Genomic DNA, 72,089 nt, shown 5'->3' with positions numbered 1-72,089 from the left:
GAACGGTTTCTATTAGGCTGGTTGTATATATAAATTGTTGGGGGAAAAATACCTTCTCTAAGTGAGAGAAATGATCATTCTAGTTAGGGGTAGGCAAAGTTAAGAGAATAGGGAGTGTGTAATACTGAGCCTGTTTTTAGATAGCTGCCTTCTGCTTCCTTTCACATTTTTCCTTCTCTGCTTTCTTCTTTGTCATAGCTACTTTCTCCAGGCTCCTGCAGGGCTTGGCCTTTTCCATTTTAATGCTAAAAGAAACAAGAGCAGTGGAGTGTGCTACATGACATATTTGGAAAGGTGGTAAATATTTAATAGATGATATGGTAAATAATGTATATAATTTAGCAAGAAACAATGTAAATATTTCATGGACTGCAGTGCAGCTGTTAGGCTGAAATTAAACCTGTGAGCCTAGAGAAAAGCTGCAGTTCAAAACGTCCTCTTCTGATGAGAGCGCTTGCTTCTCTGGTATCTCTAGTCCACAACCTTGGAGAAGTGGTTGGCACTTAAGGATATCTTGGATATCCCCTGATAGGAAGTGGTGATAAGAGTAACTCAAGATAGTGAATAATTCAAATGCCAATTAGACTTTGGGGTAAAATTTTGGGTATTTGAGAAGTGGATTTCTTTATTAATTACATTATTATTAGGATGATATTGAAGACATTTTATTATCCTATATATTCATGGACTATGGGATGCTCTCCCATGATGAATTTGCCATGTATGATCCACTGTTAGTAAACGCAAGAGTGTCTGTGCTGTCCTTTCTTCTCTCTGAACTTTGTTGGTAATCAATTTCTATAAGGAAATTAATGCGTCTCTCTGGTCTACCTGGAAAATAGAAGAACTAAGCAAAATCCAGAATCTGGGACATCACATAAAGGGCAAGTTGAAAATATAGTTGTTTATATGCTATCAATCTTCTGCTGGGTATGTGTTATATCCCTAGCACTGTAATAAGTGCAACAGAAAATATAAACATTATGTAAGAAATGTCCTCTTGCCTAAGAAAGTTATAATTGGAGAGACAAAGTTAATTCATAAGAAACAATTGAAAACCAATCAAATACTAAACAAAAACTGTCTTTTTAATAATAACTCTAATATTATGAAATGGACTGAATTCACTGCAAATTCATGTTACTTAACTTGAAGTAGGCACTCTCTGCTGCTCTGTAGACCTTTTTAGCCATGTCTTGGCCCGGTATCACATTTCTCTAGAAGAGGTGGTCCTAACATTGTCCAGTATTCCCTTCTCCATCCACATTCCTTGCTCTCATTAGATGGTTTTAGTCATATTTTTCTGAGGCAATTAAAGGTATTTTCTTTTCAATCTTAATATGTCTACATATGTCTTCAATTATTTTCTTCTCCTTCCTCCTCTCTTAGAGGCAGAAGTCACTATTTTTCCAAGGTGAAAATTTCTTATATAGGGAAGGCTATTCCTTCCTACTCCATCAGAAATGTGGTCCTTCAATTATCCTTTCTTTGTTTGTGTCTTCATTCTCTTGCCCTCATTTGTTTAAAGTTTTCCTGTACATGCAGTCAACTTTCCTTATGATGCCAAAATGAGATGATGATGATGATGATGATATTTATCATTTATTGAACATCCAGGTCTAAGCACTATGCTAGGCTCTAGGCTGAGATTCAGCCTCCTTAGGCATTTGGTGTGCTCATTGGTACTAGAGTGTCTTTGCTTCTAGGCCCTCTTAATGGACAGAGCTAGGGAACATAAGTATGTATACACATACCCATGTACATCTTTATTTCTATAGCTATCTGTTTATATGTTTAAAATGCTGAATTCATACTGATTCTAATCCAATACCACAAGGTTCATTCCAGTCTTTCTTGTTTTCTAATTTGTAATTCATTCAAAGACAGTGAGAAAATTCGTTCTCATTCTTCACAATATATTAACTGATTTGCTTAATCTTGGAACATGTATAAATTAATTTAAGAATTGCTAACCCTTTGCTCCTATGAAAAGTCAACCTACTTATTTGGAGTACAATATTTGTTTACCAGTCTGTATGTCTTTAACCTGAGGCTGTAGAGTGAAAATAGTATCTTCAAGAATTACTTCAGTAAATTACCATACCCCTACCTACCTTCAATGTGATAATGCTTATGTTGTTTATGTGACAATCTTATTTATTTCTGCTTGTACTTCATTTCCAAGTCTGTCTCCCATCCTTGTTAAATGTATGTATGTATAGTTTTTGTTTATGTTTTCATATATTTACTTATTTATTAGTATGTAAAACATGAGCCTGGTTGCAAAAATTAAAACTATTCAGAAAAATATACTTAGAAAAGTCTAACTTAGACTCAATCCCTTCTAACTCATTCCTATCTACCATTCTTTCTTTTATCTTTATTCACCCCTCGTAAGTAACTAATCCTTTTAGTTTCTAACTTATCTTTCCTATTTTTTCCTAAAAATGAGCAGATATCTGTGCACAATAATCTGTTACTTTCATGTAACCATTACACAAAAGTAGCATAACATAGATACTCTTGGCACTTAAGTTTTTCATTTAATAATATATCGTGAATGTTATTCCATATCAGTTTATATATTCTTCTTCATTCTTTTTTGCAGTTGCATAACAACCCATTATGTGCATGCACTATAGTGTATTCAACCATTGTCTTAAGTGAGGACATTTAGGATATTTTCACTACTATGTATTTCAAAAAAATTGCTGCAGCAAATAACCTTGTGTATTTTTGTACTGTTGAAAGTATATTTTCTGAGTAAATTCCTAGAAGATGAACTGATGGCTTGAATGATAAACCCATTATATTTTTGTTATATATTGTCCAATTCCCCTTCATAAGAGTTATACCAATTTGTATTCCCACCAGAATATGAATCTGTACGTATGAGTGCATGTTTCCTCACAGCCTCGCTAATAGAATGAGTTGTCATACATTTTTAAATAATGTTTTTACATATTTTAGAAGAGTTATAAAATGTACAGAATGATTGTGAAGATAGTGCAGAAAATTCTCATATGCTTCACACCCAGTTTTCCCTAGTGACAGTTAATATTGAATGTCAACTTGATTAGATTGAAGGAAGCAAAACATTGTTCCTAGGTATATCTGTGAGGGTGTTGCCGAAGGAGATTAACAATTGAGTCAGTGGACTGGGAGAGGCAGATCCACCCGCAATCTGGGTTGTCACCATCTCATAATAATCAGCTGCCAGCATGGTTAAAATAAAGCATGCTTCCCGCCCTCCAACATTAAACTCTAAGTTCTTCAGCTTTTGGACTCTTGGACTTACACCAGTGATTTGCCAGGGGTTCTTGGGCCATCGGACACAGACTGAAGGCTGCACTGTCGGCTTCCCTACTTTTGGGGTTTTGGAACATGGACTGACTTTGTTCCTCACCTTGCAGATGGCCTATTGTGGGGCTTTACCTTGTGATCCTATGAGGCAATACTCCTTAATAAACTCCCTTTCATCTATTACTTCTGTCCCTTTAGAGAACCCTGATTAATACAGATTTTGGTACTGGGAGTCATTCTAGAGGAAGAGAATTTTAAGGATGGATTTCTTTAGTTGGTTTTGGGGTTTCAGGAGTTGGCCACTTAACATGATTAGACCCCAAAATGCTAAGAACTCTACTTCTAATAGTATGGAGAACACTGACAGTCTTTGGCATGAACTGTTTAGAGTGTTATATAAAATAAATGCCTTTGATACTCCTGATTCACCGCTGGTGAGAGGCAAGAAGTTTAGGGGCTCTATACACAATACTTTGGCCCTATGTGGGGAACCAAGGAATGTAATGAAGTTAGTTGGTTGCACCTAGGTTTGCCAGACAAAGTGAAGAAAGAAAAGGATGAGCTCAGGGATTCTAACTCCTGGCTCCAGAAGCACATACTGAGTCTCAATTCTTCTAAGGTTACCCTGAGTGAGAGTCTTATCTCCTGTAGACAAAGGGAAAAAATTGCAGAAAATCAAACACAAGCTCTTATCATGAGAGTGGCTGACCTGCAACAAAAGGTGCATGATCAGCCTCACGAGGTGTCTACTGTTAAAGTGAGGGCATTGATCGGAAAAGAATGGGACTTTGCAACTTGGAATGGAGACACGTGGGAGGACCCTGATAAGGCTGTGGCCACTAATCTCCTAAATTCTGATAAGCCTCATTTGCCAGAGGAAACAGTTTCCTCACATCCAGTGGTGGCAACATCCCTTCCCCCACCCAGGCTGCCATCAGCCTTTCCACCTCTGTCTGAGGAGATTAACTATGCACTGCCTGAAGCAACATGATGACCTCCCCTAAAGCCCTTGCCAGGCAAGGCAATGCTGATTCCCCTTTACGACCTGCTCCCAACACCCTTGTTTGCTTCTAGAGCTATAACTGAAGTCCCAGCAGATCCCTAGAGGTAAAACACAGAGTGTGACCCACAAGGAGGTATGCTATGCTCCAAAAGAATTGCTTGAATTTTCTAATTTATATGAGCAGAAATCTGGAGAACAGGCATGGGAATGGATATTAAGGGTGTGGGATAATGGTGGAAGGAACAAAAGTTGGATCAGGCTGAATGTATTGATATGGGCCCACTAAGCAGGGATCCTGCATTTAATGTTGCAGCTCAGGGAGTTAAAAAAAGGTTCTAATAGTTTATTTGCTTGGTTAGCTGAAATATGGATCAAAAGATGACCCACTGTGAGCAAGCTAGAAATTCCTGATCTCCCTTGGTTTAATGTAGGGGAAGGGATCCAAAGGCTTAGGGAGATTGGGATGCTGGAGTGGATTAGTCACTTTAGACCTATTCATTCCAGTTGGGAGGGTCCAGAAGACATACCCTTCACCAATACTTTGTGAAATATATTTGTGAGGTGAGCATCTGAATCCTTGAAGAGCTCTATGATTGCTCTTCTCCGTGTGCCAGATCTAATAATGGGAACCTCAGTAACTCAATTAGAAAATTTAAAGGCAATGAGAGTAATTGGATTCTGAGGCAGCAGGGACCAAGTGGCAGCACTCAACCGTCAAAGGCAAGGTGGGCACAGTTAACATAATGGACAGCAGAGGCAAAGAAGCAATCAGAATAGTCTGACTCATGTAGAGCTCTGGCGTTGGCTAATTATTCATGATGTTCCTAGAAGTGAAATTGACAGGAAGCCTACTGCATTCTTACTTAATTTGAATAAGCAGAAAACTTCCAGTCTGACTGTACAAAAAGACTAATTTGAATTATAAAAACAGAAAATTATGGCTCCTCAATCAATTTTTAGACTTGAATCAGTTTACAGACCCAGAACTCCTTGAATCAAGGGGAGACCGGGTCCCCTTAAGGAAGGACCCCACTTCACTACCAACAATTTATGCTGTTAATCCTTCTCCTATCCTTCCCCAAGGAGACCTCCAGCATTTTACCAGAGTAACTGTGCATTGGGGAAAGGGGAATGATCAGACTTTTCAGGGACTATTGGATACTGGCTCTGAGCTGACATTGATTCCAGCAGACCCAAAATGTCATTGTGGTCCTCCAGTTAAAGTAGGGGCTTATGGAGATCAGGTAATTAATGGACTTTTTTTTTTTTTTTTTTGGACGTTTAACTCAGATCCAACTTACAGTGGGTCCAGTAAGTCCCCGGGCTCATCCTGTAGTCATTTCCTTAATGCCAGAATGCATAATTGGCATACACATACTTAGCAGCTGGCAGAATCCCCACATTGGCTCCCTGACTGGTAGCATGAGGGCTATTATGGTGAGAAAGGCCAAATGGAAGCCATTAGAGCTGCCTCTACCTAGAAATATAATAAATACAAAACAATATCACATCCCTAGAGGGATTGCAGAGATTAGTTTCACCATCAGGGGCTTGAAAAATGCAGTGGTGGTGATTCCCACCACATCTGTGTTCACCTCTCCTATTTGGCCTTTGCAGAAGACAGATGGATCTTGGAGAATGACAGTAGATCATTGTAAGCTTAACCAAGTGGTGACTCTAATTACAGCTGCTGTACCAGATGTGGCTTCATTGCTTGAGCAAATTAACACATCTTCTAGTACCTGGTATACAGCCATTGATTTGGTAAATGCCTTTTTCTCCATTCCTGTCCATAAGGCCCAGCAGAAGCAATTTGCCTTCAACTGACAAGGCCAGCAATATACCTTTACTTTCCTACTTCAGGGGCATATCAAATCTCTGGCTTTGTGTTATAATCTTCTTCGCAAAGACCTGAATCACTTTTCCCTTCCACAAGATATCACACTGGTCCATTACATTGGTGACATTATGCTGATTGAATCCAGTGAGCGAGAAGTACCAAACACACTGGACTTATTGGTGAGATATTTGTGTGCCAGGGGATGGGAAATAAATCTGACTAAAATTCAGGGACCTTCAAACTCAGTGAAATTTTCAGGGGTCTAATGGTGTGGGGCCTGTCAAAATATTCCTTCTAAGGTGAAAAATAAGTTGTTGCATTTGGCCCCTCCTACAACCAAGAAAGAGGCACAATGCCTAGTGTGCCTATTTGGATTTTGGAGGCAACACATTTCCCATCTGGGTATGTTACTCTGGCCCATTTATCGAGTGACCAAAAAGGCTGCCAGTTTTGAGTGGGGTCCAGAACAGGAGGGGCTCTGGAAGGGGTCCAGGCTGCTGTGCAAGCTGCTCTGCCACTTGGGCCATATGATCAGTGGATCCGATGGTGCTTGAGGTGTCAGTGGCAGATAGAGATGCTGTTTGGAGCCGTTGCCAGGCCCCCATAGGTGAATAACAGTGGAGGCCTCTCAGGTTTTGGAGCAAAGCCCTGCCATCCTTTGCAGATAACTACTCTCCCTTTGAGAGACAGCTCTTGGCTTGTTCCTGGGCTATGGTAGAAACAGAACATTTGACTATTGGTCATCAAGTTACCATATGACCTGAACTGACTGTCATAAATTGGGTGCTTTATAAGCCATCTATTCATAAAATTGGGCATGCATAGCAGCATTCCGTCATCAAATACAAGCGGTATATATGTGATTGGGCTCGAGCAGGTCTGGAAGACACAAGTAAGTTACGTGATGAAGTGGCTCAAATGCCTATGTTCTCCACTCCTACCAAGCTGCCTGCCCTCCCCCAGCCTGCACTGATGGTCACATGGATAGTTCCCTATGATCAGTTGACAGAAGAAGAGAAGACTAGGACCTGATTCACAGATGGTTCTGCATGATATGCAGGCACCACCCAAAAGTGGACAGCTGCTGCACTACAGCCCCTTTCTAGGTCATCCCTTAAGGACAGTGGTAAAGGAAAACCTTCCCAGTGGGCAGAACTTTGAGCAGTGCACCTGGTTGTGCACTTTACTTGGAAGGAGAAATGGCCAGATGTGTGACCATATACTGATTCATGGGCAATAGCCAATGGTTGGCTGGATAGTCAGGGACTTAGAAGAAGCATAATCAGAAAACTGGTGACAAAGAAATTTGGGAAAGAGGTATGTGGATGGACATCTCTGAGTGGTCAAAAACTGTGAAGATATTTGTATCTCATGTGAATGCTTACCAATGGGTGACCTCAGCAGAGGAGGATTTTAATAATCAAATGGATGGGATGACTTGTTCTATGGACACCACTCTGTCTCTCTCTCCAGGCACCCCTGTCATTGCCCAATAGGCCCATGAACGAAGTGGCCATGGTGGCAGGGATGAAGTTTACCCATGGGCTCAGCAACATGGACTTCCACTCACCAAGACTGATCTGGTTACAGCCACCACCGAGTGCCCTCTTTACTGGCAGCAGAGACCAACACTGAGCCTTTGATATAGCACCAATGCTCTCAGTGATCATTGCCTGTGACAAAGGCACTCAGTCTACAGCTAAAGAAGTGTGACAGTGTACTCATGCTCATGGAATTCACTGGTCTTTCTATGTGCTCCATCATCCTGAAGGAGCTGGAATGATAGAACAATGGAATAGCCTCTTGAAGTCACAATTACAATGCTAACTAGGTGACAATACTTTGCAGGGCTGTGGCAAAGTTCTCCAGAAGGCTGTGTATGTCCTCAATTTGTGTCCAATACATGGTACTGTTTCTCCCATAGTCAGGATTCATGGGTACATTAATCAAGGGGTGGAAGTGGAAGTGGCACCACTCACCGTCACCCCTAATGAACCATTAACAAAACTTTTGCTTCCTGTTCCCATCACATTACGTTCTGCTGGCCTAGACGTCTTAGTTCCAGAGGGGGGATTGCTGCCATCAGGAGACACAATGATTCCATTGAACTTGAAGTTAAGCTTGTCACCTAGCCACTTTGGGCTCCTCAGACCTCTAAGTCAATGGGCTAAGAAAGGAGTTACAATGTTGGTTGGAGTGACTGACCCAGACTATCAAAATGAAATCAGTCTACTACTCCACAATGGAAGAAGGAAGAGTATATGTAGAATACAGGAGATCCTTTAGGGCGTCTGTTACTATTACCACGCCCTGTGATTAAGGTCAGTGGGAAACTACAACAGCCAAATCCAGGCAGGACTACAAATGGCCCAGACCCTTCAGGAATGAATATTTGGGTCACTCCACCAAGAAAAAAACACAACCCACTGAGGTGCTTGCTGAAGGCAAAGGGTATACAGAATGGGTATATACTAACACACACACATGCACACACACACACACCTATCAATCTAACTTTCTTTCTAACCTATCTATCCATCAGTTCTTATTTATTTTTCTTTCCTTTATTTATATAAATGTATTTAATACATAATACTTTATATATATATAATACTTTATATATATATATAATACTTTATATATATATAACATAGTGAGATGTGTATATATATATGTGTGTGTATATATATATTTTTTTTCTTTTTTTTTGGTGATCAAAGTCAGAGCATTTAGGGTATCCATCACCTGAGTATAATACATTTTTGTAGACTGACTTTTGTATGTTAACTTTGTATTCCTGTGACCTTGTTATACTCTTTTATTTGTCCTGGGAGATTTTCATGTTGTTGATTTTAAAAAGTTTCTACATGTACAATAATGTCATCTGTAAGCAAAGACATTTTATTTCTTTGTTTTAATGTATATAACTTTAATTTCATTTTATTGTCTTATTGCAATATGTAGCACTGCCAAGACGATACTGAATAAGAGTGATAAAAGATAATATCCTTTTCTTTTTCTGGACCTTAAGTGGAAAACATTCACTTTCTCACCATCAAGTACTTTGTTAACCATAAACTTTTTGAAGATGTTCTTTATCACACTGAAAAATATACACTATATTAATACTTCATTAAATTTTTAAAAATTATGAATAGTTTAAGAATTTTGTCATGTATTTTTCCAGTATTACTTAATATGATTGTATGATTTTTCTTTTTTAGTCTGTTGATTTAGGAAATTATACAGATTGATTTTTAAAATTTTTACTTTTTTAAATTTAGTCCAATTTTTTTATTTAGTTAGTGAGTGAGTTTAGTTTATTTTTAGTGCAGATGAGGTTTTGCCGTGTTGCCCAAGCTGATCTTGAACTTTGGGTTTCTAGCAATCTGCCCACCTCAGCCTCCCAAATTGCTGGGATTACAGGGATGAGCCACCATGCCAGGGCCTGGGTCTCGCTTTGTTCAAAGTCTAGACTAGTCCCGAAATCCTGGGCTCAAGCGATCCACCTGCCTCAGCCTCTCACAGCACTGAAATTACAGGTGTGAGTCACTACACCCAGCCTGATTTTAAAATCTTGAGCCAATGTTACACAACTGAAATCCTACTTGATGATGGCATATAATTTTATATATTCATTGCTGGATTCAATTGGCTATTTTGTTGAGGATTTTTCCATCTCTGATCAAGGGAGATGTTGGCTTATAGTTTTCCTTTCTTGTAATGTCTTTAGTCTGGTTTTGGAATTAAGGGGATGGTGGCCTCATAGAATGAATTAGGAAGTATTCCTACTGCTTTTATCTCTTAGAAAAGATTGTGGAGAATTGATATTGTTTCCTCAGTAAGTATTCAATGGAATTCACCAGTGAAACTATCTGGGTTTGTTGTTTTCTCTTTTAGTAAGTTATTAATTATTGATGTAATTTTTAATAGATGCAGGTCTTGCAGATTATTTATTTCTTCTTATATTACTTTTGGTAGTTTGTGTCTTTTAAGGAATTTGACAGCTTCAACTAAATGATCAAATTTGTGGTAAAAAATTGTTCATAGCATTTCTTTATTATCGTTTTAATATACATGCAATCAGTAACAATGACTCATTATGATAGTGACGCTAGCAAAAAAAAGTGAAGTCAAAAATTCTTGTTTAACTTAGCTAGATTTGTATCAACTTTATTAATATTTCTATAACAGCAGATTTTGTTTCTATAACAACAGATTTTGTTTTCATTCTTTTTTCTATTGTTTCTCTGTGTTCAATTTCATTGGTTTTTGCTTTAATTTTTATAATGTCACTATTTTCTCCTTTTTTACTTAAATTTTTTGGTTATTTTTCTCTGGTGAAATCTTAGGTCATTAAGCTTAGATTTTTTCCCCTAATATATTTATTTAAGGCTATAAATTATTCTCTAGGCCTTGTTAGCATGGTGTTAGGTATGAAAGAGGAACAGCTTTCCAGAATATTTTGAATAATTTTCAACATTTTAAAGACCAAATGTCTCCTCACAAGTGTTTATTCAGTGCTATACCTCCCCCCACCACACATTGTCCTTGGTGAGACAGGAAGGCTGGAGTGAAAGGAATATCCTTCTGCCAACTGGAATAAGGCTCTGGTAGTCTTTTTCCTTGTAGAGCAGCTCTTTGTTGTGGAGAACATCATGAGAATATTTCACAATGATTATTCTTCTTCTCCTACTAAAACCAGGAGGGGAACTCCTCAGAATTCTTACCGTGATAACCTACCAGGGTTTCTGAAGGTAAAATTATTAATTTGTAGGAATTTCGTAAAGCTGGGCTGCTAGAAGATTCTCACTCCAATTGCACCTCCTTATTTAGCCTCTATGAATGTGATCAAAATTACCATTTAAATGGTCCTACCATAGTATGGTTCCAGCCACTCTTGCTTTAGGTAAGCAGATCTTTGCTATGACTCTCTGGATTCTCATCTGTAGAGATTTCCAGATGCTGACTTGCTCCATTACTTCAATTCTCTAATGGGTCCAAGAAAAATCATTAATTTTCAGTTTATCAGGTTTTTATTTTCTTGTTGTAAGGATGAGAGTGACAACCTCTAAAGTCTTTCACATGTCAGTGTTGAAACCAGAGTCTTGGCATATTTTTAAATCGTTGCTTATCTGATAGCAGAGTATTTCAGTGTATTATTAATTTGCATTTCTTTAATTATATGTGATGGATATGTTTTCATATGTTTAAGGGTCATTTCTTTTTGACTTCATTTTTTTGCTAGCATCACTATCACTATCCCATTGATCATTGACTTATTCCAATCCTTCTATGTCCAATGAGTCACTAAGTATTCTTCTAGTAATCTTGCTTATTTTTTATTTTATTTATTTTTTAATGATATTTGAATGTATTTGGTGTGATTTTTTTTTGTTAAAACAAGGTTTTATTTTCTATTTTACTTATTTTTTTAATTTTAATTTTTTATTTCAATAGGTTTCCGGGGAATAAGTGGTGTTTTATACATAGACAATTTCTTTAGTGGTGATTTCCAAGATTTTGGTGTACCCATCACTGAGCAGTGTACACTCTACCCAATGTGCCAATGTGTAGCCTTTTATCCCTCAGTCCCCTCCCCCATTTCCCCTTAGTCCCCAAAGTCCTTTACTGTATCATTCTTCCGCCTTTGTGTCCTCATAGCTTAGCTCCCACTTACGAGTGAGAACATACAATGTTTGGTTTTCCATTCTTGAGTTATTTCAGTTAGAATAATGGTCTCCAACCCCATCCAGTTTGCTGTGAATGCCATTATTCTGCTCCCTTTTATGGCTGATTAGTATTCAATGGTATATAAATACCATATTTTCTTTTTTTCTTTATGCACTTGTTGATTGATGGGCATTTGGGTTGGCTCCATATTTGTACTGCTTTAATATTGATAAGTGAGGTAGTATTCTATTCATCATGCTAGTTGTTACCTGAATACCTTTTTTTTTATTGTGTTATTGTTTTATATGCCCTGTGAGATTTATGCTTTAAAGTGGTTCTATTATGGTGTATTCAAGGATTTGTTTCAAGATTTAGAGCTTTTTTTTTTTTTTTTTCATAGTCTTTCTCTGTCACCCAGACTGGAATGTAGTGGCATGATCCCAACTCACTGTAACCTTCACCTTCCAGGTTCAGGCGATTTTTCTGTCTTAGTCTTCCAAGTAGCTGGAATTACAGGCACCTGCCACCACACTCAGCTAATTTTTGTATTTTTAGTATAGATGTTATTTCATCAGGTTGGCCAGGCTGGTCTTGAATTCCTGACCTCAAGTGATCCACCCACCTCCGCCTCCCAAAGTGCTAGGATTACAGGCCTGAGCCACCACACCAGGCCTAGAGCACCTTTTAACAGTTATGTATGGCTGGCTTGGTACTGGCAAATTTTCTCAGCATTTGTCTGGAAAAGATGGTATCTTTCCTTCATTTATTAAGCTTAGTTTTGCTGGATACAAAATTCTTGGCTGTTAATTGTTTTATATAAGGAGGCTGAAAATAGGAGCCCAATTCCTTCTAGCTTGTGAGATTTCTGTTGAGAAATCTGCTGTCAATCCGATAGATTTTCCTTTATAGGTTATCTGGTGCTTTTGCCTCACAGCTCTTAAGATTCTTTCCTTTGTCTTGACCTTAGATAGCCTGATGACTATGTGCCTAGGTGATGATCTTTTTGCAATGAATTTCTGGGGTGTTCTTTAAGCTTCCTGTGTTTCAATGTCTACATCTCCAGCAAGACCAGGGGAGTTTTCTTGAGTTTTCTCTTCTTCCTCAGGAACACCCATTATTCTTAGGTTCAGTCATTTAATTTGATGCTTCATGGAGGCTTTGTTCATTTTATAAAAATTGCTTTCTCTTTGGCTTTGTCAGATTGGGTTAATTCAAAAGCCTTTTCTTTGAGTTCTGAAGTTCTTTCTTCTACTTCTTTGATTGCTGAGACTTCCAGTGTATTTTGCCTTTCTCTAAGAGGGTCCTTCATTTCAAGAAGCTGTGATTGTTTCATGCTATCTATTTCTCTGTAGATTTTTTCATCCATATCCTGTATCTTTTTTTTTATTTAAGTTGGTATTAGTCTTTCTCTGGTGCCTCTTGAGTAACTTAATAATCAACCTTCTGAATTCTTTTCCTGGCAATTCAGAGATTTATTCTTGGTTTTTATCCATTGCTGGTGAGCTTGTTTGATGTTTTGTGCATGTTAACAAACCTTGTTTTGTTATATTACCAGAATTGTTTTTCTGGTTCCTTCTCACTTGCATAGACTATCTTAGAGGGAAGATGTGGGGCTCAAGGGCTGTTGTTCAGATTCTTTTGTCCCACAGGGTGCTCCTTCATTGTGCTCTCCCCCTTTCCCTATGGATCAGGCTTCCTGAGGGCAAAACTGCAATGATTGTTATTTCTCTTCTGGGTCTAGCAACCCAGTGGAGCTACCTGGCTCTGGGCTGGTACTGGGGAGTGTCTGCAAAGAGTCCTGTGATGTGATCCGTCTTCAGGTCTCTCAGGTGTGAATACCAGCACCTGCTCTGGTGGAGGTAGCTGGGGAGTGAAGTAGACTCTGCGTTAGTCCTTGGTTGTGTTTTTGTTTGGTGTACTTTGTGTTCACTGGCCTCCAGCCAGGAGGTGGCACTTTCAAGACAGCATCAGCTGTTGTAGTATAGGGAGGATACCAGCTTTCCTTAGAGTTGGCTGGTAAGTATTTGGGTTTCTCGGGCAGTGGGCAGGGCTGTAGAGCTCCCAAGGGATTATTTCCTTTGTCTTTGGCTCCCAGGGCAGGTAGAGAAAGACCGTCAGATGGGGGCAGGGTTAGGTGTGTCTGAGCTCAGACTTTCCTTGGGCAGGGCTTGGTGCTGCTGTTGTGGGTGCTAGGTATGTGGTTCTCAGGCCAATGGAGTTATATCCCCAGGAGGATTATGTTGTGTCATAGAGGTCTCCAGGGAAGTGGGAGAAGAGCAGTGACAGGCCTCAACCAGCTCCCACACAGCCTGAAAGGCCAGTCTCACTCTGACCCTGCCCCTCCACAGCACCAAATTTATTTCCAGGCAGCCAGTGAGTAGGGCTGAGAACTTGCCCCAGACTACAAGCCTCCCTGCTGAGAAAGAAAGCAGGGCTTTCAGGTTTTGTGCCTCCCCATCTAACAGTTTCTATGCCATATCTACAGTCCTGGTTCGCTCCCTACCCCAGATTCTGTCCAGCAAACTTTGCATTTAGTGAAAATTGTTACAAAGTTCAGCTAGAAGTTTTCTTCTCCTTGTGGTCTTCTAGTTCCACTGGCAGCCCTTCCCAAGGACCCCTGCAAGACAAAGTCAGGAATGGCTTCCCTGGGGAATGAGAGTGCCAACAGGGCTCTTCCTGCTGCTTCCTCTACCCCTATATTTCACTTGGCTCTCTGAATTTATCTCAGCTCCAGGTAAGGTCACATCCTTCTCCTGTGATCTGGACCTTCAGGTTCCCCAGTGAGGTTGTGAGTCCAGGGTCAGCCATTCCCTCTCTCACACTTTGGGCACTCACAGTTTTTTAGCTGTCTCATGGAGCCTGCAGCAGTCAGCTGCTTCCTTTAAAGTGTCTGTGGATTCTCTTGGCTTTCCTGGAATGTTTCTGCAGTAGTTCTTGGAGCAAAAGTTTATGAAGTGAGTCTCCACATGCTGCTCTGTCAATCTAAATGGGAGCTGCAAGTTAGCCCTGCCTCATATCAGCCATTATTTTTTTCCTTCATTTTCTAAATTTAACATTCTTACTGTGGTCACCCTAGTTCAAAATATGGCACAATATAATAGTTTCCAAAAGGATTCCTCGTATTTGCTCCTTGTCCACTTTTGTCTTATGTTTGTGAGAAGCATGCATTAAACTTCTGAAAGCTTAGGGAAGTTATATAGTAGGATCATTAAGAGGTGAGGATTGAGAGTGAAACAGATCTGGTTTGAATTTAACTTTTTGCCTCTCAAAGCTGTGTGATGTACAAGTCATTTTACTTCTCTTAGCTTCCATTTCCTTACATTTTAAATGAGAATAACAGCAATATTTACTGATAGGTGGTTTTATTGATTAACAAAAGTTAATTATAACCTTATTCAGCCTCTGTCACAGCTTTTATTTATAGATGTTTTACTTTTTCTCCTCTTCCCTCCCCATCCCAACACATACGGCAAATGCAAGCGTTTGGTCATAGAAAGCACCACTTGATCAAATGTATGTGACTCAAAATAAGTTCATCTCTTCAATTGGGAAGCTTTGAATATTGCAGATAGCGTGTTAGTAGCATTGTGTTTAGCTATGTGGAAACGATTTTAAAATAGCTTGTTTTGAGCAGAAAGATGAGGGGGAAGGAATTCTAGAATAACATTGCTCACAAATCACAGGCAGTTTTAATAAATGCTATTATTTATATTTGGCCCTTATAAAACACATTAGTTTTTAAATAAACTAACCTGATTTAGACCAACATAAATGCAAAATTCAGCAGCAGTTACAAATCATACATTCTCAAGAGATCGCAGTACTAAGTTGATTACAAACAGCTGCACTATTCAATTGCCATTGAAATGTTATTCAAAGGACAACTAAACAAAAAGTGTCCACGTATAGCTCTCTATTCTATATTTCTTGCACAGCTCACAGTTTGATACTGACTGACCTTAAATCCATGTGTGCCAGGTATTTTAATCACAGTAATCAAAATATTGGGAAGTCATTTACTAGTTTAAGTACCATTAAGTTTTTGTAAAGACCTATTACAAGAAGAGGAATTTAAATTTATTTCTTAGAGATGTCAAGTTTGTGTATAATAACAGCAGTTATATAAGCATGGTCTTTTGAGTTTAAAAGGACATTTTCCCCCAAACAAAACTTAGTAGATAATGTTGAATATAGCCATGCCTGCTATATTTGTTAATGTAGACGCAAATGTTAAATGGTTTAAAATTTTTTGATGAGAATAGTCTTCCTATAAAACATTGTCTTGAAAACAGGAATGTAAAATGGATGCCCTCTTTTGTTTGCATGCAAGTCTTCTTGGAAGTTAGGCATACCTTCTCTCTGACAATCTGAGTGTGGACTTGGAGGCTCACATGGTGCTTACCGACTGACTTCTCTTTTATATTTATATAAATGATATGTCACCAATTACTTGCTTTCAAACTATATGGAAAGTGTTACATATTTTAGTGCTAGAGGTCAGTGTGAATTCAATAACAATGAAGAACAAGACTGGAAAATTTTCTAAATAAATATGTGAGTCAAATAATAACAGCATTTTTAAAATGTGGGGAAGAAAACAAAGAAACTTTATAACAGAATAAAGGGGGGTATTATTTAAAATGAAAGGGCTCCTTGTACAGGTAGCATATACTCTGAGGCTGGAATGACAAGAAGAAGCAGTTATACAAATTGCTTGGTAAAAAAAAAAAATCTTGAAGGAAGATTGTAGAACAGGAACTAAAGCCCTGATGCAGTTTTCTCTTAGGAACTAAAAATAAAAAGCCATATTAAGGATATAATGAATGAAGGAATGAATGGTACTAAGTAAAACAGAAGAGTTGCTTAGGGAAAGGGTTATTCAGAGTTTGTAGATGATGGTAAGGCTTTTCAGTTTCATTCCAAGTGCATTTGAAAATCATTGAGAGGTTTAACCAGGAAGGTAACATAATTAGATTTACATGGTTATATAAAAATATCACTCTGGTTACTGTGTCTAGAATGAATTACTGTGAACTGGTGGTAATAGAGGAACAAAAATGGAAGATCAATTAAAGGCTATCATGGAAACCCATATAAGAGATAAGAATGGCCTGTGCTAAAGTGTGACACTGGACATGGAGAAAATATATGGATTCAAATCTATTTAGAAGGTAGAATTACTAGGATTTTCTGATGAGTTAGAAGTATGTACATGTGTGTGTATATATGTGTGTGAACTATGAGGAAAATAATAGAAACACAGATGCCTTCACATTTTCTGGCTTGAGCAAGTAATTGAAGGGTGCTGTTGCATTCTGAGATTAGTAAGACTTGGAGAGGAACTAATTTGGAGGAAATCAAGAGTTTAATTTTAACATCCAATTTAAAATATCTGTGAGACGCATAAAAGACAGTAAAATAAGATATTGGATATAGGTATCTTGAGCCCAGGAGAAATTTCTAGGCTGGAGATATACATTTAAAAATGAATCTCCATATAGTTAGTAATTGATGCTGTGGAAATTATTGAAAACATCTAGAAAGAGAATAGGTAGGGGAGAGAAGAAAACCCAGAATTGTATCTGAAGGAATTCCAACATGATAGAGGTCTTTTGGAGGAGAATTCAAAAACAGAGCTGGAGGAGTAGCTAGTGAGAGAGAAGAAAAGGCATGTATGTGGTAAAAACTGAGATAATAAAGTATTGTATGAAAAGAGGAATAACAAACTCTAATGAATGCTGCTGAGACATTGAGAAAGAAGAAGACAACAATATTTATTGCTTTGAGCAACATAAAAGTCTCACATACATGGATAACCCAATTTTTTTTTTTTTTTTTTTTTTTTTTTTTTTTTTTTTTTTTTTTTTTGAGACGGAGTCTTGCTCTGTCGCCCAGGCTGGAGTGCAGTGGCCGGATCTCAGCTCACTGCAAGCTCCGCCTCCCGGGTTTACGCCATTCTCCTGCCTCAGCTTCCTGAGTAGCTGGGACTACAGGCGCCCGCCACCTCGCCCGGCTAGTTTTTTGTATTTTTTAGTAGAGACGGGGTTTCACCGTGTTCACCAGGATGGTCTCGATCTCCTGACCTCGTGATCCCCCATCTCGGCTTCCCAAAGTGCTGGGATTACAGGGTTGAGCCACCGCGCCCGGCAATAACCCAATTTTTTAAGTTAAAAAAGCATAATTGGGACGGAAAGTAAAATAAGCATCCTTATGACAAGAAATTGAATGCAAATATATTGTAGAGTGAGGCCAAATACACAGACCTATGAGAAGGGTTCCTGCAGGGAAATGAAAGAATATTGTCCTGCATCTGAGATATGGATATTAGAGCCAGTCATACCTGAAGCCAGGAAATAAAGTAGGGCCCCTCACAGATGCAAAGATATTGAGAAGCTTATTTTTGACATTATAATTGTTTGATTAGAAGCTATCGGTATAGGGAATGTGTAAAGTTCCAGAAAGTAAACCACACTCTTCACTGGTTCATTTATGGAATTTAATATCACTACAAGAATGGAAATATTAACAATGATTAAAAGACATGGTTTTGCACTGAAGGTCTGAGCCATGCAGAGGCAAACACAAAAATGACTGGAAAGGAAGGAATGTGTAGAAAGAGTAAAGTAAATCTGGGGAGGGAAATAACATAAACATAAAACCTCATACACAAAATGAATGTGTAAACAAAAATTATAAATCATATGAAATAATATTAGAAGTGTCAGCCAATAATTAGAACACAAATTTATTCCAGATAAAATACATTTCATTAAATAGTAAGATAAAATAATGGAATGTATTAGTTACATTCTTGAAGAGATAAATATAGTTACAGTAGTTAAAAAAGAAAGAGTAATTGAAAATCAAAACAAGTAGAAATGAAACTATAATAGGTATTCAGAAAATATAAACATGAGAGATTACAGCACCTGGGTTTAGCACAAAAATAAGAAAAGGTGCATTGAAGAGGGTAGGAGAGACAGTTTTACATTGCCTGCATCATACTTCCCCTAAATCCTAGGTAACATATTCTAGAGAGATATATCCTCTGTATGAAGGAAGAAGATGCAAGTGAACAATGGACTTTGCTTCAGATCCCAGCACTGGGCCTGTGCCAGTAAAACTCAGCACTTGGCAGACCCCAGATCCAAGGCCCAATACACCAGGCTGTAATTGTAGACTGAGCCACCATGCTTACCCTGGTGCCAGGCAGGATCGCACAGCCCTGAGCTTTACACATGCCTGGCAGACTTGGTCTTAGAGCCTGACATACTGCCAGATAAAACCCCAGGCTCCAGATTGTGCCTAGCACCAGGCTGGCTTCCATGGCCCCAGGCTTCAGGCCCACTTCACACTAGTCCCACCCACTCAGCCCTAGCAGAACCTGGAGACTCAGCCTTCAGGCCAGCCTTTGCCGATACAGACTCCAGGCCCACCTAGCACCAGGACAAGCCCTGTAGCACCAGACTCCAAGACCAACCCAGGTTCCAGACCAGTCCAGAGTTATATTAACTCACATAGCCCCAGGTTTCATGTCTACCCCAGCACAAGGTTGGCACCACTGACCTCAAGCATGAGGCTGACACTCATGCACAGACTCCAGGCCTGCCCGGTGTCATGTGAGACCCACTCTTGAGGCTGGTCCCTATAGCTCCAACCTCCAGCAGACTCTGGAGATAGGCCCATCTCAGTAGACTCCAGTGCTGATTCAGCCCCTATGGACCCAGGATGCAGGACTGCACGTGTAGACCCGGGTTCCAGGCCTGTTCCCATAGCCCTAGGAACCAGGGTAGCCCTTGTGTACCTAGCCATCAGACCAGCACTCACAGAACAAGCTTCTAGGCTTATCCCAATGGCCCCAGGCCCCAGGCCAGCCCTCGTGGCTCTGGGCATCAGGCCAATCAGCAGCAGTAATTTCAAGCTCCATACCAGTACTGCAGACCCAGGCTTTACACCTGCACCAGGCCAGCTGGAGGCTTCAGGTTGATCCCCATGGCCCTAGGTGCCTGTGGGCCTGCTTCAGCAAACCAAAAGTCCCAGGCCCACTTCAGTAGACCCTGGAGCCAGTCTTATCCCAAGCACTTAGGATCCATGTATACCCAGGAAGACCCAGGTTTTAAGTTAGTCTCTTTCCCCACAGACCAAGGAACTAGGCTAGCATTCACGGACTCAGTCTCCAGCATACCCCAGTGCCATGCCAGGCCAGGCCCCATGGGCTCAGCCTCCAGGTCAATCTCAATGCTTGGCTGATCCTTGCAGACTCAGGGTTAAGGCCTACTCAAGTGTCAGGTCAGCCTGTGTCTGCCAGATTTAAAGAGAGCCCCCATGAATACAGGCTTCAGGCCCTCCACTGCAAACCAGTACCACCACAGTGGATCCAGACTCCAGACCCAGTCCTGTGGAATACGCACCAAACCCACCAAGCTGCTGCCCTAGGCACCAGGTCAACCTACCTGAACTCCAGTAGCAAGCCCATCCATGAACCAGGCCAGATGGCATCCCCAGAATTTCCAGACAGTCTGACTAATTAAGGGCTTTCCCATGCAAAGCCAGTCTGCAAAGATAGAATAGGGACTTACTTCTTCACATCCACAGATATCAGCACACAGCCACAAAGATTAGCACCAATCAGGGAAGCACCCCACACCAAAAGAAACAAAGTAAAACAGCAGTTTTTTGTTTTGTTTTGTTTTGTTTTTTTAGTTTTCCCAAGATGGCTGCCTAGAAGCATTTCTAGCATGCCTCATCCTTTTAGAAGAATCAAAATACTTTGTAGGCAGTCACACTTTGAATATATTATCTAAGAGGGAACACAGGAATTCAACAGAAAAGCCAAAGGAATCTCCAAAATTGAGAAAGAAGGAAACAAACAAACAAAAAAACCAGGCAGCTTATATGACCATGACAGACCAGGAACTGAGAGTGAATACCCACCACGAGAGAGGGTGTCTTTCTGCAGTCCACTTTTCCCCTGGGGAATTGTAAAACTCAGCCACCAGAATGCAACTTGACTCTTTCAACCCTGAATCTAACTTAGGGAGTGGCTGATTCATGCCCTGAAACCAAAGCAGCTACAGTAAGACTTTGTTCTTGATCCTTGCTGTTAACAAACTGTGCATGGTCCAGGGAACCAGTGGTGCTAGTCCAGGCATTAGAAAAACTTGAACACTAGCTTATGAAGCCTGGGCTTGAGTGGAGGATGGAGTCTCACAACCAGGACTGAGAAGCAAACATGGCATGCACCCCAGCTGCTAGCATATCCCCATGAACTGAGCAGGATGAGAGTTGTCACAGAGGCCTGGGCTTGAGCTGAGTGGGGGCTCCTATAGCATAGTGATGAGTTATAGACTAGAAGCAAAGTATCTGGTCTGACTGAACAGCAAACGCAACTGTGACAGCTGCGACAAGGGAAGGAGCCCCACAAGGACTGGGGTGGAAGAGGGACACAGTCCTCCAACCACTGGCCAAAACTGTTGCCACTGGGACTGCCCACATGCTGCCTGTAGCAGGACCTCAGTGCAGTAGTGGTAAAAGCTTACCCAAGCATTTCACCTGAGGCCTGAGTACCTCCCCACTTGCCTCCTCCATCACAGCTGGTGCTTGCACTTGCTACTGGCAGACCTGAGTACAAACTCGTCCAGTTTGGATCCACCCAGCTTTGCTTCTCCCTAAGACAGAGTGTGGGGTTCCACAACATAATCCACCAACTGGGATACCTGAGCATGTCTCCTGGTAGACAGAGGTCAGGAATTTACATTCTATTGCTATCACTTTGGGTGGCTCATACCTGCAAGGGCTACCTAATGGCCTGGAGGCCAACCCACTGCAACCACTGTCACTACTGACAACACAAGGGTACAGCACTTGGGAAACAGAAAAGTACATCACCACCCCTGCTACAACCATCAACTATGCCAGCCTGGCTTCCCAGGAGCATGAGAACCTGCTCACCCACTTGGTATACTGCTTCTACAACCAGCATCTTAGAAAGCCACTCAGATGCCCAGGGATTGGCCTGCCTGGAACCATCAACAAAGATGTCACTATACACTGCCTCAAGTCACAAGAATAGACTTACAAAGCCCACCAGCACCACCTTCGGAACCTGCAGAAGGCCCGATCTCTCAATCCAGTCCCCAGCACAATTTCACCACAGTCTCCACCAATAGCCACACCCTAATAAACTGAGGCCAAAGAAATCCTACAGAGACTTTATCACTGCACACACCTAGAAACAAAGTCGAAATTCCATACCCAACAAACATCATACTCACATCTTCAAAAGAGATGTTACCCTTATGAACAAAAGTAAATTCAAAAATAAAAGAAGCAACTATGACAACAAATGTGCAGATATCAAAAACACAGGAGAAATGAAAAACAATATGACACCCCAAAGGAATACAATAAGTCTACAGCAATAGACTCTAATGAAAAAGAAGCCCTCAAAATCCAAGATAGTGTTGTCTGTAACACAAAGGATAAATGCTTGAGGGGCTGGATACCCGATTTTTTATGATGTGATTATTATACATTGAGTGCCTGTATAAAAACATCTCATGTACTCCATAAATATATACACTGACTATGTACTCACAATAATTTAAATAATTTGTTTTAAATAATCCAGGATAAATAATTTAAAATATTGATTTTAAATAAACTCAATGAGATGCAGGAAAAATCTATAAAACAGTACAAAGAACTCAGAAAATAATTTAGGATATGAATAAGAAATTTATCAATGAGATACATGTATTAGAAAACAAACATAAATTCTGGAACTGAAAATTTCATTGAATTTCATTGAAGGAAATACAAAATGCATTTGAGAGCTTCATCAATAGACTAGACCAAGCAGGATAAATGATTTCAGAAATTGAAGATAGTCCTTTTGAAAAAATCCAGTCAGACAAAAATAAAGGAAAAAAATAATAATAAACAAAGCCTTCAAGACATGTTCTCCAGCTTTTGGACTCTTGGACTTACACCAGTGATTTGACAGGGGCTTTTGGACCTTTGGCCATGAACTGAAGGCTGCACTTTCAGCTTCCCTATTTTTGAGGTTTTGGGACTCGGACTGGCTTCCTTTCTCCTCAGCTTGCAGATGGCCTATTGTGGGACTTTAACTTGTGATTGTGTGAGTCAATTCTCCTAATAAACTCCCCTTCACGTATACATCTATCCCACTAGTTCTGTCCCTCTAGAAAACCTTGACTAATATAACCTCAAATCTGAAGACTATACATTCTTTTTATTATCTCGAAGAACATTCTCCAAGATAAGACATACGTTAGGACATAAAACAAGCAACAACAAATTTTCAAAAATAATCATATCAAGTGTCTTATCAGTCCAGATTTGAATAAAACAAAAAATTAATAACAAGAGAAACTTCATGGAAGCTAAGCATCACTATTCTGAATGATTATTAGGCCAATGAAGAAATTAAAATGAATTTTGAACATATTTTTGAAAGAAATGAAAATGTAAACACAACATACTAAAACCTAAAAGATGTAGCTAAATCAGAGCTAGCAGGAAAGTTTATAGCATTAAATGCCTACAACAAAAAAGTAGAAAGGTTACAAATGAACAACCAGATTACAAATGAAAAACATAATTATGCACATCAACAAATTTAAAAAGCATGAACAAACCAAACCCATAATCAGCAAAAGAAAAGAAATAACCAAGATCAGAATAGAACCAGGGTGAAATACAGAAAAGGGGAGCAATACAAATGATGAAAGAAATGAGAAGTTTGTTGCTCGAATGACAAACAAAATGGATAAACTACTAGCTAAACTCAGCAAGAAAGTAGAAGATCCAAATAAACAACATCAGAAAGAAAAATAAGAAAGTGCAACTGATATCACAGAAATACAAAAGATCATCAGAGACTAATATGAACAACTATATGCTTCAAATTAGCAAGCCTACAGGAAGGAGATACATTAGTGGAAATATACTACCTCCCAAGATTGAATCAGTAGTAAAAATTCTCCCAACAAGAAAAATATCAGGACCAGATGGAATCATAGACAAATTCTATCAAATGCTAAAAAAAAAAAAAAAAAAAAAAAATGGTACCACTTTTTCTGAAACTGTTCCAAAAAATTGAAGAGGAGTGCTAACTCGTTCTATGAGGTATAAAAGCAGACAAGGACAAAACAAAACAGAAAAAGAAAACGACAGACCAATACCCCTAATAAACATGGACACAAAAATCCTCAACAAAATACTAGCAAATTGAATCCAAGAGCAAATAAAAAAGATAAGATTTCTATCAAGTGCATTTTATACCAGGGATGTAAGATGGCTCAACATACACAAATCAATAAATGTGATTCATTATATAAACAGAATTAAGGATGAAAACCATATGGTCATCTCAACTGATGTAGAAAAAAAATCAACATCTCTTTATCATAAAAGCCTTCAAAAAACTAGGTATAGAAGGAACATATCTCAAAATAGTAAAGGCCATATATGAGAAAGCAACAGCCCACATCACACAGAAAGTAGAAAAGTTAAAAACATTTTTTTCTAAGAGCTGGAACACGACAGAGGTGCCCACTTTCAACACTTCTAGTCAACATAGTATTGAAAGTCCTAGACAGAAAAAATAAGGCAAGAGAAAGAATTAAAAGATATTCAAATTTGAACAAAGTCAAACTACTCCTATTCTCTGATGATACGATCTTGTATGTATAAAACCCTAAACACTCTAGCAAAAATCTCTTAAACTTGATAAATGAATTAAATAAACTTGCAGAATAAAAATGAATGTACAAAAATAAGCAGTGCTTCTATATTTCAAAACAACCCAGTTGGAAAGAAAATCAGCAAGGTACTCATATATATAATACCTACTAAAAATAAAATACATAGGAATGTATTTAACCAAAGAAGTGAAATATGTCAACAATGAAAAGTACAAAACACTGAAGAAAGAAATTGTAGATGACAAAAGCAAGTGGAAAAACATTCTATGCTCAGAGATTGGAAGAATTAAAATAGTTAAAATGATATTTATTTATAAAGCTTAATCTTGTTATAAAATACAATAGTGCCCAAAACATATATAATGATATTTATTTATAAAGCTTAATCTTGTTATAAAATACAATAGTGTCCAAAACAATCTACAGAGTCAACCAAATCCCTATCAAAATACCAATATCATTTTTCACAGAATTACAGCAAGCAATCTTAAACTTTATATGGAACCAAATAGAAGCCTGCATAGCTGCAACAACCCTAAGCAAAAATAACAAAACTTAGGATATCACATTATCTAATCTCAAATTATATTACAAGAACATAGTAATCCAGCACTATGGTACTGGTATAAAAATAGACATATAAATCAATGGAACAGAATAGAGAACCCAGAAATAAAGTCACATATTTATAGCCAACTTATCTTTGACAAAGCCAATAAGAACATATACTGGGAAAAGGACACACATTTCAATAAACAGATCTGGGAAAATTGGGTTAAATAAAACTGGACCTCTACTTTCACCATATACAAAAATCAACTCAAGATGGATTAAAGACTTAAGTGTAAGATCAATTAGTACAAAAATACTAGAAGAAAACTTATGGAAAACTTTTCTTTGCCTTGGCAAAGAATTCATGACTATACCTCAAAAGCACAGATAATAAAAACAAAAATAGACAACCAGGACTTGATTAAACTAAAGAGCTTCTGCACAGAAAAATAATCAAACATTTTCTGATCAGCAAAATAAATAATCAGCAGTGTGAGTAGATAACCTGCAGAAAGGGAGAAAATATTTGCAATCTGACAGAGGACTAATATTCAAAATATACAAGGAATTCGAGCAATTCAATGACAATAACAAACCAAGTAATTATATTAAAAATTTGATAAAGGACCTAAATAGATATTTTTTCAGAAGAAGACATGCAAATAACTGAAAGACATGTAAGAAAATGCTCAACATTACTAATCGTCAGAGAAATGCAAATTAAAACCTCACTGAGATACCATTTTACATCAGTCAGAATGGCTATTATAAGAAATTCAAGGACCGGGCACGGTGGCTCACACCTGTAATCCCAGCACTTTAGGAGGCTGAGGCGGGCGGATCACCTGAGGTCAGGACTTTGGGACCAGCCTGACTAACATGGAGAAACCCTGTCTCTACTAAACATATAAAATTAGCCGGGCGTGGTGGTGCATGCCTGAAATCCCAGCTACTTGGGAGGCTGAGGCAGGAGAATTGCTTGAACCAGGGAGGCAGAGGTTGCGGTGAGCCGAGATCATGCCATTGCACTCCAGCCTGGACAACAAGAGCAAAAAACTCCATCTCAAAAATAAAAGTAAAAAATAAAAAATAAATTCAAAAAAGAGATGTTAGCAAGGATGCAGAGAAAAGGGAATGTGTATATGTCTCTGGAAATGTAGATTAGTACAACCCCTATGGAAAATGGTATAGAGATTTCTCAAAGAACTAAAAATAGAACTATCATTTGATCCAGCAATTTCACTACTGAGTATCTACCCAAAGAAAAGAAATCTATGTACCAAACAGATACCTGCACTGGTATGCTTATTGCAGCACTATTTATAATAGCAAAGATATGGAAAAAACCTAAGTGACCATGAACAGATTATTGGATAAAGAAATGTGGTATATATACACAATGCAATGCTATTCAGTCATAGTAAAATGAAATCATGTCTTTTGCAGCAATATCAACAGAAATGGAGACCATTGTCTTAAATGAAATAAGTCAGACACGGAAAAAAAAAATTACTTGTTCATACTCATAAGTGGGATTTAAAAAATATGTACACATAAACATAGAAAGCATAATGATAAACATATGAGTGTCAGAAGGATGGGGGGTAAGAGGGGGATGTATGAAGAGAAATTACTTAATGGGCACAATGTATGTTATTCAGGTAATAAATACTCTACAAGCCCTGACTTGACTACCACACAATCTATTGTGAGAAATTTGCATTTGTTCCCCAGAAATTTACACAAATAAAAAAATACACCAGTAACTGATATCATGTGGCTCTGTGTCCCCACCGAAATTTCACCTTAAATTGTAATAATCCCCACATGTCAAGGGTGGGACCAGGTGGAGGTAATTGAAACATGGGGGCAGTTTCCCCTATGCTTTTCTGGTGATAATGAGTGAATATCATGAGATCTGATGGTTTTATAAGCATCTGACATTTCTCCTGCTTGCACTCACTCTCTCCTCTGCTGCCTTGTGAAGAAGGTGCCTACTTCCTCTTCAGCCATGATTGTAAGTTTCCTGTGGCCTCCCTAGCCACGTGGAACTGTGAGTCAATTAAACCTCTTTCCTTTATAAATTACCCAGTCTTGGGTAGTATCTTTATAGTTGTGTGAAAAGGGACTAATAGAGTAACCAAACCCTCCAAAATGCAGTTTTGAATTACCTAATAATTCAAAATAATTATTTTGATTCTTGAATTTTAAACAAATACAGCAAAAAAAAATCAATAATGTCTGCCAGACAATAAATGACCAAACTGATAAATTTGATAGTTTGAAATTTGAAACAATGTAACAGATATTCTGGAGTAAGTAGTACAATAAATGAAAAAATGCAGTAGACATCATCAGTAGCAGAATTGCTCAGTTGGAAGAAAGAATATGTGAACTAAAAATGGTCATTCAAAAATACACGACCACAGAAGAAAGAAATAATAAAAGGAAATGAAGAAACCATCAGGAACATTTGGGGCAGCAGCAAAAGAACAAATATTTGAATTATAGAAATTCAAGAAGTAGAGTGAAACAAATGGCCAGACAGATTCTTTAAAGATATAGGAAAAAACAAATTTGGTGAAAGATATAAATATCCAGGTATAAAAAGGTCAAAAGTCCTCATTAGAGTCAATCCAAACTAGTATATCAGTAGATATTATAATTAAACTGTTAAATATATAATAGAAACAGAGAATCTTGAAAGCAGCAAGAAAAGAGCAAACCATATATGAGGGAGTTTCAACAAGATTAGCCTCAGACTTCTCAGCTGAAACTTACAGGCTAGGAGAGTGTAAGATGATATATTCAAACTGCTGAAGAAAAAAAATTACAACCAAGAATACTTTAACTGACAAACCTGTCCTTCAGAAAAGAAGGATAAATCAAGTCTTTCCCAGCCAAAAAAAAAAAAAAAAAAAGGCTGAGGAAGTTCATTGCCCGCTGACCTGTCTTATAAAAAGTACTAAAGGGAGTTCTGAAAAGTGAAATAAAAGAACGTTAATTACCAACATGAAACCACATTAAAGTAAGAAACTCACTGGTAAAAGTTAATTTGAGAATACTTTAATACCATGATGATGTTGTGTAAATCATTGTATCTTTACTTTGAAGTTTAAAAGATAAAACTATTATAAGAATAACATGTACAATAATTTTAAGGAAAACACAATACAGGAAGGTGTAAATTATTTTTAAAAATATAAAATGTGGGTAAGATGAAGCCAAAGTATTTTCTTTTATGTTATCAGAGCTAAGAGCTTATCAGCTTAAAATAGCCCATTATAACTATAAGATACTGAATGTAAGCCTCATGGTAACCACAAAGCAAAAAAATAAGTAGATACAGAAAATATTAAAAGTAGGAAATGAAAGCATACCATTAGAGAAAACCATCTAATCAAAAAGGAATACATCAAGAGAGGAATGGAAGGAACAGATATCTACAAAACAAGCAGAAAACAATTTAAAAGGGCAGTAATCTTTCCTTGCCTATCAGTAATTACCTTAATGTAAGTGGATTAATATTTCCAATTAAAAGTTACAGAATGTCTCAATGGCCAAAAAAAAAAAAAAAAAAAAAAGGAGCAGATTATGTACTGCCTACAGTAAACTGACTTCACTTTTTAAGGACAGAAATAGACTGAAAGTGAAAAGATGAAAAGAGATATGCCCAGCAAATGGGAACTAAAAGAGACAAAAATCCTATACTTATATAAGATAAAATGGGCTCTAAGTCAAAAAATTTAAAAGAAATAGTTATATTTTCTTGATGAATTCACCCCTGTATTACCATATAATTACCATATTTTAAACTTTTTAAAAACTTTTTTAAAACAAGATCATTACATGGTAATATAGGGGTGAATTCATCAAGAAAATGTAACTATTGTAAATAAATGTGCATCCAACATTGGAGTGCCTAAATATGTAAAGCAAATATTAATAGAACTGAAGGGATTGATAGACTGTCATACAATAATAGTAGGTGACTTCAATATCCCACTTTCAGCAACGGACAGATCATCCAGAGAGAAAGCCCATAAGGAGATATCTGATTTAAACTAAATTTTAGACCAAATGGACCTAACAGACATATACAGGGGATTCCACCCAACAACAACAGAAGAATCATTCTACGCAAGCACACACAGAAGATTCTCCAGAATAGATCATGTTAGACAACAAAGCAAGTCTTAAAAAATTGAAGAAGTTTGAAATCATATCAAGTATATTTTCTTTTTTTTCTTTTTTTCTTTTTTTTTTTTTGGAGACAGAGTCTCACTCTGTCACCCAGGCTGGAGTGCAGTGGCCGGATCTCAGCTCACTGCAAGCTCCACCTCCCAGGTTTATGCAATATTCTCCTGCCTCAGCCTCCCGAGTAGCTGGGACTACAGGTGCCCGCCACCTCGCCTGGCTAGTTTTTTGTATTTTTTTAGTAGAGACAGGGTTTCACCGTGTTAGCCAGGATGGTCTGGATCTCCTGACCTCGTGATCCGCCCATCTCGGCCTCCCAAAGTGCTGGGATTACAGACTTGAGCCACCGCACCCGGCCAAAGTATATTTTCTAACTACAGTAGTGTGGAATTAGAAATCATTAAAAAAGTATTTTAGAAAATTAACAAATACATGGAAATGAAACAGCATAATCCTGAACAACCAATGGATCAAAGAAGAATCAAAGAGAAATTCAAAAATATTTTATACAAATCAAAATGAAAGCCTACCCAAACATGTGGAATGTAGCAGAAGTAGTCGTAAAAGAAAAGTTTATAAAAATAAATGCCTACATCAAAAAAAGAAGAAACTTCTTAAACAATGTAATGTTTTTAACTCAAGAAACTAGAAAATCAAGAATAAACTAAGCCTAATGTTAGTAGAAGAAGAAAATAATAAAAAGGCATCATGCTACCTAACTTCAAACTATACTACAGGGCTACAGTAACCAGTAACCAACAGTAACCAAAACAGTATGGTGTGGACATAAGAACAGACACATAGACCAATGGAACAGAATAGAGAACCAAGAAATAAGTTTGCAGACTTACAACTGTCTGATCTTTGACAAACCTGACAGAAACAAGCAATGGAGAAAGGATTCGCTATTTAATAAATGGAGCTGGGATAACTGGCTCGCCATGTGCAGAAAATTGAAATTGGACCCCTTCCTTATACCATGTACAAAAATTAACTCTAGATGGATTAAAGACTTAAATGTAAAACACAAAACCATAAAAACCATGGAAGACAACTAGGCAATACTATTCAGGACATAGGTATGTGTGAAGATTTCATGATGAAGATGCCAAAAGCAATTACGATAAAAGCAAAAGCTGACAAAAGGGATTTAATTAAACTAAAAACCTCATGCACAGCAAAAGAAACTATCAACAGAGTAAACAGCCTACAGAATGGGAGAAAATTTTAGCAAACTATGCATCTGACAAAGGTCTAATATCAAGCAACTATAGGGAACTTAAACAAATTTACAAGAAAAAAAGCCATTAAAAAGTGGGCAAGGACATGAACAGACACATCTCAAAAGAAGACATATATTTGGCCAACAAGCATATGAAGAAAAGCTCAACATCACTGATCATTAGAGAAATGCATATCAAAACCACAATGAGATACTGTCTCACACCAGTCAGAATGGTTATTATTAAAAAGTCAAAAAATAACAATTGCTGGTGAGGTTGTGCAGAAAAAGAATACTTATATACTGTTGTGGGAATATAAATTAGTTCAACCATTGTGGAAGACAGTGTGACAATCTGTCAAAGACCTGATCCCTGAAATACCATTCGACCCAGCAATTCTGTTACTGGGGATGTTACCAAAACACCAAGGGTTCAGTCTCAGTTCTGCAGCTCGCTGCACAGAAAGCCAATCACTGAAAAGCCAAGTATTGCCTAGGAAGAAAGCTTTAATCACATGCTGCAGCCGAGGAGATGTGAACTCAGTCTCAAATCCATCTCTTTGACTAAATAAAACCAGGGGTTTATATAGCAGGTAAGAAATGTAACAATGTGTAAGCAAAACAGAAACTTGGGAGGGGCAAAGAAGCAATCATGGTGAATGAAGGGTCTGGCATCTGGTGCAGTAATCTGGTTTGATTCTTTGATACTTTTCGTGAGAGACCTGAAAGTCATTTCCTGAGGAAGGAACTCAGATAAAACAAATGCAAGTTTCAAGCTTTTAAGACCAGAAGGGTCAATTTCTATGTTTATCAAAAAGAACAGTCTATACGGCAATTGAGTCAGTTCCAATGGCAATTGGGTCGGTTCCAGGTATACACATAAAGGAATATAAATCATTCTATAGTAAAGACATATGCACATGTATGTTCATTGTAGTACTATTCACAATAGCAAAAACATGGAATCAACCTAAATGCCCATCAGTGAAAGACTAGATAAAGAAAACGTGGTAATATACACCATGGAATACTATGCAACCATAAAAAAGAATGAGATCATGTCATCTTCAGGAACATGGATGAAGGTAGAGGCCATTATCCTTAGCAAACTAACACAGGAACAGAAAACCAAATACTGCATTGTCTCACTTATAAGTGGAAGTTAAATAATGAGAACACATGGGCATATAGAATAGAACAACAGACACTGGGGCCTATTGGAGGGTGGAAGGTGAGAGGAAGGTGAAGATTAGGAAAAGTAACTAATGGATACTTGACTTAGTACCTGGGTGATGAAATATTCTGTACAGCAAACCCCCATGGCACATGTTTACCTATGTAACAAATCAGCACATCCTGCACGTATACCCCTGAACTTAAAATAAAATTTAAAAAAATTCAGAGCAGAAATAAGTGAAATAGAGAATGGAAAAAGAATAGAAAAAGCAGTGAAACTAAGTGTTCATTTAGTAAAAAGAAAAACAAAAATCCACAAATGTTTAGACTAAGGAGAGAAAAAGAGAAGACTCAAATAAAATCAGAAGTGAAAGAAGAGACATTATAACTAATACCATAGAAATACAAGGGTTCATAAGATACTACAACCATCAATTATATGCCAACAAATTAGATAACCTAAAATAAGTGAAGAAATTACTAAACACATACAACCTACCAAGACTGACTTATGAGAAAAAGAAATTGAGGAGACTAGTAATAAGGACATTAAATCAGTAATAAAACTTCTCTCATCAAAAAAACAAAAAACAAAAAACAAAAAACCAAAAAAAAAAAACACGCTGCAAGCCAATATCTGTGATGAATGTAGATGTAAAAACCCTTAGCAAAATACTAGAAAATCAAATTCAGTAGTACATTTCAGGTATCATTCACCTTGATCAAGTAATGTTTATCCCTAGGATACATGTTTGATATGGAAATCTACAAAAATGTATAAATATGACACACCAAAAAACAGAATCGAGGACAAAAACCATGTGACCATCTCAATAAATGGAGAAAAAATATTTGACAAACTTCAGCTTGCTTTCATGATTAAAATAATTTCTCAACAAATTAGGTATAGAAGAGATGTACCTCAACATAATAAAGTCCATGTATGACAAATGCAGAGCTAACATTATACTCAACAGTGAAAGATTGAAAGTCTTTCTCTAAGATGAGAATCAAGACAAGGATGCCCACTCTCACCACTTCTATTCATATTAAGTCTAGAAATCCTAGCCAGGGCAATTAGGCAAGATAAAGACTAAAAGTATCCACATTGAAAAACAGAAAGTTAAGTTGTTCTTGTATGAAGATATGCTGACACACATAGAAAACTCTAAAGATTCCACCAAAATATTATTAGAAGTATTGAACAAATTCAGTAAAGTGGCAAGATATAATATCAACATACAAAAATTATATATGTGAGTATATGCATATACTCCATACCCCTGTCAATACTCAATAGTTATCTTTCATCTTTGGTAGTAGTCATTCTGACAGGTGTGAGTTAATATATCCTTATGGTTTTAATTTGCATTTTCCTAATCATTAGTAATGTTAAACATTTTTTTCATCTATCTGATGACCATTTGCCTTTTTTTTTTTTCGAGAAATGAATATTTAAGTCTCTTGCTCACTTTTGAATTAGATTATTTGTCTTCTGGATATTGATTTGTTTGAGTTAGTTAAATATTTTGTGTATTATCCCCTTATCAGATGAATGGCTTGCAAATATTTTCTCCCACTCCATCAGTTGTCTTTTTACTCCATTGATAGTGTCCTTTTTATGCAGGAGCATTTTATTTTAATGTAATCCAATTTTTCTATTTTTGCTTCTGTTGCCTGTGCTTTTGGAGTCAAATAAATGTAAAAAGTCGTTGTCCACAGCAATGTAGTGTAGTTTTTCTCCTATGTGTAGCATTTTTAATAATTACTAAGAAAGTATATTTTAAGTGTCCTCACCACAAAAAAGTAATAAATATGTCAGGTAATACATATGTTAATTAGACATTCAGATGTATGCATATTTCAAAACATTATGTTACATGCAATAAAAAGAAACAATTTTTACTTGACAATCAAACAGAAGAAATAAATATTTTTATAAAGGGACAGAGAAGAAAAATAAGAAAATTCAGTTAAAAGACATGTAGACTAGAGTGAGAGATCTCAACATATGTCAAAACTTGTTCAGAAAAAATAAAATGGAGAGGTTAAGATGGTGGATAGGTGGCAGGACTAGCTTGCAGCTCCCACTTGCATGGACAGGGCAGCATGTGGAGACTCACATCATGAACTTTTGCTCCAAGAACTACTGCAGGAACATACCAGAAAAGCGAAGAGAATCCACTGACCCTTTGAAGGAACTGGATCACCACTGCAGACTCGCTGAGACACCAAAAAGCTGAGTCTGCTTTTTTTCTCAATGGAGAGGCTCATGTTCTGGGGCAAGTTCTCAGCCCTGGCCACTGGCTGACTGGAAGTTGACTCCGTGCTGTTGGTGTGGCATGGTGGGAGTGAGACTGGCCTTTGGGACTATGGGCTGTCTGGGAGTGGGAATGGGGCCTGTAACTGCCACATTTCCCCCACTTCTCTGGCAACCTGTATGACTCAGCAGAGGCAGCCATAATCCCCCTGGGAATACAACTCCATGTGACTGGGAACCACACCCCCATACCCCACAGCAGCTGCAGTAAACTCCACCCAAGGAGAGGCTGAGCTCAGACATACCTATCCCTGCCCCCACCTGGTGGTGGCCTTTATCTGCTCTGGTAGCCAAAGACAAAAGTCATAATCTCTTGGGAGCTCTATGGCCTTGTCCAACACCTGAGAAACCTAAAAACCAGGTGTCCCCAGAGCAACATTGTATCCTCCCTGTGGGACCACAGCTGATGCACCCACCTTCTGGATGGAGGTCAAACAACAGAAAACCAGTGCACTAAACAAAAACACAACACAGAATGCTCACAGGGTCCACTTCACTCCCCTGTCACTTCCACTGGAGCAGATGCTGGTATCCATGACTGCAAGACCCAAAGATGGATCACATCACAGAACTCTTTGCAAACACTCCCCAGTACCAGATTAGAGCATGTTATCTCTACTGGGTGGCCAGACTCAGAAGAACAAAATCAGTCACTACAGTTTCGCTCTGAGGATGCCCCATTCCTAGGGGAAGGGGGAAAACACCACATCAAGGGAGTAACCCTGTGGGACAAAATAATCTGACCAATAGTCCTTGAATCCCAGACCTTCCCTCTGACATAGTCTTACCCAAATTAGAAGAAACCAGAAAAACAATTCTGGTAATATGACAAAACAAGGTTCTTTAACACCCCCCAAAAATCATACCAGCTCACCAGCAATTGATCCAAACCAGATGAAACCTCTGAATTGCCAGAAAAGGAATTCAAAAGGTCAATTATTAACCTACTCAAGGAGGCACCAGAGAAAGGTGAAGTCCAACTTAAAAAAAAAAAAAAAATTAAAAAGCATGATACAGTATATGAAAAGAAAATTATTCAGTGAAGTAGAGAGCATAAGTAAAAAACAGTCACAGCTTCTGGAAATCAAGGACACACTTAGAGATATGTAAAATGCACTGGAAAGTCTCAGCAATAGAATTTAAACAAGCAGAAGACAGAATTTCAGAGCTCAAAGACAAGGCTTTCAAATTAACCCAATCCAACAAAAACAAGAAAAAATTAAAAAAAAAAAAAATGAACAAAGCCTCCAGGGAGATTGGAACTATGTTAAATGTCCAAACCTAAGAATGATTGGTGTTCTTGAGGAAGAAGAGAAATCTAAATGTTTGGAAAACATATTTGAAGGAATAATCTAGGAAAACTTCCCTGGCCTTGCTAGAGATCTAGACATCCAAATACAAGAAGCTCAAAGAACACCCTGGAAATTCATCACAAAAAGATCATCACCTAGACCACAGTTATCAGGTTATCGAAAGTCAAGATGAAGGAAAGAATTTTAAGAGCTGTGAGGCAAAAACATCGGGTAACCTATGAAGAAAAACCTGTCAGATTAATAGCAGATTTCTGACCAGAAATCCTACATGCTAGAAGGGATTGGGATCCTATTTTTAGCCTCATTAAACAAACAACTATCAGCCAAGAAGTTTGTATCCAGGGAAATTAAGCTTCATAAATGAAGGAAAGATTCAGTCTTATTTGGACAATAAATACTGAGAGAATTCACCACTAACAAGCCAGCACTATAAGAACTGCTAAAAGGAACTCTAAATCTTGAAACAAATTCTCAGAATATACCAAAATAGAACCTTCTTAAAGCACAAATATCACCAGACTTATCTAACAATAACACAATGAAAAAAAATGCAAGGTTTTCAGGCAACAAATGGTATGATGAATAGAGTATTACCTCGCATCTCAATACTAACATTGAATGTAAGCGACCTAAATGTTCCACTTAAAAGATACAGGATGGCAGAATGAATAAGAATTCACCAACCAAGGTTCTACTGCCTTCAGGAGACTCACATAACACATAAGGACTCACATAAACTTAAGGTAAAGTGGTGGAAAAAGATAATCTATGCAAATGGACACCAAAATAGAGTAGAAGTAGCGATTCTTATATCAGACAAAACAAACGTTAATGCAACAAAATTAAAAAAGACAAAGAAGGACATTATATAATGATAAAAGCACTAGTCCAACAAGAAAATATCACAATTCTAAATATATATGCACCTAACACTAGAGCTCCCAAATTTATAAAAGAAATTACTACTAGGCCTAAGAAATGAGATAGATGGCAACGCAATAATATTGGGGGACTTCAATACTCCACTGACAGCACTAGACAGGTCATCAAGATAGAAAGTCAACAAAGAAACAACGGACTTAAACTATACCCTACAATAAATGGACTTAACTGATATTTACAGAATATTCTACCCAACAACTGCAGAATATACATTCTTTTCATCACCACCTGGAACATTCTCCAAGACAGACTATATGATAGGCCACAAAACAAGTCTCAGTAAATTTAAGAAAATCGAAATTAGATCCAGTACTCTCTCAGACAGCAGTGGAATAAAATTGGAATTCATCTCCAAATAGAGCACTCAAGGCTATGAAAATACATGGAAATTAAATAACCTGCTCCTGAATGATCATTGTGTCAACAATGCAATCAATATGGAAATTAAAAAATTCTTAATAATAGTGACACAACCTATCAAAACCTCTGGGATACAGCAGAAACAGTGCTAAGAGGAAAGTTCATAGCATTAAATGCCTACGTCAAAAAGTCTGAAAGAGCACAAATAGACAATCTAATGCCACACCTCACAGAACTGGAGACACAAGAACAATCCAAACTCAAACCCAGAAGAAGAAAATAAATAAAGATCAGTGCAGAGGTAAATAAAATTGAAACAAACAAAAAGCAATGCAAAAGATAAAATGAAAAGGTGGTTCTTTGAAAAGATAAATAAACTTGATACACCATTAGTGAGATCAACTAAGAAAAAAAAGAAGATCCAAATAAGCTCAATTAAAAATGAAATGGGAAATATTATAATTGATACCACAGAAATACAAAAGATTATTCAACACTACTATGAAAAGCTTTACATGCATACACTAGAAAACCAAGAGGAGATGGATAAATTCCTGGAAATATACAGTCCTCCTAGATTAAACCAGGAAGATATAGAATATCTGAACAGACCAATACCAAGCAGCGAGATTGAAATCATAATTTTAAAAGTGCCAACAAAGAAAGTCCAGGACCAGATGAATTTACAGCTGAATTCTATCAGATTTTCAAGGAAGAATTTGTACCAATCCTATTGACACTATTCCAAAAGACAAAGAAAGAAGGAATCCTCTCTGAATCATTCTATGAAGCCAGTATCACCCTAATACCAAAACCAGGAAACGACATAACAACAACAACAAAAATAGAATACAAACCAATATCTCTGATGAATATAGATGCAAAAACCCTCAACAAAATACTAATTAACTGAATCCAACAGCATATCAAAAAGATAATCCACTATGATCAAGTGGGCTTCATACCAGGGATGTGATGATAGTTTAACATACATAAGTCAATAAATGTGACACACCACACAAACAGAATTAAAAAAACAAAAATAACATGATCATCTCAATAGATGCAGAAAAAGCATTTGACAAAATCCAGTATCCCATTATAATTAAAACCCTCAGCAAAATCAGCATAAAAAGGACATCCTTAAGGTAATAAAGACCATCTATGACAAACACAGCCAGCATTATACTAAACAGGGAAAAGTTGAAAACATTCCCTGTGAGAACTGGAACAAGACAAAGATGCCCACTTTTACCACTTCTATTTAACATAGTACTGGAAATCCTAGCCAGAGCAATCAAACAATGGAAGGAAATAAAGGGCATCCAAATGGGTGAAGAGGAAGTCAAACTGTAGAATTGACCCAATTCTCTTGCCTTACTTGGTTGAACATTCCTAATTGTTAACCTCACAAACAGTTAACTTGAGACAATTGAATAACTAAGGAATTGAGCCAAGCAAAGTTTTAAGATGATGGGCCTATTTTTGCACAACTAAAGGCAAATAAGATAACTTAAAAATCAACTGAGTATATTTTTTGTATGTTAAAAAATCTAACTCATTTTTTTCTTTAAAATATTTATCACTATTCACTATTCACAAAAATATATATCAAATATAAAATAAATTCCAAAAAAAGTAAGAACTTACGGAGAATAAATACAAATTTAGGCACATTTAATGGTCTACTCAAAACATGTAAATTTCATGACAAATGATTTTTTGTTGTTATTATTTTTGTTTGATAATGTTTATGTTTGCTCAAAGTAAATGATAAAATGCTTGGGTAGACGTAAATGAAACCATTTCCACAAAATTATGTTATTTAGGTACTATCAGGGTGCTTTGCACTCTCAGTAAATACTTTAATAAATGTCTTCAATTCTTATGTTATATGTCAAGCAAAATGCTGTACAATAAAATCCCTATTCTATGTATTTATACCTAAAGGTTACAGGCCCAGGGTGGTAAAAAGCAACAGTCCAGTTACCTCAGGCATCATGCTGTTGTGTGTCCTTTATGCTTTTCTTTCTCAGTCTGGCTTCTGGGAGCTGTTAGGTTCCTATGTCTATTATCTGTAGTTTCCTCTTCCAGTGAAACTGAAGGGCATTACAGAGAACAGTCACCAGGTCCTGGCCAGAGTTAATGCCAAGATCCAACAGAGTCAAGTCATGGAGCAGGAACCAGGCCAGGGTGCAAGATAAGGTAATAAGCAGGTTCCAACAGAATCCCTTTTGGGTTTTCTGGCACTTTGGAATTTGCAAGGCTATATCCACATCTCTCATGAGTGAAGTGAAGTCCAGAAAACACCATCAGCTGCACAAGCATCTTTCTGATTATTAGGACACTACTTCAGCAACAGGCCAGGAGCTGATTTCTGGGGGAATGCCAAAAACATCCATGATACTCCAAGAACACGAACAGTCGCCAAAGGAAAGAATGCCTGATAACTTTGCTGGTGTTATTATTGATGCAAGTATGTTGCTATACAGTGTGTTAGCTTCACAGATGCAGGAAATTCAGCATCTGAGTGTTTGTCAGTCATTACACATAGCCCTCTCCATGGGCCTGTATTTAATCTTATCAAAAATTCCTCTTACAAGAGATTGTAAAGAAACAAGGGGTAAAAGTCAATATCAAATGAAGAAAGAACAAGCTTTTACTAATGATCATTGCCATATTTGAAACAAAATTATACTGAAAAATTGGGGGAAAATAATAAAATAGAAAATATGGCAGAATAGTGGTATTTGAAAAGAAAATACTAAAAAGTTTCCCAGAATCGTAGAAAAATCAACAATTTAAATGTCCTTCAATTACTAAGCATTATATTAATAATTAAAGATGAATCCGTATCCAGAAATATTGCTGTAAAACAATCAAGTGAAGTCTTAAAAACTAACAAAAAATTAATAAATTACTTACAAAGACCGTAATCACTTACTCAGCTAAACTAATATGCAAGTATGAATAATAAGACATTTTAAAGATATCCCCAAAGCTAGTAGAATTTACCACTCATAGATTCTGAAAAAATATATTAAAGGACATATTCTAACAAAAATAATAGGAAATTTAGAAAATAGAGTGGAGAGCCAAGAAATAGCAGTAAGTAGAAAAATTGGTAAAATATGTTGACAATTGTAATTATTACACTAAACAAGTATCATTTGGCATATTTAAAAAGGGTAATTTAAAAGTTCGTGTCATAGTAGGAAGATGGATTGTGGGTTATTAAATGAGTAGTCAAAATGTGCTATGGTCTGCTTCATGTTTGAAGCAGAATAGTAAAGTCATTGATAAGCATATAGGCTAAAATTAATAGGAATATATGTTTTAAATTATAACAACTGAAAGAATAATTATACAATGTATAACTTCTAAGCAAACTTAGAAGTTTATAAACTTGAAGACAACTAACAACATTGTCATGTTATCTAACTATTATCTATCTATCTATCTATCTATCTATCTATCTATCTATCTATCTATCTCTTTTTTACCTTACATTTGGAAATAGATTCTTAGGTATGACATTAAAAGCACAAGCAACAAAAACCAGATAAGTTAGACTTACTAAACTTGGTCAAAATTTAACTTTTGTGCATCAAAAAACATTACAAACAAGGTGGAAAATAAAACCTATAGAATGGGAGAAAATATTTGCAAATCACATATCAGATAAGTCTAGCATCCATATATCCAAACTCTTACAATTCAAGAATGAAAAGAAAAGCAACCCCACTTTTTAAATGAGTAAAGGGCCTGAATAGACATTTCTCCAAACTAATACACAAATGGCCAACAAGCACATGAAAAGATGCCTAACTTTATTAGACATTAGAGAAATGAAAATCACAAATATAAATTATCACTTCACACACACTAGGATAGCTATATTATAACATTTTTTAACAAGAGTTGCTGAAGAAATTGGAACACTCATAATTTGCTAATAAGAAAGTAAAATGGTTCTGCCACTGTGAAAATCATTTTGGCAGTTCCTCAAATAGATAACATAGAAATAGGATATGACCCAGAAATTCTATTCCTAGATGGATACACAAAATAATTGAAAACAGGTATTCAAACATAAACTTTTACATGAATATTTGTAACTACATTATTCACAATAGGCAAAGTTGGAAACAACACAAATGTTCATATGCATATGGATGCATATGCTAAAAGTGGTATATACATACAAAGGAATATTACTCAGCCATTAAAACAATTTAAGTGCTGATGTATGCTATAATGTGAATGAACCTCCAAAACTTCATGGTAAAGGAAAGAAGCCAGACACAAAATGTCATATATTATATGATTTCATTTACGTGAAACATCTAGATTATGTGAACCCATACATTCAGACAGCAGAGTAGTGTTTGCCAGGGACCTGGGGGAAAAGAGTGACTGCTTAATAGGTACAGGGTTTCCTTTTGAGTGATGAAAATATTTTGGAGCTATATAGTGGTGATTACTGTAAAACATTGTGCATGTACTAAATGCCACTGAATTGTACACTTTAAAGTGATTAATTTTATGTTAAGAATTTTATCTCCTTAAAAAATAAGCAGACTTAATGTTTTAACTTCCAGGAGAAATTGACAAACAATCAAAATAAAAATGTTTAACACACTTTTCCCATAAAACTGATCAATCAAGGGGCCAAAATATGAATAAGGATATAGAATATTTTAATAATAAAGTTGTCAGATTATAACTAATAATATTTATAGAGTCATGCATCCTACAAGAGGATGTGCATTCTCTTTTAGTACCCAAGGAACATTTATAAAGATTGATGACTTAATGGAATTTCCAACACATTTCCAAAATCAAAACAGAGAGCACCTTCTCTAAAAAAAAAAAAAAAAAAAAAAAAAAAAAAAAAAAAAAAAAAAAAAGCTATTGAATTACAAACTAACTATAAAAAGGCAGTTAAATAGCTCTACATTTGAAAAGTTAAAATTGTACTCTTATACAACCCATAGGTTAAAAAGGAAAACATTTGGAAATAACAGACTATTAAGAAACAACAGGGAAATTACTACCCATCAAAACTTGTAGTCAGCAGCTAAAGAGACATGTAGAGGTATATTTAGAAACTTCAATGCATTCATTTAAAAACACAAAGAGGCCAGCTGCGGTGTCTCACACCTGTAATCCAAGCACTTTGGAAAGCCCAGGCAGGTGGGCTTGCCTTGATGTCAGGAGTTCAAGACCAGTGTGGCCTACCTGGCAAAACCCTTTCGCTACAAAAAATGCAAAAATTAGATGGGTGTGGTGGTGCATGCCTGTAGTCCCAGCTACATGGGAGGCTGAGGCACGAGAATTGCTTGAACCCAGGAGACAGAGGTTGCAGTGAGATAAGAGATCATGCCACTGTACTACAGCCTGGGTGAGAGTGAGACTCTGTCTCAAAATAAATACATAAATACATAAATAAACAAATAAAATAATAAATACAAAAGAATAAAAACACGAAGAATAAAAACCAATGAGTTTTTAAGTTAAAGCTATTATTTCTTTGTATATCCCAAATATATTTAAAGATTCCTTCAGATTTTCTAATATTTTAATTTATTCTAGGATGAATTAGTATTGTTTTATAGGAGGAGGGCTCATCTAATTATGGATATTTAAATTTTGGGTTGTATTCCCTCTTTCATGGTTCTCTCTCTCTCTCTCCCTCTGTCTCTCTCACTTTCCTCTTCTCCCCATCACTTTCTACTCTCTCCTAACCCTTCTTTACTTAAAAGTTTTCCATTTTTTCCCTCCCTCCCTCCCTCCCTCCCTCCCTCCCTCCCTCCCTCCCTCCCTCCCTCCCTCCCTCCCTCCCTCCCTTCCTTCCTTCCTTCCTTCCTTCCTTCCTTCCTTCCTTCCTTCCTTCCTTCCTTCCTTCCTTTTTGGAGTCTGGCTGTGTCGCCCAGGCTGGAGTGCAGTGGCGCCATCTCGGTTCACTGCAAGCTCCGCCTCCCGAGTTCTCGCCATTCTCCTGCCACAGCCTCCCGAGTAGCTGGGACTACAGGTGCCTGCCGCCACGCCCGGCTACTTTTTATGTATTTTTAGTAGAGACAGGATTTCACTGTGTTAGCCAGGATGGTCTCCATCTCCTGACCTTGTGATCTGCCCGCCTCTGCCTCCCAAAGTGCTGGGATTACAGGCGTGAGCCACTGCACCTGGTCAAAAGTTTTCCAATTTTCTTACTCTGCTTTCATGGACCCCAGTCTAGAACCAAATCATACATTGGTGGTCCCTGGCTCCTTCCCTACAATGATATTGGGGAAATCAGAGAGGGTAGTCATAAGGTAGTAGTTATGTCCTCCTACTCCTTAGGCATTCAACATTTAATAAATTTTAGTCCTAAGCATCAGTCCAGAAAATAATTTTTCAACTTATATTTGCAAGTAGGGCAGCCCTGACATGGCCTCTAGTTTCAAGCAGGGAGCCTATCCCCATCTTAATTTATGCTAAGACCCTCGTTCTATGGACTTCACAGGAGTCAAGCAACTAACTGTCCCTTCTGCTTTTTAAACAAAAGTTCAGAAGTCATGTCTGACACTGACTTGCACTTATATTCCATTTATTGCTCACGGAAAGATTTATCTTGTTTTTGAGATGAACAATGTAGTTGAAGTTTCCCTTTTTATGTGTTCTCATTTCCCTGAGTTAGAGAAGGAATGCTTGAAGTGTGAAATTTCTATGGTGATAATGATTTTAATTCAATCAATTTTTTCTTATGCAAGATACATGGTGAATGAGTAACAGCAAAGGATATAAGTTTTCTCTTTGCAAATGGGGGAACAGACAAGTAAAATAATTTCAAAAATCACTATTATATCTCCACTCATATACAGCATATATTTATTGAACCCTTACGATGCACCAAGTATTCATTATATATTTTAGGATGCAGAGGATTTCTTTAATATTCAAAAGATGAAACTGTGACCCCAAAAGATTTTGATTTCTCAGTAATCTACAGCTAACTAACAGTAGAGTCCAAATTAGAATGCAGGTCACTCTCAGTTCTAGATTATTTGGAGAATGAACCAAAGAGGTACAAATTCAAAGAGAAACAAATTCAAAGAGGAACATATTTAGAAATTATTCTGATGAGTCCTAACCCCTCAACCTCTCAATGTATTTTTTCTGTTGATGAAGTAAGCTTAGGATGGTAAAGTGACTTACCCAAGTACATGCAGCATTAGTAGCAGATGAGAAGTTAGAATACAAGCAACCTAACATTCCCACCTTGATCTCTTTTTATTGTACCATGATGCACCATTTCAGAGTTCTAGAATGACTCTCTTGCCAGATACACTGACTACACTTTTAAATCATTTGGCTTATGTTTCAGCATCATTTGCATACATACTAGTCTATTACAGGAAATTTTTCAATCCTCAATGTCATCATGGATAAAATAGACAACTAAGACAATGCTAGTGGGGGTCTACTGATAAGTCTATAGTAAATTAATAAAATAATTGAAAAAGGATAAGAAGTGGAGGGAGCACTGAAAAAAAAAGATAATTATCAGACAAGGTAGCAAAAGTTTGTAATAAAATTATAATTAGAATTGCCTTTATTATTAAGTGCTATTTGTTACCCATGAATTATCTCACTTGTGTATGAATAAACAAGGACTGCTTATTTGCTTTTTATAATAAAATATTCCTATAATTATGTAAAAATTTACAAAAAAGATTCCATGGAGTGTGTACAGTAGAAGCAAATGATGAGAGTTGTTTGGAAGGATTGAGTGAAATTCAGAGTCTGATGAACATCTGTATAATCAAGACAAGTAATGCCAGCATAGCAGATCCTTTTTGTTTTGAAGGAGGTACATTTAGAACGAAACAGGAAATCTTTCTTTAAAAAAGATTAATCTTATAGAAGATTTTACTTCAAAGGTAAAATATAATTTGGAATAAAATTGAGATAATTCCTAAACTACTGACTTCATAGGATCTTATAAGTGATCATGTGTTTTCAGTAATCTCAGAGTAATAAGGTACTGCCCATGTGAAAGGTGTGACACATATATATCATTCTCCTTTTCTAGGACAGATATTCCTCCCTATTGAACTCTGGTCCAATTTCATAATCCTCATTCTGGTATTTCAGATAGTAACTGTCATGTGAGGAAACTTGTTTCATTGTTAATTTATGCTGCGAATTCCTCCATGGCAAGGACTAATGTCTTAGTTTTGTATCTTAGTGTAAATGCCTAAAATGTGATTCTCAAATCATCTGCTCAATGAAAATTGTGATAAATATCAGAAAGATTATCTGAATCTCAAAATCAATCTATTCAATCTTTTCATCTTCTCTCCCATTGTTATACAGATGATACTTTTCTTTCTGCATTAAGAAAACTAATGGCAATGAAGTTGAACAAATTTATGCTCCCACTTCTAAAAGTTTATTTGTAACTGTACCTACCATCAAATTATTTCCTACAGTCTCAGAAGAAGAAGAAATTCTACTGTTTATTGCCTCTGCCTTTGGTCTTGCTTATATCCGCTCCTATCTTCTCTATAATGGTAACCTTGACCTTCAGTTATTTCCTCTGTCTTGTGCTTTTACAGCCTCTTCCTCTCTATTTGCTGTCACTCAAAAGTTTATAACTATTTTCAAATTCTCCCATAGAAACACATTACAACCTCATTTATTCCCCATCATTTTTCTTACTTTAATTATTGGTGTCTCATTTCTTCATAAGCAAGATCCTCATAAGAATATCCTGAATTAAACCTTATTATAGTAGGCTTGACAAATGTGCTTCAAAAGATACATAGACCCCTTGAAAGGGAGGGAATTATTTTATGTGTATGTGTGCATGTGCATCTTTCAGGCAAGAAGGTCCATAGCTTTTATCACATTCTTGTTCCCATTTTTTTTCTTCACCCTACCACAATCAGGGTTTTGCTAGCAACCACGTTTCTGCCCCTTTAATGACACTAAAACTCTTGTCAGTAAAGTCAGCAGTGACCCTTAATTGACTTACTCCTTTCAATTCTTATACTTGAGCTTTTGGCAGCATTTTGCTCTGTTCAATGCTTTCTTGTTTTTGAAGCACTATTTACTCTCACTTTCAAATGAACTTTTCCCTCCTGTCTCTTCTATCCCAATTCCTTCTCATTTGATTGTTCAGGTAAACTTTTTTTGGTGCTTATTTGCACCAAAGCTGACACTTCTTGTGTTACCTGTATGGCACATTTTGTTTTCCTAATTATTTCCCCTCACTCATAGCTCTACCTATTCTCCCTTCTGAAAGAATGTCATTGAATAATTCCAACAAAGTGACTTCAGCTGACTGTGCCAGTGTTAATACATGAGTAAGGCCAATTGAAACCTCTTTCTGACAATTAATAACATTTAAAATTATAGTTAACATGTACAATATAGATAGAAGTACAGATATTCCACGTGTCCACTTGATGACTTTTCACATTCATGTAACAGAACATTAGCAGCAACTTAGAAGCTGTTTTTATACACATTTTCAGTTACTAGTTTCTGCCTCTTCTACAAAACTAAATGTCATTTTAACTTAACATTTCACAGATTGATCTTTATCTATTTTGACCTTTCTAAACTAGAATAAATAATATTTACTCTGTGATGTTGATATTTGCCCTATTTCACTGAATGCAATGTTTGTGAGATTCCACAGTGCTCTGTGTAGCTCAACTTTAACGACTGGTGAAGCATGATATCCCACTATAAGATAAATATGCCAAAATATATCTGTTCTTCCAATGACATTTGGGTTGCTTTTAGTTTCCAACTATCATAAAAATGCATCAATAGACATTCTTCTACATGTTATTTGTGCAACATTGTACATGTTTATAAGTGTAACTACTGAGCTACAGGATAAGAGTATATTCATCTTTTGTACACATTGCTGAAGTCTTTTTAAGGTGGATGTATCCATTTGCACTCACACCAGCATCAAAAGATTTGCAGTTTTTCTATAGCATTGCTAACACTTTGTATTGTCAGATACTTTAATTTCAGTCATTCCTCTCTAGGCTTAGTAGCATATCATTTGATTTTAAATTGTCTTGATTACAAAATCAATTAAGCCCCTTTTCATATGTTTATCATCTTTTACGCAAGTCTTTTGCTCATTTATCTCTTCAGTTGTCAGTCTTGTTCATGATGCTTTCTGGAAGTTATTTTAGTCATCTTAATATGAGTTGTTAATTGTATTTATTGCAAATATCTTTTGCCATTGTGTGGTCTGACTTTTCCATTTTAATGGTACATTTTAATTAAGTAATTGTATCCTATTTTAATATAAGTAATGTATCAAAACATTTGATACATTGGACTACCTTAAAATAAGAAGGTAGTCCTCCTTATTTTACCTTAAAATTTAAGGTAGTCCAATGTATCAAATGTTTTGTTTATTTTAGAGATATATGTGCCTTCCTCATGAAATCTATTTCTACCCACAGGCATGAAAATATTATCCTATGACAACTTCTAGAAACTCAAATATTGTATTTTAAAATTTTTGATCTTTAATCATACTGAGATTAGATTTTGTGTATAATATGAGGGGGAGTCATCTCATTTTTTTACATATGACTATCCAATTGATCCTGCACATTTATTGCAAATACCACCATTTTCTCTTTCTATTATGCTACTTAGGTATCAAACAAATGACATTATGTCTGAAGGATTGTTTCTAGATTTTCCTGTTCCATTTGTCTATTTGATATTCTAATGCAAACACTACAGTGTCTAACTTACTATAATAAGCCTTGACATCTGGTCATGTAATTCCACCAACTTTATTCTTCTTTATGATCATCTTGCCTACTTTTGTCTCTTTGCATATCTCTAAATAATTTAGAATTAGGATGTCAAATTCCACAATAAACTTGCTCATGTTTTATAAAGGAAGCATTAAAGCTACAGATTAATTTTGGAAGAATTAACATCTTGACTATATTGACTCATCAGATCCATTAATATGAATTATTCTTCCATTTATGGTTGTTTGAAATATTTTTTTCCAATAACGTTTTACGGTTTTCTCTGTAGTAGAGTTTCTAAATTTTTATTGGATGCATTACTAGTTATTTGATGCCATCATAAATGATATTATTTTAAACTTATTACTTTTAAACTACCTATTGTCATATGGAAATACAGTTGAGGGAGGTGGACATCAACAAGATGGTAAAAGAAAAAGCCTTGAATCCTCCTTCCCCCTATAAACACTAAATCAACAATAATAGATGGATAAATTTCCTTTGTGAGGAACTTAGGTACTAATTGAGAGGGTCCTGCACCCTGAGTGAGTGAGAAACCATCACATTGAAGCTGGTAGAAAAATTTGACACACTTTTTAAACACAATCTCTACTCCTGGCACAGTGTCATAAAACCAGGATTAAACCCTACATCTCCAAGGTTCTCCATTCAGAGGTAGAAAAATGAACTAATTGGTCAGTGTTGCAGTTTTTTGATGGTATGTCCAAAGGATATCCTTCTCTCTTGCCTTTCTCAGAGTGTTGACAGGACCTGCCATATGCTAGATGGCTGAAGACCAGTGGGAACAAAGATGGCATTTTGATCTGGCGCATAACTGATTCCTCCAGCTTAGTACAAAGGAAATAGGTTTGATATCCCAGATTCCAACTTCTTCCTGAGAAAGAAAATAATTGGACAGATCCTTTGATAATCCAACTTTTCCAGGGGATGCCCAAGGAAGTGGCTTCATTGTCACTTATCTGAAAATGTTGATGAGACTTGTCATGCTCTACATACCTGGGGCCCACTAAGAACAAAGAAAACAGGTTGGATAAGCCTTAAAAATTATTTGAAAGTTCAAAGACAAAGAAAGAATTTTGAAAGCAGTACAAGAAAAATGATTTCTCACATAGAAGAGAGTACTTAGAAGACTATTGTTGGATTTCTGGGCAGCGCCTTTGAAGGCCAAGGATGAGTGGGGTAATATTTTCAAAGTACCAAAATAAAAATAAAAAAAAAACCTGACAACTAAGAACACTAAATCTGGCAAACTTTCTTTTAAAAATGAGGGAGATATAAAAACTTTTCCAACAAACAAAAGTTGAGAGAGTTAAGCACTAGTAATCTTCCCTTATGAGAAATAAAAAAAGAACCTCTTCAAGTTGAAATATAAGGATGCTAAGTACTGATACAAAATTACATGAAAGTAGAAAATTCACTGGCAAAGGTAAATATGTAGACAAATACGAAATACTGCAATTCTGTAACAGTGGTGAGTAAATTACTTAATTCAGGAATAGAAGTTAAAAGACAAAATAATTAAAAACTAAATTATACATTTTAACATATGATTGGGGTACACAACATAAAATATGTAAACTGAAATATCAATGATATAAAGTTGGGGGAGAGAAATAAAGGTGTAGTTCTTGTATGTGATTGAGGTTAAGTTGTTTTGCACTTAGAGTATTATAACTATAAAGGTTTTATGTAAACACTCTGGTAACTACAAAGGAAATACTTATAGAAGATATTCAGAAAAAGAGGGAGCAGTCAAAACATTTCAATAGAAAATCAACAAAACACAAATGAAAAGAGCAAGTGAGGAAGAGATAAACAAAAACTGTAAGACAGTCAGAAAACAATTAACAAAATGACATTAGCAAGTCTTTCCCTTACAATACGTTCTTTAAATGTCAATGAATGAAGTTTCATGTTGTGACATAACAAATTTAAGAAGTTTTAAATTTTGCAAAAGATCTTTTCTGATGATAATAGTATGAAATTAGAAATCAATAACAGAGAGAATTTCAGGTAATTAAACAACATGCTCCCTAACAAAAAAATAGGTCAAAGAAGAAATCAAAAAGAAAGTAAAAATATTCTGAGGCAAATAAGAATGAAAACACAACATATCAAAACTTACAGGATTCTGCTAAATTAGATCTAAGAGGAAAATTTATAGTTAATAAATGCCTACATTAGAAAGAAAAATCTCAGATAAACAACCTAACTTTACACATCAAAGAACAAGAAAAAGAGGAAAGCATAAGCCCAGATTTAGCGGTAGAAGGGCCATAATAAAAATTGGGACAGAAATAAACAAACAATAGAAAAATCAAAAGGTATGTTGTTATTTTTTAAACAAACAAAATTGATAAATCTTTAGACTTAAAAAACATAAAACTCAAATAAATTAAAGTAGAAATGAAAGAATAGATATCAAAACTGATGCTATATAAATACAAAAATGTCGATAATCTAAAATAAATAAATAAATAAACACTTTTTTAAGGTTAAGACTTGCTTTTATTCTCTAGTGAAGAACTTCATAGAAATCTAGGCAGTATTTTACAAAGATTAATTTAGAATACCTAATCCTAGTTTTTGTTTCAATTTTTACTCCATGATCCATATTAAAATATATAAAGACATTTGTTGATCATGTTCTAGAAAGTACAGTTTTAGTATATGCACCACCAAAGACAGACAAAATGTCCTCTCCAAAGCAATATTCTGAGACTTTTGTGATGAGGATTGTCTTTGTCTAGGCAAATAATTCTAATGATTTCTCTCTGTTTAGCTGACCCATGTCAAAAAGGAAAGTGTACTACATTTTTGAAACTGTTAGATAAGTGGATAAATGGTTAGAAACATTAAACTTACCAAGAATGAATCATGAAGTAATACAAAGTTCAAATACAAATATAACTAGTAAAAATATTGAAACAGCAATAAAAAATCTCCCAACAAAGGGAAGTCTGGGACCAAATGACTTTACTGATGAATTCTGTTAAATATTTAAAAAAGAATTAAAAACAATATTTCTTAAACTCTTTCAAAAATTGATAAAAACTGAACACTTCCAAACTCATATTATGAGGCCAGTATTACCTTGATACTAAAACTAGACAAAGATACAAGAAAAGAAAGCTACAGGCCAACATCCCTGGTGAAGATACATGCAAAAATTCTCAATAAAACATTAGCAAGTTGAAGTGAACAATATGTTGAAAGGATCATACACCATGACTAAGTGGAATTTATCTATGGGATGCAAAGATGGTTCAACATAAAAATTCAATTAATGCAATACACCACTCTAGTGGAATGAAGGATAAAGACTAGATGATCATCTGCATAGACGTAGAAAAAACATTTGACAAAATTCAACACCATTTTGTGATAAAAATTATTAACCAACCAGAAAGAGAAGGAAGTTATTTCAAAAAAGTAAAATCCATAGATGAATGGCCAACTAACATCACACTCAATTGTAAAATACTAAAAATTTTAATCTATGGTCAGAAACAAAGCAAGAATGACCTCTCACAACTTTTGTTCAAAATAGTACTAGAAGTCCGAGCCAGAACAAATAGGCAAGACAAAAAGATTAAGGTGTCTAAATAAAAAATGAAGAATGCAAATTATATGTGTGTACATGACAGTCTTATCTGTAGAAAAAAGTAAAGAATCTACAAAAATACTGTTAGATTGAATAAATGAATTCAGTAAAGCTGCAAGATACAAAATCGACATACATTTTAATATCTATTTATTCTTAGAAAGAAAATCCTGCATATCCAACAACATAGATAAACATGGAAGACATTATGCTAAGTGAAATATTCCAGTCACTGAGAATGAGAAGAAATTTTATGCTGTTGATAGGAATGTAAAATGGTACACTCGCTATAGAAAACAGTATGGTACTTCCTCAAAAAAATCAAAAATAGAACCTAGATATTATCCAGCAATCCTACTTCTGAGTACTTATCCCAAAGCATTGAAATCAGAATTTTGAAGAAATATTTGCATTTCTATTTTTATTGCAATTTTATTCACGATAGCCAAGCTGTGGAAACAACCTAAATTTCCATCAGTAGGTAATTGGGTAAAAATAAATGTTATATACATACAACTGATTGTTACTCAGCTTATAAAAGAAGGGAACAATACAGCAGGTGAGACCATGGATTAACCTTTAAGGCTTCATGATTAGTAAATGTACCAAAATCCCTAAGATACAGCAAAAGCAGCACTCAGAACGTTTATTGCATTAAATGCATACATCAAAAATAGAAATATCAAAAATTAACCACCAAACATTGTAACTTAAAGAACTAGAAAAAGAACAAACCAAACCCAATGCTCACAGAAGAAAAGAAATAAAAAAGATCAGAGCAGAAACAAATGAAATAGAGAACTAAAAAGACAAAGAATCAATGTGTTGAAAAGTTGGTTCTTTGAAAAGATAAACAAAATTGATCCACTGCTAACTAGACTAACCAAAAAGAAGAGAGAAGATCCAAATAAAATCTGAAATAAAAAAGACATTATAACTGATACCACAGAAATACAAAAGATTAATACTGACTATTATGAACAACCATATGCACAAAAACTAGAAAACCTAGAGGGAATAGATAAATTTCTGGAAATATGCAACTTCTTAAGTTTGAACCAAGAAAACTTACAAATCCTGAAATACCAATATAAACTAGGGAGAATGAATCGGAAAAAATAAAAATCTCAAAAAATAAAGGCCAAAGCCCGATAGATTCAGAGCCAAATTCTAGCAAATTTACATAGAAATACTGATACTAATCCTCCTGAAAATGTTCCAAAGAATTCAGGAAGAGGGAAAGTAAGTGTCACCCTGATACCAAAGCCAGAAAAGGCCACAACAACAATGACAACAACAAAACGAAACTATACACAAACATCCCAGATTAACACAGATGCAAATATCATCAGCAAATTACTAGCAAACTGAATCCAGTGGCACATCAGAAAAATAACACAGCTTGATTAAGTGTTGTTTTTTTCTTGTAAATTTGTTTGAGTTCTTTGTAGGTTCTGGATATCAGCCCTTTGTCCGATGAGTAGATTGCAAAAATTTTCTCCCATTCTGTAGGTTGCTTGTTCACTCTGATGGTAGTTTCTTTTGCTGTGCAGAAGCTCCTTAGTTTAATTAGATCCCATTTGTCAATTTTGGCTTTTGCTGCCATTGCTTTTGGTGTTTTGGACATGAAGTCCTTGCCCATGCCTATGTCCTGAATGGTAAAACAACCCCATCAAAAAGTGGGCAAAGGATATGAACAGACATTTCTCAAAAGAAGACATTCATACAGCCAACAGACACATGAAAAAATGCTCATCATCACTCGCCATCAGAGAAATGCAAATCAAAACCACAATGAGATACCATCTCACACCAGTTAGAATGGCAATCATTAAAAAGTCAGGAAACAACAGGTGCTGGAGAGGATGTGGAGAAATAGGAACACTTTTACACTGTTGGTGGGATTGTAAACTAGTTCAACCATTATGGAAAACAGTATGATGATTCCTCAAGGATCTAGAACTAGATGTACCATATGACCCAGCCATCCCACTACTGGGTATATATCCAAAGGATTATAAATCATGCTGCTATAAAGACACATGCACACGTATGTTTATTGCGGCACTATTCACAATAGCAAAGACTTGGAATCAACCCAAATGTCCATCTGTGACAGACTGGATTAAGAAAATGTGGCACATATATACCATGGAGTACTATGCAGCCATAAAAAAGGATGAGTTTGCGTCCTTTGTAGGGACATGGATGCAGCTGGAAACCATCATTCTTAGCAAACTATCACAAGAACAGAAAACCAAACACCGCATGTTCTCACTCATAGGTGGGAACTGAACAATGAGATCACTTGGACTCGGGAAGGGGAACATCACACACCGGGGCCTATCATGGGGAGGGAGTGTTTTTTTTTTTTTTTTTTTTTTTTTTTTTGGAGATACAAGGATAATTCAACATATGCAAATCAATAATGTGATTCATCACATAAACAAAATTAAGAACTAAAAACATGGTTATCTCCATAGATATAGAAAAGGCATCTAATGAAATTCAGCATTCCTTCATGAAAAACCTTCAACAAACTGGGCATAGAAGGAATATACTTCAAAATAATAAAGGCCATACATGACAAACCTACAGTTAACATCATACTGAATGAGAACATGATGAAAGCATTCTCCCTCCCTAACAACTGGAATAACACAAGGATGCCCACTTTAACCATTTCTATTCCACATAGCACTAGAAATCCTAGCCAGAGCAATCATACAAGAGAAAGAAATAAACAGCATCTACATAGGAAGGGAGGTAATTAAGTAATCTCTGTTTGCTGACAATACAATCTTGTGTCTAGGAAACTGTAAAGATTCTATCAGAAACCTTTCAGATTTGTAAATGAATGTAGTGAAATTTCAAGATACAAAATGAACACACAAAAAAGTTGCATTTCTATACACCAATAAAGATAAAGCAAAGAATAAAATCAAGAAGCCAATCACATTTACAACAGCTACAAAATATAATTAAACAAGGAAGCAAAAGATCTCTACAAAGAAAAGTGCAAAGCAGTGATGAAAGAAATTGAATAGACAAAATAAGTGGAAAAATATCCCATGGTCATGGATTGGGAGAATTGACATTATTAAAATTACCAAACTGCCAAAAGCTATATACACATTCAATGCAATCCTTATTAAAATAACAACACCATTTTTCACAGAATTAGAAAAACCAGTTCTGATGGAACAATTTGATGGAACAGATCAGCTGTAGAATGGAGGAATATATTTTCAACTTTTTCATCCAACAAGGAAATAACATTCCAAATATATAAAGAAATCAAACAACTGAACAATAAGGAAAAAACTCCAAATAACCCCATTAAAAAGTGAGCAAAGGGCCGGGCACGGTGGCTCATGCCTGTAACCCTAGCACTTTGGGAGGCCAAGGCAGGTGGATCACCTGAGGTCGAGTTCAAGGCCAGACTGGCCAATATGGTAAAACCCCATCTCTACTAAAAATACAAAAAATAACCGGGCATGGTGGTGCATGCCTGTAGTCCCAGCTACTTGGGAGGCTAAGGCAGGAGTATCACTTGAACCCAAGAGGCAGAGATTGCAGTGAGCAGAGATCATGTCACTGCACTCCAGCCTGTGGAGCAAGACTCCATCTCAAATAATAATAATAATAATAATAATAATAATAATAATAATGTGAGCAAAGGAAATGAACAGACATTTTTCAAAATGAGACACACAAATGAACAACTGGAATATGAAAAAAATGTTCAACATCTCTATTCTTCAGAGAAATTAAATTAAAACCACAATGAGATATCATCTTAGAATTGCTATTAAAAAGACAGAATATAACAGATATTGGCCATGATGTGAAGAGGGAATGCTTATACACTGTTGGTGGGTACATACACTTTCCTTTCCACTTATCTATGAGAACATGTAGTATTTGACTTTCAGCTTCTGAGTTGTTGTACTTAAAATAATGACATCCAGTTCCACTGTTGGTGGGTATGCAGAAAACGAACGTGTACACACAGAGTGCACATGACGGAAATTGGAGACTCGGAAGTGTGGAGAGCGGAAGAGGGGTGGATTTGAGAAATTACTTTTAATGGGTATGATCTACATTATTCAGGTGATGGATATTGTAAAAGATGAGATTCCACTATACAATGTATCCATGTAACAGAAATGTATATAGATTCCCTTAAACTTATACAAATAAAAAGCACAAATAAACCAGTCATAGAAGGAAAAATACTTTATTATTCAATTCTATGAAATATCTAAAATAGTCAAACTCAGAAGCAGAGAGGAGAATGGTTGTTGCCAGGGATTGAGGAGAGGTTTTCCCAGCTTAAGTAGGCTGGGCAGCCTTTGGAAAACCGATGTGTGGACCAGCAGCCTGTTGGTTTTAGCAGCGGGCCCCACATCGGGCAGTGGTGCTATCGTCACGCACTCATCTGTTCAGCAGTGCCACCTGCTTGTAAAGATGACAGCTTTCAAAAGATCCTTTCGCTAGTAGAACAGCTCTGCAGTTTTTTTTGTTTGTTTGTTTGTTTTTTCTTTAACTTTTATTGTAAGCTCAGTGTTACATGTGCAGGATGTACAAGTTTGTTACACAGGTAAACATGTTTCATGGTGGTTTGCTGCACAGGTCATCCCATCACCCAGGTATTAAGCCCAGCCTCCATTAGCTATTCTTCCTGATGCTCTCCCTCCCCCAACCCACCCCCTACCTCCGACAGGCCCCACTGTGTGTTGTTCCTCTCCATGTGCCCATGTGTTCTCATCATTCAGCTCCCACTTGTAAGTGAGAACATGCGGTGTTTGGTTTTCTGTTCCTGCGTTAGTTCGCTGAGGATAATGGTTTCCGATTCTATCCATGTCCCTGCAAAGGACATGATCTCATCCCTTTTTATGGCTGTATAGACTCCCCAAAACCTTAACTACTAATAGCCTACTGTTTACCAGAAGCCTTACAGCTAATATGACAGTGGATTAACAACATAAATAGAGTAGTATCTACATATATTTTGCACATTCATGACATACCTAATTTTTCTTAATTTTTTCGATATTTTTAGGCTACGCAGTTTGTCTGCAAGTTTTTTCAAATTGTTGCAAATCTCCAAAACACTTTTCAATATATTTATTGAAAAGAATTCTCATATAAGTGGACCTGCACAGTTCAAACCCACATTGTTCAAGGATCAGCCGTAGTTACAAAACAAAGCAGGCAAAGGTTGAAAAGAAATACCTATTTACCACAGAAACAATAACGTCGTACAATAAATGAAACATAGTACATTTAGTAGTGATCAATCTTTGTATCATTATAATAGTATAAACACTGAATATTGCTTGAATGAAAATTGGATATGAGCATATTTAGAGAATGGGACAAGGGAAGCACCTGTGTATCTGTGCGTATATGAGTTTGTGTGCATGTGTGTGCCTGAGACTTAAATTCTTACCTGTTGTCATAGGATGTCAACACATAATGTCTAAAGCTGATACATTATCATATATGAGCATATTAATTAGACATATAAAGATTTTAAAAGCCAAAAGGAATAGTAAGTTGGAGTGGTAGATTCTGGGGAATGGAAAGGAGAATGGGAGGAATAGAAACCTATTCTTTTTTCACTGTAAGACTTTTAGTCTCATCTGACTTTTAAAAGCTGTGAGTATATAATATGTAGATAAAAATAAAAATTAGTTATGAATTAAAAGATAAATTTTGGCAGGGTGCAGTGGCTCATGCCTATAATCCCAACACTTTGGGAGGCCGAGGCAGGCGGATCACCTGAGGTCAGGAGTTCAAGACCAGCCTGGCCAACATGGCAAAACCCCATCTCTACTAAAAATACAAAAATTAGCTGGGCGTGGTGGCAGGGGCCTATAATCCCAGCTACTTGGGAGGCTGAGGCAGGAGAATTGCTCAAACCTGTGAGTTGGAGGTTGCAGTGAGACAGAGTTTGCAGTGAGCCAAGATGGTGCCACCGCACTCCAGCCTGGGCAACAGAGCGAGACTCCATCTCAATAAATAAATAAATAAGTAAGATAAATTTTAAGCAGCCCTGCTTCTGTGTACATGTCACTGATAGTTTGATGTACATTTGATTAATATTAAATTTTGTCCAGCGTGCGGCCGATGTCCTTGTCAGGCTCATTTGTTTAACTAAATCTGTTTTAACTTGCTCCTGGAGTAATTAACTCAGACTCACCTTGTTGGAATAATAATAATAATAATAAATAAATAAAAATAAAATAAAATAAAATCCTTACTACCAAATTGAAAAAAAAAAAACAAAGAAAGAAATGTTGAACGTTCCTCACAAAGGAGAATGTGACAGTTTTTTTTTTTTTTTTTGAGACGGAGTCTCGCTCTGTCGCCCAGGCTGGAGTGCAGTGGCCAGATCTCAGCTCACTGCAAGCTCCGCCTCCCGGGTTTATGCCATTCTCCTGCCTCAGCCTCCCGAGTAGCTGGGACTACAGGCGCCCGCCACCTCGCCAGGCTAGTTTTTTTTTTTTTTTTTGTATTTTTAGTAGAGACGGGGGTTTCACCGTGTTAGCCAGGATGGTCTCGATCTCCTGACCTCGTGATCCGCCCGTCTCGGCCTCCCAAAGTGCTGGGATTACAGGCTTGAGCCACCGCGCCCGGCCGACAGTTATTTTTTAAAAGATTATAATTTTCAGCAGAGATCCTTCTAGGGGCAAAGAAAAGAGAAGATGTTTCATTTGACATGACAAGTTATAAAATGCAAATCTGCCAGTTTCGGAAGGGTAAATATTTGCTGAAGATTAAGTACATGACAAAGGTACATCATTAAATCTAAAGAAATTATAAAGCTCAATTTAATATCACATGCATCTACTCCATTTTTAATAAGCATACAACCTCAACAAGCATGAGCCACAGTCCAATCTATCTCCATGGTGAAGGAGGAAATGATAGCTCTGCAGTTTTATTTGCTGTAGTGACCATTGCCATCTCACCTTCTCTCACCAATTGCTGCCTCATGCCATTTTTTATCTCAATAGTTAGTCTTATCACCTGTCTCTGATTGCCGTCTCTTACTGTCTTGCTGTCCAACTAATCACTGATTGTCATGGTTTCTGCTGTCTTGCTGCCTCTCTACCAGTTTTCACTATCTTGCCATCAATCACCACCATCTCCACTGTCTCACTGCCACATCAGTCACTGTCTCTCAGTTGCTGTCTCTATCACTTAGTGGTCAGCAGATGTGGCAGGACAGGTGAGCCACAAAATTGGGGCTTATCCTGGGAGGTTTCTTGGTGTCTTGTGGGAAAGAATTCAAAGCCAAGCTAGTGGTGTTAGACAGCAATTTTTATTGAACAGTATTGCTCCTTGCAGAGTAGGGCTAACTCAGGCAATGTGCCCAGAGTCAGGAATTTATGGGTTCTAGGCAACTATACTCCTACTCACTTAAACACACTTTCAACTACATGCAAATTAATGGGTGAGTCAATGCAAATTGAGGGGCAGATTATTTAGAACTTTCCAGGAAGAGGGAGGAAACATAAGGGTCACTGCCAAGGAAAGGGATGGTAAGTACTGGGACATTGCCATGGTATTTGTAAACTGTCATGGTACTGGTAGGAGTATCTTGTATTAATGAGCAATGAGGACAGCTCGGGATAACTTTCATTGTCATCTGCTGTTTCTTTCAATTTTTTATTTTGTCCCACTAGGACCAAGGAATATGCTCTGCCAGTCTCCTACCACAATATTATCCCTGTCACCCAGGCTGGAGTGCACCAGCCTGGGTGACAGGGATAATTAGCTAACAGGGATAATTTGCTGTATTTAAAATGCTTTTTTCTCCATCTACTGAGATAATCATAGGATTTTTGTTTATAATTCTGCTTATGGTATGTATCACATCTATTGATTTGCACATGTTGAATCATCCTTGCACTCCTGTTCAAAAACCCACTTGATCATGGTGTATTATCTTTTCAATGTGCTGTTGGATTCCATTTACTATATTTTGTTGGTGGTCTATGTTCTTCAAAAACATTGGTCAGTAGTTTTCTCTTTGGTTGTATTCTTGTCTGGTTTTGCTTTAAGGGTAATATTAGCCTCCTCAAATGACTTAGGTGAAATTTCCTCCTTCCTTTTAAATTTTCTGAATCACTTTCACTAGGACTGATATTAGTTCCTCTTTGTATGTTTGTAAGATTTCAGCTGTATATCCATCTGGTCCTGGGTATTTCTTGGTAGATTTTTATCACTGATTCAATCTTGCTACTTGTCTTTGGTCTGCTCATTTTTTGTCTCTTCTTGATTCAACCTTAGGAAGCTGTATGTTTCCAGGAATTTATTCAGTTTTTCTCAGCTTTCTAGTTTGCAAATGTATAATTGTTCATCATAATTCCTGATATTCTTTCTTATTTCTGCAGTATCAGTTGTAATGTCTCCTTTTTATTTCTGATTTTGTTTAATTTGGTCGTCTTTCCATTTAGTTATTAGTCTAGTGGTTTATTAACTTTGCTTGCCTTTTAAAAGACCAACTATTTATTTTTTATCCTTTTCTTGGGTCTCTATGCCATTTAGTTCTACTCCAGTCTTTATTATTTATTTACTTTCTTCTGCTAATTTTATGTTGGTTTGTTGCTCCTTGTCTAATTCTTGTGGTACATCATTCATTTGTTAATTTGTAGTCTTTCTGCATTTTTACTGTAGACATTTAGTGCTACAAAATTCCTTCTTAGCATTTTGTTTGCTATATCCCACAGGTATTGATATGCTGTGTCCATTTTCACTTGTTTCAAAAAAAATTTCAATTAATATCTTGATTTCTTCATTGACGCAATGATCATTCAGAAGAGTGTTGTTTAATTTCCATGTGTTTATGTAGTTTTAAATCAAAGTTCCTCTTGACATTTATTTTTTGTTATATTCCCCTGTAATATTAGCAGATATTTTATATAATTTTGATTTTTAAAATTGGTTAAGACTTGTTTTGTAGACTAATATGCAGCCTATCTTGGAGAATGTTTTATGTGTGAATAAAAATAATGTATATTCAGTCAGGCACTGTGGGTCACACCTGTAATCCCAGCACTTTGGGAGGCCAAGGTGGGCAGATCATGAGTTCAGGAGATTGAGACCATCCTGGCTAACACGGTGAAACCCTGTCTCTCATAAAAATACAAAAAAAATTAGCCGGGCATGGTGGTGGACGCCCGTAGTCCCAGCTACTTGGGAGGCTGAGACAGGAGAATGGCGTGAACCTGGGAGACAGAGCTTGCAGTGAGCCGAGATCGCACCACTGCACTCCAGCCTGGGTGACAGAGCAAGACTCTGTCTCAAATAATAATAATAATAATAATAATAATAATAATAATAATAATAATATATTCTGCAATTGTTGGGTATTAATAGTATGTTCTCTAGATGTCTGTTAGATCTATTTGGTCTAATGTCTAATTTAAATCAAATAATTGTTCGTTGATTTTCTGTTTTGAAGATGTGTCCAGTGCTATGAGGGTGGTGTTGAAGTCCTTCACTCTTATTGTGTTGCAGTCAATCTCACCCTTTAGGTCTAGTAGTTTTTACTTTATGAATCTAGGTACTATACTGTTAGATGTATATATATTTAGAATTGTTCCATCTTCTTGCTTAATTGATCCCTTTATCATTATGTAATAAACTTATTTGTCTTTTTTTTTTACTCTTTTTGATTTAAAGTCAGTTTTGTCTACTATAAGTATTGCTGCTCCTCCTGGCTTTTGATTTCTGTTGGGTGGAATATCTTACCATTCTTTTATTTTTAATCTACATACATCTTCACAGGTAAGATGAGTTTCTTGTAAGCAACATTTAGATGCATTTAGCCAATCTATATATTTTTTTAAGTGGCACATTGAATCCATTTACATTCATGGCTAATATTGATATGTAAAGTTTTTTTTCTGCCATGTTGTTAATTGTTTTTTAGTATTTTATAAATGTTTTTCCTTTCCTCCTGAGTGTTTGCCTTTGTGGTTGAGTGGAATTTTGTAGTGTATTCATTTGATTCCTTTCTCTTCCTACTTTGAGTAATTGCTTAGCCAATTAGTTTTATACTTTTGAGTGTTTCCATCATGGTGAATATCACTTTTTTGCTTCTGAGTTTAGAAATCCTTTGAGGATTTCTTGTAGAGCCAGTCTAGTGTTGGCGAATTCCCTCAGTATTTGCTTCTGTAAGAAAGACTTTACTTCTGTTTCATTTATTGAGCTTACATTTGCTGGACATAAAATTCTTGGTGAGCATTTTTTTTTTTTTTAATTATTTTGGCCCATTCTGTTATGGCCTGTAAGGTTTCTACTGAGAAGTCCATTGTTATTCTGATGCGGTTTACTTTGTAGATGACTAGAAACTTTTCTATTGCTCATTTTGGAATTTGTCCTTTTACTTTAACTTTTGAAAGCCTGATTATAGGATGTCATGGAAAACTTTATTTTGCATTAAATTTTCCTAGGGATAGTTAAGCTTCCTCTATCTGGATAATTAAATCTCTTGCTAGACTAGGAGAATGTTTACATCTTATTTCATTAAAAAGGTTTTCTAATGCTTAATCTTTCTTCTCCCTTGGAAATGCCAATAATTTATAAGGTTCCTTATTTTAGGTGGTCCCAAACATGTAAAAAACTTTGCTCATTCTTTTTCATTATTATTTTTTATTGTTGTCTGATGATTTTTTTTTCAAAAGATGTCTCCTTATTTTCTGAAATTATTTCTTCTGTTTGGTGTAGTCTATTATTGAAACTATCAAATGTATATTTATTTCAATAAAGCTTTTAGAAATTTCTGGGTTTTTTTAAAGATATATATCTTCTCATTTATATTCTGAATTGTTTTGCTGACCTCTTTGTACCAGTTTTAAGATTTCTCTTGCACCCAATTGAGCTTCTTTGAAATAAATATTTTGAATTTTTTTATCTAGGATTTTTAGGTTTTCTTTTTGTCAAAATATATTGGCAGAGAATTATGTTTCTTCGAGAGTGGTGTAGGAAAAGAATCAGTGTACCATATATACAGTTGTTTCAGGAAAATATATTTTTCTGTTTTGTTAATCTACTTGTCTGTCCTTATAACAGTATCACTTTATTTGGATTACTGTATGTTAAAATAAGTTTTGAAATTATGTAGTGTAAATTAAACTTTGTTTTCCTTTTAAGGAAGTATTTTAGCTATCTTATGCTCTTTGCTTTTTATTTGTTGTTGTTGTTGTTTTGAGACAGAGTCTCTCTCTGTTGCCCAGGCTGGAGTGCAGTGGTGCTATCTTGGCTCACTGCAAGCTCTGCCTCCTGGGTTCATGCCATTCTCCTGCCTCATCTTCCTGAATAGCTGGGACTTCAGGCGCCCAACACCATGCCTGGCTAATTTTTTTATATTTTTAGTGGAGATGGGGTTTCACCATGTTAGCCAGGATGGTCTCTATCTCCTGACCTTGTGATCGGCCCGCCTAAGCCTCTCAAAGTGCTGGAATTACAGGTGTGAGCCACCACACCTGGCATTCTTTGCATTTCTATATATATTTTGGAAGCAATATCTCAATTTTTATAATAAAGATTGCTGGCATTATGAATGACATTTTATTGAATGATTTGTCGTGGATGACAGCTTAAAATACTTAATCTTCCAATCTATGAGCATGATTAATATCTTGATACCTGTAGTTCTCTTATAATTTGCTTCGGTACTGCTTTCCTTGCGTGTCTTTCATTTTATTTAGTTATAAATATTTCAAACTTTTGTTGCTATTGCAATTTGCAATTTGTTGCTTGATTTTCTACGTGTTTGCAATATTTTCTTTTAAATTTTTAAATTGTTTTTAGACAGAGTCTCGCTCTGTCGCCAAGGCTGGAGCACAGTGGTGCGATCTCCACCTCCACCTCCCAGGTTCACGCCATTCTCCTGCCTAAGCCTCCTGAGTAGCTGGGATTACAGGCAGCCACCACCAAGCCCTGTTTATTTTTTGTATTTTTAGTAGAGACAGGGTTTCATTGTGTTAGCCAGGATAGTCTTGATCTCCTGACCTCTTGATGCACCCGCCTTGGCCTCCAAAGTGCTGGGATTACAGGCATGAGCCACCATGCCCGGGCTATGTTTGCAATATTTTAAGTATTTGTATTTTATTCTTAGATTATTCATGCTGCTTTAGGAATATTTGGTGAATAGTAAACTTTATGAGTATTAAAAGGTATGAAAATAGTTTTATTTATCACTCATGATTGATTTATGATTCCATATAACTTTTTAAAAAATGTTAAAGGCATACTGCAATATCTGCTGAAACTCATTTTTACTTATAGAGAAATCATGTACTAATTTTATTATTATTTCTCAGTAATGAAATGTTTTTCTTCTTAAATTTAAGCTTATTTAGTAATATCACAATAATTATTTTAGATATAGATATTTTGTCATGTATCCTGCATGGCACACAACGGGCCTTTTCAATTTGAAGGCACATGTCTTTCTCCTTGTCTGGTAACTTTTCTGAGATTATTTCTTTAGAATTTCATCCCTTCTATTTTATCAACTCTCTGTGACATACTGATTAGATGTTTGAGCATATGATTTGATATTAGGTATTTCCTATATTCTCATAGTTTCTATCTTTCTTAATACTTTAGTTTCTTTGTGTGAAGTTCCCTACACTCCATCTTATTCTCCATACCCCATTTTTATATTTGGTACCATATAATTAGTTGCCAAATACTCTCGTTTACTCCTTTATTCTTTTTCACAGGACCATATTTTTATGTGTACAATTCCTTTTGAAACTTCTACAGTATTTATCATAGTATTGTACGTGTGTGTATGTTAAAAAATAATTTGCATCTTTATTTTTCCTTGGGTCAATATTTCTATCTCTTTAGTTTTTTGTGTGTGTTACTCTACCATTTTCAAACACTAGTAGTATTCCTTTGTTACCCATTTTAAATTAGGAATGATGAAATAAATTTTCTTATGTGGGCAGTTGGATTGAATTTCCTTTTTATCTGTAAAGTTATCTTTTCTTCAACAGATTTCTCCAGTGGAGGAGCTGTCTCTGAGCTCTGTGTATATCAGCAGATTATGTCAATGGACAGGCTTCACTTTAGTGTGTGTATATGTGTGAATCTAACAGGAAGAATACACAAAACTTGAACAGTAATGCCAAAAAAAAAAAAAAAAGGAAAGGCTGTTTTCTCCGGGTTGTCAACACCCACACTAGGAGCTGTAACTTCTTAAAGTGGAAATTATTTATAGATTAAACCTCCATTTTTATCCTGAGGAATTATGAACACTATACAAAGGAAATTGTTGCATAAGATAATTCACACTGATTTTCTATAAATGAAACTTCAGTCACTTACGATATTTATTGCCCCTAGGTCTCCTAATCTTTACAATTCTGAATCCAATCTTGAACCAACCAACTCTGTGGTTTTGCCTCCAAGTAATAAATGTTCCAACCTCTGTTTTTGCTTTATCCTTTTTCAGTTTTAGGGTTGAACACTCATTCTATTTTACCCAAAAATAAGACCTAAATTACCTAATTATATTTTTAAGTTTTTGAATTTCATTAAGATCTTCTACACAATGTTATCCTCACGTCTAAAAACAGCAAGATAGTTATGCATTTTTATTACCTACATATGTGTGTGTGTGTGTGTGTGTATATATATATATAATTTATGAGAAAAGGAAATGTATTTCTTCATTCCTATAGACATACATGTTTTCTCTAATTTTAATGGTTCTTCAGTAGGAAAAGAAAGCAAACATAAATGATGAGTCTACCATGTTGTATCAGAAAATGATATAACTTTTATGTCAATATATGAAAAATTATATAAGTCAAATTAAATAGCAAATAACAAACTGAGTGACTGGGAAACTATATTCAATAATTTGATAAAGGTTTGTTTTGATTTTTAAGAGATCTTTATATCTAAATAATAATAAAAATAATGGAATTTTTTTTGTATTTACTATGTGCCTGGTAGTGCTCTATATTTTACAACCTGTACTGACTCATTTAATTATCATTGCAAGCCTATGAAATAGCTACTATTATTATCACAGTTTTGCATATGGATAAATGAAGGCATAAAAGGCACAAATAGCTTGTTCAAGACTCATAGTGTTGGAATTTGAAACCCAAGCAGTCTAGCTATAAATTCTAGATTCTATACATTCTTTAGTTACTACAACAATGTATCCTAAATAGAAAAACAGTGGATAAAGGATATGAACAAATGACTCATCAAGCTATATTAAAATTATATGAAGCATAAGTGTAATAAAAACAGGTTTAATCTTTTAAGTTTTCAAATAGTTTCAAATTAAAACAGCAATAATAAACCTTTTGCTTATCAAATTATCATGAACTAATACATGGTAATATTGTTGAAAAGGCAAAGAGATGCAAATTCTCATATATTGCTTATAAAAGTCAAAATTATTAAAGTCTTTCTTAAAATAAGTTTTTAGCACATTTCTACAGTCTTCAGATACATGCATCTTTTGTGCTAGTATTTATTCTTGTAGGAGTCTCTCTGATGTTTTAAAAATAGTCAAATATTTATATATAAAATATTAATGTTAACATTATTCTAATAATTAAAAAATTATTCAAATGACCAAAGTATCATTTATATATAAATTTATATACAATTATTTGTTCTCCAGCCACAACATGCCAGACACTGTTTGAGACTCTAGGAATGTAATAGTAATGAGATAGATAAAATCACCTGTCTCAAAGAGTTTGTATTTTATTATAGGAAGACAGGCAATAAACAAAGAATGAAAAAATCAAGTAGTGAGAAATATTATAGTAAAGTAAAACATGATATTTTGGAGAAAAACTAGGGGCTACTTTAGATGGTTGGAAGGTGGCATTTTAAAATTCAGACCTGGGGAGATTTTCCAGGTTGAAGTAAAGCTCTATGACAGAAAAAAAGCTTGGCTTGGCATCTCTGAGAAATAAAAAGAGGGCTGGGCCTATGTTATCAACCAGAGGAGGAAAATTTACATAGGACCTTGTAGGTCACTGTAAGGAATTTGAATTTATATATTTTTTTTTGTTTTGTTTTGTTTTGTTTTGTTTTGTTTTGTTTTTTCTTTGAGACGAAGTCTTGCTCTGTCACCAAGCTGGAGTGCAGTGGCATGTTATCAATTCACTGCAACCTTCGCCTGCCAAGTTCAAGCAATTCTCCTGCCTCAGCCTCCTGACTAGCTGGGACTACAGGCAGGCACCACCACACCCCGCCAACTTCTGTGCTTTTACAAGAGACGGGATTTCACCATGTTGGCCAGGATGGTCTCAATCTCTTGACCTGGTGATCTACCTGCCTCGGCCTACCAAAGGGCTGGGATTACAGGTGTGAGCCACCATGCCTGGCCTAAAGATATTTTTTAAAATACTGATTACATTGTACGCTCACTTTGACTGCCTTTGAAGAGTGGTTAAAAAGAAAAAAAACTGGCCGGGCGCGGTGGCTCACGCCTGTAATCCCGGCACTTTGGGAGGCTGAGGTGGGTGGATCACCTGAGGTCAGGAATTTGAGACCAGCCTGGCCAACATGGTGAAACCCCATCTCTATTAAGTACAAAAAAAAAAAAAAAAATTAGCCGGGCACGGTGGTGGGCGCCTGTAATCCCAGCTACTCAGGAGGCTGAGGCAGGAGAATCATTTGAACCCAGCAGGCAGAGGTTGCAGTGAACTGAGGTCGTGCCATTGCACTCCAGCTTGGGCGATAAGAGTGAGACTCCGTCTCAAAAAAAAAAAAAAAAAATTAAAGCCCACATGCAGTTATGAGTAGACAGCACTATAGCCATATTAGGATAAAAACACTGGCTTTAGGGTACCTTGATCCAATAGATAAAATTAATTTTATTTCCTAGTCTATTATGTGCAATGGATCGGGGCTGCTTGGGTATAGTTTAAATTATGACTGTTAAATTTATGGATGCTAAAAGTACACCATAAACATGTAAAATTTTCAAATCTTTTGTGTATTTTGGTATATTTTTCTTAAAAAAGTATTTTAAAGTTTGTGTTGGTTTATATCCTTTATATACTGTTACTATTATGAATATTTTTGCACCCATTATTTAATTGGCAATTATCTGTATATGGAAAGCTGTTGATAATTGCATGCAGCTACCTCGAAAATTCATCTTCTATATTCTACAGATGTTCAGATTATTGTTTTGGGTGTGCGGGGTAGATAATCATTTAATCTCAAAAAGTTTAATTTCTTCTTTCACTGTGTGTTTTTTATTCATTTTCCTTTTCTTCTTGCATTGTCTCATTCATTCTCTATACCGGATTCTCTTCTTATATTAGTATCTCATTTCTTGTATTTTTGTCTTATTGATTTTTCTTGTAATTTTATTTCAGCATTCAATAGTGATCATAGCAGACATCCCTCTCTTGCCTCTTTTATTCATTTTACAGTCATGAAATGAACAGTTTTTAAGAGTAAGGGATCTAGAAAGTATTAGAATAACAAAGCAATAAGAAATCTAAAGAAAGAAAAAAAGAAAAAAAATAATACAGTGTGTCCCTTCTATACATTCTCATGGTAGTGTATCTAGCAAGTGTATATGGATAAATAACAAGGAAAGGTCATTTACTTTTATTGAAAAAGAGGATATTAGGAAAAACTCTTAAATTTTCATTTAATACCATGTTTAAAAAGATCAATTAGGAATGAAATTTCTTTTTAAAACTTTAAAAATTTAGGCAGCCTCTCTCAGGAGAGAAAGGGAAAAAACTGCATTAACTTTGTGGTTATTGTTTTAATTCTAACCTAATGACAAGCAGGTACAAATGTATATAGACATCTATGGCAGATCCTTCACAAATGTGAGTAATAAGCAGCTCACCTAAGCCTAGAAATAAAATTTTTGGAAGAAGATTTTCATATAGGGAAGTACACTTTAACTCACTAAATTAGTTCAAATAAGTTAGTGTAGCTATTTAGGCACCATTTTCTTAATCTTTAAAGTAAGTGGATTCATTTTCTTCTCGTCCCTTTTAACATTATTGAGAAACAACTATGGGGTAAGCAATGTGCTAGAAGCCATTGCACAAATCATCTCATTTATATTCTCTATAACTCAACAATGTAGGAATTATCATACTCATTTTACAAGAAAAGCAACATATATTTTGCAGTTGAGTAATTTAACATTTCCATCTTTTAATTTAAAAGCTGTTGGGAAAAACTCTAGAATTTTCTTTAAATAAATAAATTTAAAAGGATGTTAGAATTTAGGTTTAAACCAGTTCTATCACACTATTAGAGGGTTGGTTCTTGCTACTCTACTATGCTTCTCTATAAAGCAGCTAATTTATCAATTTTCCCATTTCCAAAAGTTAAAGAATCTTGATAAAAATATCACCCAGATTTCATATCCAATTATTTTAAACTGAATTCCAATTTATATTACATTTTCCTAATATGATAACTGTCTTAGTCTTTCGGGGCTGGTATAATAAAATGTTTTACACTGGGCAATTTATAAATAAAAGAAATTTATTTTTCACAGATCTGGAGGCTAGAAAGTCCAAGATCAAGGCACGAGAAGACTCAATATCTGGTGAAGACTCACTCTCTGCTTCCAAGATATGCTTCTTCCTGTCTTATCATGTGGTAGAAGGGCAAAAAGGGCAAAAGGGATTAACAGACTTTCTGAAACGTTTTTATATGGGTACTAACTAATCCACTATCTCCTAAACCACCCCCCGCCCCACTTCTAATACTGTTGCATTGAGGATTAAGTTTCCACATGAATCTTGAAGGGACAGAAACATTCAAATCATAGCAAAGGCTTTCAGGGCAGAGTTCACTGGAGCAAAAGACATAGAGAATGTACCCTTAGTAAAAATCTTTAGCTATTCACTTCAAAATTTCTAGCGGTTGGAAAATCAGAGAGCTTATGGAGAGTGACCATTTGGAAAACTGACATACTTTTTTTTTTTTTTTCAAATGATCTGAAATTAACTAAGTCCTGAATAAGAAGGGTAAGTCAGAAGGAACTTGTTTGAAACAATTTCCCTTCCCTAGATAAAGATTATGGATCTTTATTATTTTCCTTAGGAGAGATTTGGCCTTGCACAGTTTTTTTATATATATATATTGTAGTTTCATTCTGTTTTTCACAGAAACTATATAACAGCAAATAATATTTCCTCTATACTAGAGTTTTGTTTATGGATAAACAATTCCAGTTACAAAAACAGTAGATATTTCAGATAATGTTAAAGACCATATTGCTATAGACTGGAGTTCCTCAACTTTAGCTGCACATTAGAATCATATAAGACATTTTTTAAAAATTCCAATGCTCAGAATGCACATCAGACAAATTAGAATCTCTGGAGGAGAGATTCTAGTCATCAAAACTTTTTAAAGCTTCCGAACTGCTTTCCAGTATAGAGCCAAGGTGGAGAACAGCTAAAACAGATAGCTATGATTAGCTTGATTTATTTCCCATAGGGCCTACACCTCCAACAATGTAACACATTCTTCACTTAAGGAAGGTGTTTTACTTGCCTGACAGCTATGTTGTCTAAGTTTCCAAAGTCAGTTTTAATATTAATAAATAAGCAGGGGATTTTTAAGTGTCTATAAATTGCTTAGTCATTTTTAGATTCTTTGAGCGATATAACAGAGCTAGGAAACATTTCCAGCTTGTGATCTGATTCAGGAAACAAGACTTGCACAGATAGTAAAAATGAAGAATAAATGAAGACAGTTTGTGGGGACTCCTAAATTGAGTAGGACTCATCAGAGTTGTAAAGTAACTGGAAAAGAGAGAGATCCTTGTGACTTCTTGTAACTGGTGCTGTCACACACAAGGTGAAATTTGAGTTAGGTCTTGCTTGGGGGACAAATGTGGAATATTTGATAAAGTAATTAGGGTAGCAAAACTTTTCCCAAGTAATTTGTAGATCCAACCTAAGAGGGTTGTTTGGTGCATTTCTGCTGAGAGAAGCATATATACTTAGGGATTTTAGTTTCTAAAATCACTTCAGTAGCAGGAAAATTATTAAGTGCATACTTTGCCCCTTCCAGATGATTATTGATAGTGGTGGCACTAATGGCTAGATTCTATTATTACATTAGTTTTTAAGTGAGCACAGTTTGAGTAACCCTGGTTCAGTTGAGCTGGGTTCTCTTTTGTGGATATATGCCTCTTAAATTGCTAAAAAGCAGTGGTGACTTTGATTTACATAGTTAGGTTTTGTTCTCAGAAAAATGAAGATACCCTGCTCTTCAATTTGCTCTGCACATTATAGTTGCTTTTATATACCTCTTTCTTTTCTTCAGTAAATCTAAATAAAGATACCATTTATCAACTGTCTACAAAAATTACTTATATTGGAAAAATATAATGGATATGTAAACTCTGTGGCTTGTAATTATGAGACTCGATATGATATTCTTGGGGCTCACTTTTTCTTAAACTACAAATAAGAGACCAATTCTCAATTCTGATGTAATATATAATGTTCTGAGAAATAAATAAAATAAGTGGCAATCAAGAGATAGGGCATGTATTTATACATGAGGGACCATATAATCAGAAAGATGAGCTTCCCTGCTGTTGTGTGTCCCCATGACTACATTTCCTCAGGATTTTGTCTGATTAAAGGGGAGAATTCCAGCAGAAAAGATGCCCCCAAATTGTGTTAAATTATACTCAAGGACCCAGAAGGAATTGCCATATATGATTTATGAGTACGGAATATCAGGAGATTTAGAAAAAATCAAGCTCATTTTGTACTTTCTGTTTCCTGAGTTATTCTCTCCTCTATAATGCTGCCCTAAGCTGTGTATGCTCGAAAACCTAAGTGATGACAGAATTGAATCACCAGTATTATTAACACTTATCATCAATCAGCCTAGAGAGAAAAGTTATCCCTGGTCCCTTTTGATAGAATCGCAGTGATTTTGGAAGAAAATATAAAGGCAGAGTTTAGAAAGAAGTTCACAAAATTAACCATGGAAAGAAATGAAATCATTACCAAAAAGAAAAGGAAGACAATCTGTAGGTAGACATACATAAAAGTGGTAGAAATGGAGAAAAGGAATAAATGATACTTTTGAAAAAGATATGCTTATTCTAATTTACCTACTCTTTCCCTCCAAACTTCGGCATTTTAATTAAATTTTAAAATAACACTAATTAAATGAGGAATGTAATTATTTAAAAAGAAAACTGTCACGATGGATCATTGGAACAGGCTGGAGGTTGTTGTACTAATGTTTTTCACTAATGTCTTATTTTAGAAATAGTCTTAAATATATAGTTGACTTTCTTGGAAATCTTAATCATTTTATGTTAAAAGATCACTAATTAGGCTGAGCATGGTGGCTTATGCTTGTAATCCTACCACTTTGGGAGGCTGAGGCGGGCAGATCACGAGGTCAGGAGATCGAGACCAGCCTGGTTAACACAGTGAAACCCCATCTCTATTAAAAATGCAAAAAAAAGAAAAAAAATAGCTGGGTATGGTGGCACACGCCTGCAGTGCCAGCTACTCAGGAGATTGAGGGAGGAGAATCGCTTGAACCTGGGAGGCAGAGGTTGCAGTGAGTCAAGATCACGCCACTGCACTCCAGCCTGCCTGGGCGACAGAGCAAGACTCCATCTCAAAAAAAAAAAAAAAAAAAAAAAAAAAAAAAAAAAATCACTAATTAAAAAAACGGTGGATATCCCTGAAAATAGAATAGAAAACTGCAAGTCTGTAACCCTCTCCAAAAGCAACCAATAAGCTAGCAAAAACTATCAAAATCAACTTTTAAGAACCCTATAGTTTAGTCAAAAACTTACAATAACCAGGTGAAGTCTTGGTGGAGAACAAAGTGGTTACTTTGTCATAAGATAATAGTATTGTAGCATTTTAAATTGGCCACCTGTCATCCCCTGTACTCTGAATGAGTAGCAGCCATGAGAACAACAGTCCTTGTGCCAGAAGGAGAAAAATGAAACATATTCTTAAAGAATTCTGGTTGTGGGTTTAATCTGTTTAAAGCCTCTGACAA

Source organism: Rhinopithecus roxellana, chromosome 7 (assembly GCF_007565055.1).
Source record: "Rhinopithecus roxellana isolate Shanxi Qingling chromosome 7, ASM756505v1, whole genome shotgun sequence".
Taxonomy (NCBI): domain Eukaryota; kingdom Metazoa; phylum Chordata; class Mammalia; order Primates; family Cercopithecidae; genus Rhinopithecus; species Rhinopithecus roxellana.
This window is presented reverse-complemented; position numbering follows the sequence as displayed.